This window comes from Mizuhopecten yessoensis, unplaced genomic scaffold, assembly GCF_002113885.1.
Source record: "Mizuhopecten yessoensis strain PY_sf001 unplaced genomic scaffold, ASM211388v2 scaffold6719, whole genome shotgun sequence".
Classification (NCBI taxonomy): domain Eukaryota; kingdom Metazoa; phylum Mollusca; class Bivalvia; order Pectinida; family Pectinidae; genus Mizuhopecten; species Mizuhopecten yessoensis.
Window position 1 is genome coordinate 242,754 of NW_018406690.1, and position 72,089 is coordinate 314,842.

Sequence of the window (72,089 nt, forward strand, 5' to 3'; positions counted from 1 at the left end):
GATAACATTTAATTTTAAAATGAAATTCATCTTCTATATCATCTTCATTACATAAAATACATTTTCTTTCTTCTCTAGGAATATATTTGTAACGGCCACGTTCAATGAACAGGTCATACGCACATAAACGCATCTTAGAAATTTGTTTTAAATAATTTAAATTAATTGCCTTATGAAGATATGGTTGCAATTTAATACTTTCCACTAAATGCTGATATAATGCTCCTTTAGAAGAAGAATGAACTTTCTCTAGACAATCTTGCTGAAAACTATCACATACTCGCTGCTTATATACTTCACTAGAATGATTAATACTATCAGTCACAAACATGTCTCCAAGGCCGACTCTTGATAGATCATGTTTTAAGTTAAGGATCCCTATCACTATCTGGACCAGGTTCGTATTGACAATAAGTGCTACGTGCCACGGCCGTATTTGCAGTAGCAGCATTTGTGTTCTTGACAAGAATAAACGATCACCCCAATTTTGTATCTGTTGATCTTCCCTTTATAATATAGTTCCAATCAATTTTACTCATTCTCGCGGTTTTTTTTTAATCAACCATTTTTACTCACTACAATATATGTGTTTCCTGTATTAGACACGGGTGTATCAAACATCGTCTTCATATCGATACCTTTAGTTTGAGTATAATTTGAAAATATAAAATGAATGTATTGGGTGCTAACATACATATATATCGAAGTTTTGAGCTGGTGTTACTGATATGCATAATGGCTACGGCTTGTAATACAAGTATGTGCATGTGTTTACTTCCTTTTACAAGGGAGACTGACGTTATGTTCTTTCAGAAATACCTATCGTCTGGCATGTTATTTTCTTTACAGTAATTTTTAGTCCCATCATGCCTATACACTACTAGTACACGTATGCGGTCTGATATGAAACGGTCGACGTACGTGCATCTGTATATTTATTATAGGATGTAAACAAACACAGTCAGTAGTAATTTTGTACAGTAAATCTTGATCAGATTCCCCACCCTGTGCGACCCCCGTCTATGATATCAGGTAGTGCTGGTGGTCCTAGCATTGAAGACCAGCCACCCGTGAGAACTGCAGGTGGAATTGGACCAACGACTTTGATAGAATAAACATAGAGACAATCGCAGTATATTGTTGGCAGGTACACCTCCCACTTCAATGCAAATGTTATAATTCCCGTGTGTTTGCGTTTTTAACGGCTTATAGAAAATATTGGCAAAGTCACAAGACTTGGAGAAAAGTTTAGTAAAGAAAAAGCCCGACTCTCTCCTTTCTGTATGGCTTCACATGTGTGTAGCATTATGTAGAAATGATATCAATAAGTTGGAGTTTAATAGCATACTTGGATCACTATACACAGGTAAGCACCGCATAGGTGTATAGGTATACGGGACAGCGACTATTTATAGCTCGTGCTGTATAGTAGCGTCCCTGGTAACCACTAAGTACGTTCCCGAGCTGTTATGGGACTACCGGACAGGTGTAACGGACATGTCCACAGTCGGGAGACAGTGTCAGGTATTTGCTGATGGTCATAGAGACGTGTAGTGGGGAAACAAAGATTGATTGTGGGACAGATCAATAGCTGTTTCTTCAAGACAACGGAGTGTAATAATGAGTCCCGTGGACGCGGCGTAACATTGACGTGTCGTTATAGGTGGAAGATACGGGTTTAACGGAGTTCTTATAGTGATAACACATATGTCACACGTGTGCAGACGAACATAAACCCCAAGGGACTCCGACTGGACCCAGTCACCAGACATGTCTGCTCTAACGGATCCGAATGCGCTGGAGATTCTGTCCGGGATGTTTCCACAGGGCAGGGTCCCCAATATTCCTGCCAGAGTAGTACGGGTGTTCCTCGCAGCTTCGGGACCAGGTAAATATAGCTCACGCATATATCCCTCGGGCCAGGTACCGTGATTCGCCAAATCTTTATATTAGTTTAATGATCCGTAGAGATATGTAAATATAAAAAAACAGGGAGCAAAATAAACGACACGGCATTGGTAGATCCAGAAATGAATTACGTGGGTGACGGTGGGGTGGGGGATAAAGTGGTTGACAGGCTCAGGTTGGGGTTCGGACGGGGACGGGGCTGTTCTAAAGCCATCTCCGGAGACCTTTTACACTGTGCTTACATGAATATATCTATCATAGTGGAAAGGCGACATTTTCCGTTCCCTGGTCAGACGTTCACTATATGCAGTCATCAAGTTTGTTTGTTTGCCGTGGCGTCACTGTTATGACAAAACCGGTGCCACCTGTGTGAATCTGTTGTCAGGTAACTAATTAAGGACGACTTCGCTGAATACATAATTAATGTCCCTCCCTATGTTTAGTACCAACCGTACTATGTATAACGCGAAACGACGTATTAATAGTCATTGGGCATGTACACGTACTACTGGATGGTTAAACACTACTTCTTCAATGAATGTTTACACGTATCCTTAGTTTTAAGTAAATCTTATGACTGTCCAAAATGTCTAGTTTATAACACGTCCAATAAAAAAACCTTTCATGTAACGTAAACGACCTTTCCTCTAAGTAACACGGATGAATAATAAATAGAATAATATATTTAGTTTAAACAGTATTTTATTCAATATATGGCAGTAACAAAATAATACAAAATCAACAAAGAGGATTCGAAAACAAGTACCTAGTACTTATATCAGTTCGTCTCCTTATCAATAAACCTGGCAGTAGGACGGCACTGTTACTTATATTAACAATACCACCGAATTAGATTAGATCTAAGTCCGTGACAATACAGAGGAAATGAAATCGATTACTCAACACAATTATTATATACCCATATGTATAATATAACAATAATTACGCTAATATACCTTTGTATAATTTATCGTGCTTGTTGGTAATGAACTTCACTTATATTGTCTGTGGTATGTACTGTTAATCGCTATTGTCATATGTACTGGTGTATGTTATACAATTCAGCCTCCGTGTTCCTTTACAGAAAAAAAAGTTAGATATATAATTCTAAATATCATTTATTGGTAACACGTTTTAGAACGGGGAACACAATGTTTATTTTAGTTTAACTTAAATTAGTTCATTCTGAACGCAGGCATATATCTGCCTCTATATTCAGATCATAGTCCTTATTTATTTTATCATGATAAATAACAATGTTTTTGGTGTGACGTCAGTCCAATGTTGTTGCGAATATCCTTTCATCACTTTCCCAAAATTTATCAATGCGGTTTTCGAAAGTTATTAGATTTGGTGCTTGAATCACGTTCTCATGTTGGTTGACCATGGGCGATATTCCTCTAAGTCGCTGAATCTTATATAACGGCGTAATCTTACACCTTGACAATCATGAAATAAATGGCATTACCAAGATGTTTAATTCTATCCGTTGCTTATTTACCTGTGGCTAGTTTGAGGAAGGTACATTATACTAGTTTACAATGTAGGCACTAACAAAACCCGTTTATGACATTCCAGAGATTTCCGCTCGATAAAGGTTTCAAACATGTTTGTCATGGTTCGTTAATCGCTATTGTTAAGACAGTACGACTTGTCACATCCATATGATTTGCCGTTATGGGTGTGTTCATTAGTACATATGACCCTGACCCAATACAAGTATTACTTAAACTAAGAATTAAACGTTACTTTATCTCGCTCGGAGCGAAAATATGAAAACAAAGCACATTTTTGGGGTCGAAAAGACAAAACAATGAGAATTAAGATTTGTTAATTCTCGCCTTTTCGGGGCGAAAAGACGGTTTTTTGAGTATCGTCTTTCAGGGGCGAAAAGACAAAACTCAACAACGAAATGGCACAAATCGACCATCGTATGTTGTTCAGTCTTATTAATCCATTTCAGACACTTCCTGTAATAAGAGTCTCAACAAACTGAAATCCAATTACTTATATCGTGAGATTGTTTTCGCCTCAGTTTTGCTCTATGACTGGTATACAACGGAAGTAACTGTCGTTCTGTAATCAATGATACCCGGCACTTTTCACCTTGTCGGTTATGATCCCTAAACACGGTAAATTCCGTGTGACTTGGTTATAATCCGTACACACAGCGCTTTTCCCAGTGACTCGGTTATGTTTCGTATGCACGGTACATTCCTTGTGTCTCTTTATACGTACGTATATGGTACATTGTGTGTGTTTCGGTACATCTCGGTATATTCCGTGTGTCTCGGTACTTTCCGAGAACTCATCACACAGTGATAAATGTTTTCCTTTAAAATGAAGAAGAGATTATTATTATCTTAAAGATATAAGGGTTGCGTTTTGAATTCTGCAATAAATAATGCATAGGCACGTCGCTGTCACTGTCGTCATTTCCCCTATGACCTCATGCGCGATGTTGGTGGTACCTTGTGTAACGTAAAATGACGTCGTTTTTATAATATTTGGCGTCGGGTTTTCGACGTTAACGTAATATACACGTTTCAGTGAACGGCTTCCGGGAAGAACGCGATCCCCAATTAAGTTGCTCTAAACCGCTTAATTATCAAAGATTACTCTGAAAATATCATCAAGTCCAAATATAGCTTTATTGTAACACGTTCTGAGGCCCCTGTTGTATTAAACCCATCGCCCACCCCAAACAAACGGTTCATATCACTTATGTACAAATGCACGGGGTTGGTGTTATTTGGTCGTTAAAAAATCTTTATGTGTATCGTCCTATTATTCCTCTATCGAATGTTTGGATTTACGTCAATAACACACGTGTATGGATATCGATTGATCCAAACAACAAAACGATACACAGAGACAGCTGATTTATAATGCAAGTTAACGATATGGCCAACACTGTATAGCTTAATGGCCGCATGCTTTTATAACCAAGGTCGACAGTTTTACAGAAAGGGAAGATAAGTAACACACAATATATTGGTAGGTGACCAAGCAAAAAATGCCAGCATAAAAAAGAATGCAATATTATAAATATTGTAAAACTCACGTTACAGCCATTGGAAGTTGACTGTTTTGGCTTCTCTCCCTTTTTAGTACAATTTTATTAACGAGGATAAGAACTATTGGGATATCTTGTGAAAGGCTGGCACTTGATCTCCTATTCTAAGTTACAAATAATAGCCTTTCTCTACTCGGAGCCTTAATATGTTTTGAATTAATTATTAACAATCAATAAACGCCATAGCAATATCGTTTCAAGAGCACACCTGACTACTTCCATTATTTACACAAGACCGCCGCTTTAGGTCTCCCACCAAGTCGGGTACAATAATGTATATCATTGTATCATACGGTAATGTAACTTTCCAAATTGTCTTGAGGTCTGGATACTTATTATAGTTGGCGATAGTGAATTCGATTTTTTTTCTAATGATACTGGTTGGAATCGATCACGTACCCTCGAAATTCAAGGGGATACTGACTCTCACTGAAGTTGCACACCACGTAAAGTGTCCTAGCAGCAAACTGAACACAGTCCGCTTATATATGTTAAAGTGTCATTAAAACTTCAGCACAAGCACCTTAAAATATAAATATGATGTTCTAACAGACTTGACACAAACCTCATTAAGCGAAGGTATATATGTTTACAATTACTATACATAACGGGGTAACAGCATTAGAGTATCTTTAGATATAAACACGAGTCGTGTTTAACGTTTTGTCAACTCAAAACGAATCAGAATGAAGTAATATTCATTCATTTTATTATCAGTTAATTCGAAGTTGTAAGTAGCTACATCAAGTTGCAGCCCGCTGTCGCGTCTCTCCTGGCGCGATATGATATGTGGTTATATATAACCGTGTTTTTATATATAACACGATATTCCCCTCATTTATAATTTAGCAGACCTCGGCATTTGGCTCAGTAACATGTATGTCAATGTAGGAAGGGGCTCCTCGCATAACGGTACACGGTTCAAATTTGGTTTCCGACTAATCGGTCAAAACAACACAATGTTTACACTTCACACATCGCCTAAAATTAAGTAGATTATCACATTTGCTAGTTTGATATATTTCGCCATATTGGCTAATTCTTTAGGATTATCACGTGCTGAACGCTGTCTAATATTCACGAAGCTTGATGTTACTTATAATCCTAATACATGTACTGACATTGATTATGATATGTGACACTACTGTGATTTGGAAAAGATTGCGTGCGATACATTGGACAAAGAAAAACCCATGAATACATCATCAAAATGAAAAAGGAATGGACTGTATTTATATTTACAGAACCATTTTAGTAAAACAACTGAAAAGAAATTAACAAGCATGGCCACATGAATATTGTCAAAACGTCGAGAGAAATAGAACTCGTAATACGTGTGATTTAACTGAACATGAATCAAATAAGAACTCGATGTCCTTTGTGCATTTATTTTTGATTTAAATTACACAAAGTAACTACAGCAATATACGCCCTATTTCGTTCCCTGCAGAGATCGTATCCCATTAAAACATTAATAAAGATCGTAGCTGGTTGCGTGCCTCATGCTGTAAAAACATATTAAGATGGGACCCTCGAGGATAAAGAATAAATTCCTATATCTCACACATTATTCACTTGGATTCAAAATAAACAGATAGTAGAGTGACAGCCATTCCAGTGTTATGCGATTGAAAAGCTACTTAGGATAGCAAAAGGAATCAATGAAGCCAACTGGTAAAACCTGACCTAGATGATTTCAAGGTCTCTCCTTCCAATGAATTATATAACAGTACTGGTACCGACAAACGTAATGGTTTTCTAGACTATAGACACGCATTTTTATTACACCATTCACATCAGAAATCAATAAAAATCATATGCATTATCAAACAATTCTAAACATATAGGATATAGTAACAACCCGACTGAGACGACCTCTGTCTTGACACTAACAGTATGAAGATATATATTATTTTGGTTTTATTGTGTTTAGCGTCCTTTTAACAGCCAAAGTCATTTAAGAACGTGCATGTTTGTAATGTGTGCCGAAGGCGGTATATTGGTGTATTTGCATCCTTGTGATAGCACGGACCTGATGCCGAATTTAGAGTGCTACCTCACTGAAACACCCACACCGAAGGCACCGAGCAGTATTCACCTGGTCACAGTATACTTGAAATGGATGCAGTAGTTGTTGCGATTACCCTAAATGTTGAACGTTTAGCATGGAATAACAAGTACCATTTTAAGGACTCATGTGTGCCCCGGCCTGGAACAGAACGGTCAACACTAAGGCCAAAAGTAAGATATTACCAAGCAAAGCTATAGGAAACAAAACAAAATTGTTGTGAGGTAGAAATAAAAAAAAATATAAATATCCCAAATGTTGCAATGGGAGTAGCAGATATGTTTTGGCCGTATTTGTGTTCCCTAGACGAGGACACAAAAGCTATTCCCCAATTCTGTAGGGGGATCCACATTAGTTACAACATGCAGTTGGTAACCCGACCTACTGACAAATTGAAGACATATTTTCATCATGAAGACAAATCTAAAAGTGTTGAGACCTGTTGGGCATGTGACGTGATAGAACGTACATCGGTGTAGAAATGTAAATAAATAAGTTGTATAGTGTGTAAACAGAAAATATCTCAGTATTATTCCAATGAAAAGAGCAATGTACACTGGGCCGATTCTCCCTACATATATAATACCGTTCTAGTATTGTCCTGTTTGCCGTGTCAACATGCTGTTCTGATAAATCTTTATAGGTATTGAATACCGCACTGGATTGGCCTGATTTTCACAGTAAACATGCTTTATTGTAATAAAACTAAAAGAAAAAGAGAACAGAAATACTATAAATAAATAACATTTCAAAATTACCTGTTTACTGTGACATTACTCGATGGTCCCTGCAAGTACACGCTGATGTATACACACTATCATGAAATTGAAAATAGCAATACACAACTCAACTTATTTATTAATTGATATTTATTTTTAAATGCCTGTTTTAAATGCGTGATTGAACGTAAGACTAAACAAAAATGCAATAAAACCTACATATTCCTTTTAAGGAATTCTCCGCCATCAACTGCCGATATTAACACCTATACTCAAACATTCGTATAATTTATGTCTTTAAATGTATGTCTACACATGTGGATAATAAATGTTCGTCGCCAAATTCTGTTGGCCAAGTGGAAATAACTACACTCGAATCCGCTTGACTTGAACATTGACTGGCATATTGGGTAGTTTGATTTTTAATTTCCGATTTAACATATTTACAGTGAATGACACGCTCCAGGCGATATCCTGAATTAAAACCCATACGGTATAAAACATGACAAGACAACATAACCATGCAGAGCTATAAGGAAGACGGGCTTAGGAGTTATGTAATATTTGTTTAAGTTTTGTCTAGTTCTGCTAAGTACCTTTCTCTTTTGATATTGAAATACAGAATCAGTCCCTGCAAACAGTGCGCCGCTCATATGCGCATTATTGTGTCGGAATTCACAGTAATCTTACCTGAAGTAACTAATCAGCAAGGATTTAATCAAGCGTGACTAAGATTGTTACCTAATCAACTTTCGGTCAAGGTCAATCGTACTTGAGTTCGGATTTATGTAAATCTCTTATGCTAATTTATAAACCACGAGCGAAATTGCAGTGGTTTATAATCACCAGTTAATGGCGCCATTAGTATTACCGTTACATGTATCTCCTGCTACTGAAAATGACAGAGAGGGCACTAGCTTCACACTCCTTCCCAAACATATAGATATCCTACGTGATAACCATAAGTTATATTCGGTCGTAGGTCAGGTGGTGATGATATAAACTGGTTCAAACGAGGAGCTGACCATCTCCTTAGGCAAAGCGAGGGCGGGGCAAACAGTGGTTATACATTTAAAATGGTAGAGATCCCAGTGCTATCTATAATTACCTATATATATCAAGGCGGCCAGGGTTCGATTCCCCGATCGGACGTGAATAGGTTTAGGGTCACCTGCCCGATTACGTGGGTTTTCTCCGGGTACTCCGGTTTCCTCCCACAATAGGACCCCGCNGTTTTCGAAAGTTATTAGATTTGGTGCTTGAATCACGTTCTCATGTTGGTTGACCATGGGCGATATTCCTCTAAGTCGCTGAATCTTATATAACGGCGTAATCTTACACCTTGACAATCATGAAATAAATGGCATTACCAAGATGTTTAATTCTATCCGTTGCTTATTTACCTGTGGCTAGTTTGAGGAAGGTACATTATACTAGTTTACAATGTAGGCACTAACAAAACCCGTTTATGACATTCCAGAGATTTCCGCTCGATAAAGGTTTCAAACATGTTTGTCATGGTTCGTTAATCGCTATTGTTAAGACAGTACGACTTGTCACATCCATATGATTTGCCGTTATGGGTGTGTTCATTAGTACATATGACCCTGACCCAATACAAGTATTACTTAAACTAAGAATTAAACGTTACTTTATCTCGCTCGGAGCGAAAATATGAAAACAAAGCACATTTTTGGGGTCGAAAAGACAAAACAATGAGAATTAAGATTTGTTAATTCTCGCCTTTTCGGGGCGAAAAGACGGTTTTTTGAGTATCGTCTTTCAGGGGCGAAAAGACAAAACTCAACAACGAAATGGCACAAATCGACCATCGTATGTTGTTCAGTCTTATTAATCCATTTCAGACACTTCCTGTAATAAGAGTCTCAACAAACTGAAATCCAATTACTTATATCGTGAGATTGTTTTCGCCTCAGTTTTGCTCTATGACTGGTATACAACGGAAGTAACTGTCGTTCTGTAATCAATGATACCCGGCACTTTTCACCTTGTCGGTTATGATCCCTAAACACGGTAAATTCCGTGTGACTTGGTTATAATCCGTACACACAGCGCTTTTCCCAGTGACTCGGTTATGTTTCGTATGCACGGTACATTCCTTGTGTCTCTTTATACGTACGTATATGGTACATTGTGTGTGTTTCGGTACATCTCGGTATATTCCGTGTGTCTCGGTACTTTCCGAGAACTCATCACACAGTGATAAATGTTTTCCTTTAAAATGAAGAAGAGATTATTATTATCTTAAAGATATAAGGGTTGCGTTTTGAATTCTGCAATAAATAATGCATAGGCACGTCGCTGTCACTGTCGTCATTTCCCCTATGACCTCATGCGCGATGTTGGTGGTACCTTGTGTAACGTAAAATGACGTCGTTTTTATAATATTTGGCGTCGGGTTTTCGACGTTAACGTAATATACACGTTTCAGTGAACGGCTTCCGGGAAGAACGCGATCCCCAATTAAGTTGCTCTAAACCGCTTAATTATCAAAGATTACTCTGAAAATATCATCAAGTCCAAATATAGCTTTATTGTAACACGTTCTGAGGCCCCTGTTGTATTAAACCCATCGCCCACCCCAAACAAACGGTTCATATCACTTATGTACAAATGCACGGGGTTGGTGTTATTTGGTCGTTAAAAAATCTTTATGTGTATCGTCCTATTATTCCTCTATCGAATGTTTGGATTTACGTCAATAACACACGTGTATGGATATCGATTGATCCAAACAACAAAACGATACACAGAGACAGCTGATTTATAATGCAAGTTAACGATATGGCCAACACTGTATAGCTTAATGGCCGCATGCTTTTATAACCAAGGTCGACAGTTTTACAGAAAGGGAAGATAAGTAACACACAATATATTGGTAGGTGACCAAGCAAAAAATGCCAGCATAAAAAAGAATGCAATATTATAAATATTGTAAAACTCACGTTACAGCCATTGGAAGTTGACTGTTTTGGCTTCTCTCCCTTTTTAGTACAATTTTATTAACGAGGATAAGAACTATTGGGATATCTTGTGAAAGGCTGGCACTTGATCTCCTATTCTAAGTTACAAATAATAGCCTTTCTCTACTCGGAGCCTTAATATGTTTTGAATTAATTATTAACAATCAATAAACGCCATAGCAATATCGTTTCAAGAGCACACCTGACTACTTCCATTATTTACACAAGACCGCCGCTTTAGGTCTCCCACCAAGTCGGGTACAATAATGTATATCATTGTATCATACGGTAATGTAACTTTCCAAATTGTCTTGAGGTCTGGATACTTATTATAGTTGGCGATAGTGAATTCGATTTTTTTTCTAATGATACTGGTTGGAATCGATCACGTACCCTCGAAATTCAAGGGGATACTGACTCTCACTGAAGTTGCACACCACGTAAAGTGTCCTAGCAGCAAACTGAACACAGTCCGCTTATATATGTTAAAGTGTCATTAAAACTTCAGCACAAGCACCTTAAAATATAAATATGATGTTCTAACAGACTTGACACAAACCTCATTAAGCGAAGGTATATATGTTTACAATTACTATACATAACGGGGTAACAGCATTAGAGTATCTTTAGATATAAACACGAGTCGTGTTTAACGTTTTGTCAACTCAAAACGAATCAGAATGAAGTAATATTCATTCATTTTATTATCAGTTAATTCGAAGTTGTAAGTAGCTACATCAAGTTGCAGCCCGCTGTCGCGTCTCTCCTGGCGCGATATGATATGTGGTTATATATAACCGTGTTTTTATATATAACACGATATTCCCCTCATTTATAATTTAGCAGACCTCGGCATTTGGCTCAGTAACATGTATGTCAATGTAGGAAGGGGCTCCTCGCATAACGGTACACGGTTCAAATTTGGTTTCCGACTAATCGGTCAAAACAACACAATGTTTACACTTCACACATCGCCTAAAATTAAGTAGATTATCACATTTGCTAGTTTGATATATTTCGCCATATTGGCTAATTCTTTAGGATTATCACGTGCTGAACGCTGTCTAATATTCACGAAGCTTGATGTTACTTATAATCCTAATACATGTACTGACATTGATTATGATATGTGACACTACTGTGATTTGGAAAAGATTGCGTGCGATACATTGGACAAAGAAAAACCCATGAATACATCATCAAAATGAAAAAGGAATGGACTGTATTTATATTTACAGAACCATTTTAGTAAAACAACTGAAAAGAAATTAACAAGCATGGCCACATGAATATTGTCAAAACGTCGAGAGAAATAGAACTCGTAATACGTGTGATTTAACTGAACATGAATCAAATAAGAACTCGATGTCCTTTGTGCATTTATTTTTGATTTAAATTACACAAAGTAACTACAGCAATATACGCCCTATTTCGTTCCCTGCAGAGATCGTATCCCATTAAAACATTAATAAAGATCGTAGCTGGTTGCGTGCCTCATGCTGTAAAAACATATTAAGATGGGACCCTCGAGGATAAAGAATAAATTCCTATATCTCACACATTATTCACTTGGATTCAAAATAAACAGATAGTAGAGTGACAGCCATTCCAGTGTTATGCGATTGAAAAGCTACTTAGGATAGCAAAAGGAATCAATGAAGCCAACTGGTAAAACCTGACCTAGATGATTTCAAGGTCTCTCCTTCCAATGAATTATATAACAGTACTGGTACCGACAAACGTAATGGTTTTCTAGACTATAGACACGCATTTTTATTACACCATTCACATCAGAAATCAATAAAAATCATATGCATTATCAAACAATTCTAAACATATAGGATATAGTAACAACCCGACTGAGACGACCTCTGTCTTGACACTAACAGTATGAAGATATATATTATTTTGGTTTTATTGTGTTTAGCGTCCTTTTAACAGCCAAAGTCATTTAAGAACGTGCATGTTTGTAATGTGTGCCGAAGGCGGTATATTGGTGTATTTGCATCCTTGTGATAGCACGGACCTGATGCCGAATTTAGAGTGCTACCTCACTGAAACACCCACACCGAAGGCACCGAGCAGTATTCACCTGGTCACAGTATACTTGAAATGGATGCAGTAGTTGTTGCGATTACCCTAAATGTTGAACGTTTAGCATGGAATAACAAGTACCATTTTAAGGACTCATGTGTGCCCCGGCCTGGAACAGAACGGTCAACACTAAGGCCAAAAGTAAGATATTACCAAGCAAAGCTATAGGAAACAAAACAAAATTGTTGTGAGGTAGAAATAAAAAAAAATATAAATATCCCAAATGTTGCAATGGGAGTAGCAGATATGTTTTGGCCGTATTTGTGTTCCCTAGACGAGGACACAAAAGCTATTCCCCAATTCTGTAGGGGGATCCACATTAGTTACAACATGCAGTTGGTAACCCGACCTACTGACAAATTGAAGACATATTTTCATCATGAAGACAAATCTAAAAGTGTTGAGACCTGTTGGGCATGTGACGTGATAGAACGTACATCGGTGTAGAAATGTAAATAAATAAGTTGTATAGTGTGTAAACAGAAAATATCTCAGTATTATTCCAATGAAAAGAGCAATGTACACTGGGCCGATTCTCCCTACATATATAATACCGTTCTAGTATTGTCCTGTTTGCCGTGTCAACATGCTGTTCTGATAAATCTTTATAGGTATTGAATACCGCACTGGATTGGCCTGATTTTCACAGTAAACATGCTTTATTGTAATAAAACTAAAAGAAAAAGAGAACAGAAATACTATAAATAAATAACATTTCAAAATTACCTGTTTACTGTGACATTACTCGATGGTCCCTGCAAGTACACGCTGATGTATACACACTATCATGAAATTGAAAATAGCAATACACAACTCAACTTATTTATTAATTGATATTTATTTTTAAATGCCTGTTTTAAATGCGTGATTGAACGTAAGACTAAACAAAAATGCAATAAAACCTACATATTCCTTTTAAGGAATTCTCCGCCATCAACTGCCGATATTAACACCTATACTCAAACATTCGTATAATTTATGTCTTTAAATGTATGTCTACACATGTGGATAATAAATGTTCGTCGCCAAATTCTGTTGGCCAAGTGGAAATAACTACACTCGAATCCGCTTGACTTGAACATTGACTGGCATATTGGGTAGTTTGATTTTTAATTTCCGATTTAACATATTTACAGTGAATGACACGCTCCAGGCGATATCCTGAATTAAAACCCATACGGTATAAAACATGACAAGACAACATAACCATGCAGAGCTATAAGGAAGACGGGCTTAGGAGTTATGTAATATTTGTTTAAGTTTTGTCTAGTTCTGCTAAGTACCTTTCTCTTTTGATATTGAAATACAGAATCAGTCCCTGCAAACAGTGCGCCGCTCATATGCGCATTATTGTGTCGGAATTCACAGTAATCTTACCTGAAGTAACTAATCAGCAAGGATTTAATCAAGCGTGACTAAGATTGTTACCTAATCAACTTTCGGTCAAGGTCAATCGTACTTGAGTTCGGATTTATGTAAATCTCTTATGCTAATTTATAAACCACGAGCGAAATTGCAGTGGTTTATAATCACCAGTTAATGGCGCCATTAGTATTACCGTTACATGTATCTCCTGCTACTGAAAATGACAGAGAGGGCACTAGCTTCACACTCCTTCCCAAACATATAGATATCCTACGTGATAACCATAAGTTATATTCGGTCGTAGGTCAGGTGGTGATGATATAAACTGGTTCAAACGAGGAGCTGACCATCTCCTTAGGCAAAGCGAGGGCGGGGCAAACAGTGGTTATACATTTAAAATGGTAGAGATCCCAGTGCTATCTATAATTACCTATATATATCAAGGCGGCCAGGGTTCGATTCCCCGATCGGACGTGAATAGGTTTAGGGTCACCTGCCCGATTACGTGGGTTTTCTCCGGGTACTCCGGTTTCCTCCCACAATAGGACCCCGCGCGCTAACATCCGGGCCAACAATAGTGATTAATATAGGTTGAAATAACTTATTTCATAATTGTTGTAAATAATTAATAAAATAAAATGTATAACTACCTATATAAACAATCGCTGATTATGAACATGTGTCTGTAGGGAGAGTATTGTGTGTGCTTAATCTTTTAATTCTCCCGTATAATCACACTGTAGAACTAGATGGGTGGCGGTATCAATGTACATAAAGCCACATGTATGACATAATTCTCTACCCTCACACTCCGTGATAGTTACAATTAACTGTATGACATATTGCATGACTTCTCTTTTGTCTGGAGATTTAATTGCTAGTCTCCATGATACGTGTGGTACTACCTAAATGACTGGGCAAGAGAAAATCTAGAATAATCGTCACCATTGACCATTCTTTCTCGCCACGCGAGTTTACGACATTCATTAACTATAACACACCGCATACATTTAGACGGAAAAGTACAGTTAGTTACAAAACATTAAACATTGGAAACAAATCATATTTTTGTAGTATTCTTAATATATCAACCCCGACCTGTAAAAGAATATCAAAATCACTATGGTTTTCATACGATTATTCATTGACAAGATTACTTTAGTGAGCTTCATGTATCTAGTCGTTTGGCATTAAACACGAGTCTCATGGTAAATGATTCCTTTCTTTTCGATCGAGGTACACATGTGACAAGTCACATTAGTTTCGACTGCGGTTTTATTTTGTATGACATATGTTTGTCATTCATAGACACGTACTGGTCATCATATACACGTAATGGTCAGCATCGGCCCAGTGTTTACCACTCATAGGCACGTAATGGTCATCATTGTCCTAGTGTTTACCACGCATAGACACGTAGTGGTCACCATTAGCCCAGTGTTTACCACTCATAGACACGTAATGGTCACCATCATCCCATAGTTTACCACTCATAGACACGTAATGGTCAGCATTGTCCCAGTGTTTACCACTCATAGACACGTAATGGTCACCATTATCCCATAGTTTACCACTCATAGACACGTAATGATCATCATTGTCCCAGTGTTTACCACTCATAGACACGTAATGGTCACCATTAGCCCAGTGTTTACCACTCATAGACACATAATGGTCATCATTGTCCCAGTGTTTACCACTCATAGACACGAAATGGTCACCATTATCCCATAGTTTACCACTCATAGACACGTAATGGTCAGCATTAGCCCAGTGTTTACCACTCATAGACACGTAATGGTCAGCATTGTCCCAGTGTTTACCACTCATAGACACATAGTGGTCATCATTGTCCGAGTGTTTACTACTCATAGACACGTAATGGTCACCATTAGCCCAGTGTTTACCACTCATAGACACATAGTGGTCATCATTGTCCCAGTGTTTACTACTCATAGACACGTAATGGTCACCATTATCCCATAGTTTACCACTCATAGACACATAATGGTCACCATTAGCCCAGTGTTTACCACTCATAAACACGTAATGATCATCATTGTCCCAGTATTTACCACTCATAGACACGTAATGGTCGCCATTGTCCCAGTGTTTACCACTCATAGACACGTAATGATCATCATTGTCCCAGTGTTTACCACTCATAGACACGTAATGGTCAACATCGGCCCACCCATAGACACGTAATGGTCAACATCGGCCCACCCATAGACACGTTATGGTCAACATTGTCCCAGTGTTTACCAGTCATAGACACGTAATGGTCACCATCGGCCCAGTGTTTACCACTCATAGACACGTAATGGTCAACATTAGACCAGTGTTTACCACTCATAGGCACGTAATGGTCATCATTGTCCCAGTGTTTACCACGCATAGACACGTAGTGGTCACCATTAGCCCAGTGTTTACCACTCATAGACACGTAATGGTCAACATTAGACCAGTGTTTACCACTCATAGACACGTAATGGTCACCATTGTCCCAGTGTTTACCACTCATAGACACGAAATGATCAGCATTGGCCCGGTGTTTATCATTTTAAAAACATATCATATTCTTCAAAACAATATTTAGATGCTTGAGACAGGATTTGGTATGATTTAAGTTAATGAAGCAATATCAAATTTGGAATCTTCAGTGATTATCTATTTCTGATATTGTAGATACGATAGCTGAGAGAAACGTAATTATACAACGTGTCTACCCAGAGCTGAGGGAGTACTGCCGGAACAGACATGGCGTCGAATTTCAGGTAAATAGCTCGTATGCATAACAGGTTATTTCATTTTTGAAGACTATATTAATTATGATTTACCGTATACAATGCCATTTCAACAAAATCCAGGTTTCTTTTGTGTTGCAAGTCGTTTCCGCTTACTAAAAGAAAGAATTTGTTTCAAATGTCCCAAATGTTTTAATGTAATTGTTGTGTTATTATGGATCAGAAGATACATATCCATGATTCTTTTTGAAATGTCCACGTATAAATCAGATTTTTATTCTTCTTCATGGCATTGTTTTAGACATTTGCCACATTGTGAATTAAAATATTTGGGATCTGAATGAGTTGAATTGATAGAGCTCAGTCAACAGTCATGGTTAGACATTTCCCTGCTGGTCTCCGAAGTAATATCTAAAGGTGTACCGAACTTACTACTAAGATTTAGAATTACCAATTAGCATTGGTTTGTAGATGATTGACCTTGATTGGGGAATACCGCCTTCAAATCTAAATATAGACAACACTCTTCCTGACTTCAAGCTTAGAGAGCTACAGCGCTGCCAGAGAAGTTCTGCAGGCCCCAATTTTGTGGTAGGTGACATTCATTTTCTAGCACGTTAGCAATTCATAAGAATTGTCAAGGAAATGATTGAAATATACCTTTTTAGTAAAACATTTCTTAAAAACATATAGGTCAATTGGTATTTGATCGTTGTTGTAACTCAAATGAAATGAAAATAAGTCAAGGCGAGAAGTATTAATATGAGGTCTTCGGTTCCCTATGTATCGTTTTGTGTCTTTGTCCCTATGCACAATCTTCTATGTCTATCTTGTTTTGTCATGATGCTAGCTCTTCGGAGATAATGTTGCATGTTTACGTACGGTAAATAAAAGTGAAATGCCCAGATAGCACATTGATAGTAAACAAGAAAAGTGTCAAATCTCGTGAGACATGTACACATGTTAACACGTGATTGCCTACCTCGCACTTTGTCACAAATAACCATATAATATAAAAAGCTTTATAACGAATTGGATCCTACTCAGCTAGTGTTGACACAAGCATGATTACAAACGTTATAGCAATAGGGCGTTGACAACACAGCTTCGAGTTAATCTGTTATTGAACCTGGGTATATTTATATATATTGATCTGGATTTATGTTACGCGACCGTATAATTCTTCTCACCCCACCCTCTTTGTAATGTATCCTTCGTAATACACGCTGTGGTGTTCGGAGAGTGTCAACGCACCATTACGTTAGCAGTTTTCTGATACGAAAATATCCTTGCTTGACACAGTGTTATACTTAGTTATGCATCTTCAATTATTACCTGTAAGTCATCTAGAGACATACATAAGTATATATCAAGTATTAAACGAACGTTTGCACCTGATAAGCTTATGTCCTTAAGGTTCTGAACCCTTCGTTTTAGACTCAAGGTACTGACGTTATAAGACTCAATGTTCCTTAATCCTTGTTATAGATTCAAGGTTCCTTAGTCCTTGTTTAGACTCAAGGTTCCTTAATCCTTGTTATAGACTCAAGGTTCCTTAATCCTTGTTATAGACTCAAGGTTATGAAATCTTTGTTATAGACTCAAGGTTCTTTAATCCTTGTTATAGACTCAAGGCTCCTTAATCCTTGTTATAGACTCAAGGTTCCTTAATCCTTGTTATAGACTCAAGGTTCCTTAATCCTTGTTATAGACTCAATGTTCTAAAATCCGTGTTATAGACTCAATGCTCTGAACAACTCGTTATAGACTCAAGGTACTGCCGTTATAGACTCAAGGTTCCTTAATCCTGGTTATAGACTCAAGGTTCCTTAATCCTTTTTATAGACTCAAGGTTATGAAATCTTTGTTATAGACTCAAGGTTCCTTAGTCCTTGTTTAGACTCAAGGTTCCTTAATTCTTGTTATAGACTCAATGTTCTGAAATACCAAGACTCAAGGTTCTGAAAACTTTGTTAAAGACTCAAGGTTCTGAACAACTCGTTATCGACTCAAGGTTCTGAAAAACTCGTTATCGACTCTAGGTCCTGAAATCCTCGTTATGGACTCAATGATCTCAAAACTTTATTTTTGACTCTAGGTTCTAACCAACTCGTTTTAGACTCAAGGTTCTGAAATCCTCATTTTAGACTCAAAGTTCTGAAATCCTCGTTATCGACTCAATGTTCTGAACAACTCGTTTTAGACTCAATGTTCTGTAATCCTCGTTATTTACTCTAGGTTCTGAAATCCTCGGTTTAGACTCAAGGTTCTGTAATCCTTGTTATAGACTCAAGGTTCTGAAGAACTCGTTATAGACTCAATGTTCTGAAATACCAGTTATCGGCGATAGGTTCTGAAATCCTCGTTATAGACTCAAGGATCTGAAATCATTGTTTTAGAGTCAAGGTTTTGAACAACTCGTTTTAGACTCAAGGTTCTGAAATCCTCGTTATAGACTCAATGATTTGAACAACACGTTATAGACTCAAGACTCTTAAATCCTCGTTATATACTCTAGGTTCTGAAATCCTCGTTTTAGATTCAAGGTTCTGAAATTATCATTATAGACTCAAGGTTCTGAAAACTTTGTTAAAGACTCAAGGTTCTGAACAACTCGTTATCCACTCAATGTTCTGAAAAACTCGTTATCGACTCTAGGTCCTGAAATCCTCGTTATGGACTCAATGATCTCAAAACTTTATTTTTGACTCTAGGTTCTAACCAACTCGTTTTAGACTCAAGGTTCTGAAATCCTCATTTTAGACTCAAAGTTCTGAAATCCTCGTTATCGACTCAATGTTCTGAACAACTCGTTTTAGACTCAATGTTCTGTAATCCTCGTTATTTACTCTAGGTTCTGAAATCCTCGGTTTAGACTCAAGGTTCTGTAATCCTTGTTATAGACTCAAGGTTCTGAAGAACTCGTTATAGACTCAATGTTCTGAAATACCAGTTATCGGCGATAGGTTCTGAAATCCTCGTTATAGACTCAAGGATCTGAAATCATTGTTTTAGAGTCAAGGTTTTGAACAACTCGTTTTAGACTCAAGGTTCTGAAATCCTCGTTATAGACTCAATGATTTGAACAACACGTTATAGACTCAAGACTCTTAAATCCTCGTTATATACTCTAGGTTCTGAAATCCTCGTTTTAGATTCAAGGTTCTGAAATTATCATTATAGACTCAAGGTTCTGAAAACTTTGTTAAAGACTCAAGGTTCTGAACAACTCGTTATCCACTCAATGTTCTGAAAAACTCGTTATCGACTCTAGGTCCTGAAATCCTCGTTATGGACTCAATGATCTCAAAACTTTATTTTTGACTCTAGGTTCTAACCAACTCGTTTTAGACTCAAGGTTCTGAAATCCTCATTTTAGACTCAAAGTTCTGAAATCCTCGTTATCGACTCAATGTTCTGAACAACTCGTTTTAGACTCAATGTTCTGTAATCCTCGTTATTTACTCTAAAAGTTCTGAAGAACTCGTTATAGACTCAATGTTCTGAAATACTAGTTATCGGCTCTAGGTTCTGAAATCCTCGTTATATACTCTAGGTTCTGAAATCCTCGGTTTAGACTCAAGGTTCTGTAATCCTTGTTATAGACTCAAGGATCTGAAATCATTGTTTTAGAATCAAGGTTTTGAACAACTCGTTTTAGACTCAATGTTCTGAAATCCTCGTTATAGACTCAAGGATCTGAAATCATTGTTTTAGAATCAAGGTTTTGAACAACTCGTTTTAGACTCAATGTTCTGTAATCCTCGTTATTTACTCTAGGTTCTTAAATCCTCGGTTTAGACTCAAGGTTCTGTAATCCTTGTTATAGACTCAAGGTTCCTTAATCCTTGTTATAGACTCAAGGTTCCTTAATCCTTTTTATAGACTCAAGGTTATGAAATCCTCGTTATATACTCAATGTTCTGAACAACGCGTTTTAGATTCATGGTTCTGAAATCCTCGTTATATACTCTAGGTTCTGAAATCCTCGGTTTAGACTCAAGGTTCTGTAATCCTTGTTATAGACTCAAGGATCTGAAATCATTGTTTTAGAATCAAGGTTTTGAACAACTCGTTTTAGACTCAAGGTTCTGAAATACTCATTTTAGACTAAAAGTTCTGAAATCCTCGTTATCGACTCAATGTTCTGAACAACTAGTTTTAGACTCAATGTTCTGTAATCCTCGTTATTTACTCTAGGTTCTGAAATCCTCGGTTTAGACTCAAGGTTCTGTAATCCTTGTTATAGACTCAAGGTTCCTTAATCCTTGTTATAGACTCAAGGTTCTGAACTACACGTTATAGACTCAAGGTTCTGAACAACTGGTTATAGACTCAATGTTCTGAAATACCAGTGATCGGCGATAGGTTCTGAAATCCTCGTTATAGTCTCTAGGATCTGAAATCATTGTTTTAGAGTCAAGGTTTTGAACAACTCGTTTTAGACTCAAGGTTCTGAAATCCTCATTTTAGACTCAAAGTTCTGAAATCCTCGTTATCGGCTCAATGTTCTGAACAACTCGTTTTCGACTCAATGTTCTGTAATCCTCGTTATTTACTCTAGGTTCTTAAATCCTCGGTTTAGACTCAAGGTTCTGTAATCCTTGTTATAGACTCAAGGATCTGAAATCCTTGTTTTAGACTCAAGGTTTTGAACAACTCGTTTTAGACTCAATGTACTGAAATCCTCGTTATAGACTCAATGATCTGAACAACACGTTATAGACTCAAGGCTCTAAAATCCTCGTTATATACTGTAGGTTCTGAAATCCTCTGTTTAGACTCAATGTTTTGTAATTCTTGTAATAGAACTCAAGGTTATGAACAACTCGTTATAGACTCAATGTTCTGACTAACTCGTTATAGACTCAATGTTCTGAAATACTAGTTATCGGCTCTAGGTTCTGAAATCCTCGTTATAGACTCAAGGATATGAAATCCTTGTTTTAGACTCAAGGTTTTGAACAACTCGTTTTAGACTCAATGTTCTGAAATCCTCGTTATAGACTCAATGATCTGAACAACACGTTATAAACTCTAGGTTCTGAAATCCTCGGTTTAGACTCAAAGTTCTGTAATCCTTGTTATAGACTCAAGGTTCTGAACTACACGTTATAGACTCAAGGTTCTGAACAACTGGTTATAGACCCGATGTTCTGAAATACTAGTTATCGGCTCGAGGTTCTAAAATCCTATTTATAGACTCAAGGGTCTGAAATCCTTGTTTTAGACTCAATGTTCTGAGCAACACGTTATAGACTCAAGGCTCTAAAATCCTCGTTATATACTCTAGGTTCTGAAATCCTCGGTTTAGACTCAAGGTTCTGTAATCCTTGTTATAGACTCAAGGATCTGAAATCCTTGTTTTAGACTCAAGGTTATGAACAACTCGTTTTAGACTCAAAGTTCTGAAATCCTCGTTATAGACTCAATGATCTGAATAACACGTTATAGACTTAAGGCTCCAAAATCCTCGTTATATACTCCAGGTTCTGAAATCCTCGGTTTAGACTCAAGGTTAAGTAATCCTTGTTATAGACTCAAGGTTCTGAACAACTCGTTATAGACTCAATGTTCTGAAATACTAGTTATCGGCTCTAGGTTCTGAAATCCTCGTTATAGACTCAAGGATCTGAAATCCTTGTTTAAGGCTCTAAAATTCTCGTTATATACTCTAGGTTCTGAAATCCTCGGTTTAGACTCAAGGTTCTGTAATCCTTGTTATAGACTCAATGTTCTGAACAACTCGTTATAGACTCAATGTTCTGAAATACTAGTTATCGACTCAAGGATCTGAAATCCTCGTTATAGACTCAAGGTTCTGAATAACACGTTATAGACTCAAGGCTCTAAAACCCTCGTTATATACTCTAGGTTCTGAAATCCTCGGTTTAGACTCAAGGTTCTGTAATCCTTGTTATAGACTCAAGGTTCTGAACAACTCGTTTTAGACTCAAGGTTCTGAAATCCTCGTTATAGGCTCAAGGATTTGAAATCCTCGTTATAAATTCAAGGTTCGTTATAGACTCAAGGCTCTGAAATCCTTGTTGAAGATACAAAAGTTCGAAATTGGCTTGAAAAATGCGCAAACATATATTACCTTCATATACTATCTGATAAGCGTTTATTATACTTTGCACTTTTGAAGTTGAGAGCAATATTTGCCTGTGTAAATCTTACATAATCTTACTGTCTAAATGTATCCTTTGGACACATTTATTTAAGACATCGCAAACTTTATAGAATCTTTTATCTTTTTCTCAAAATATTTCATATACTTTTAAGAATCTTATTTATCTTACATACATGATTTCTGAAAATCTGTATACCTTACGTACGATATCTAATAAAGTTGATAAGGTATCTTCTGTAACATATTTATTACCCCAGAACTCACTGATGCACTGTTAAGTTGGCTTGCCATAAATACGCCAATATATTCTGCTAGCTTCCCGTATATCATTGTGAACAGGTAGAAACCAGATAAAATGTAACAGGAACGACAAAGTATTTAAAGAATGGTTGTATTAGCTGGGCATTAGATATAGGTATACCAGTATGAACTTATAAGCCAGCCAGATTTGTAAGTTACTAAAGCAACTTTAGACTTCTAAATAGAGAATCTCGAAATTGAACCTTTATTTTTGTTTTACAACAAAACAAAATATTAAATAAATGAAAAAACCCCACATCCGTAAAGAGTTATGAATATATTGACGGGATGAAAATTGATTTTCGATTTCAAGTCTGATTATGGAAAGCACAAGAGGTCCGTTAGATACCCGTTTATTACGTAATTCATACCAGTTTGTTTTCATAAAACAATTTTTACATGTACATGTCGCCAGTTCTTAGTCATTTCGTTTCTTAATCCAACCAAAACTTAAATGGTCGGAGATAACAGAGAACAGATATTCTAATCTAGGTACTTTTTTATTAAGATTCTCACTGAATAGATCTGGAATCAGGAGTATTCATTCCTGTCTAGGTTTTTTAACTATTAACTGTTATGAAGCGTACTAGCATGCATGACATTGTTATCCTTTTTCTATTTGTGTTATTTAGGCGTTGATTGGCCAGAAGTATGGGGACCGGTTACTTCATTCATCGATTCCTGCCGAAGAGTTCGATACTTTGCGCATGTCACTTCATAATCATAAAGGAAGAGAAACTCGAAATGCTCCCATACTGGACACGTGGTATGCTAGGGACGACAACTCCATCGCGCCGGTCTATGTCCTGAGGCCCATAGGTGATATTATACCGGAGTATAAAGAGGTACGTCTCGTAAATTCACGATGACATTTTCTGTTATCTTCATATTGAAGATTCGAATTGTATTAATTGTCGTATATTCATTTAAAAAAAATCTAAAAAGGTTTCAAATGTTTTGAAATTTCGATCTAAAAACGTAAAAACGAAACCATACCTTTTTTTAGGTTTTGCTAATTCAATATTATGATGCAAATACAAAAACTCAAAAGCATTTTGTTTTTTTGATGTTTTAAGGTTTTGGTCAGGAAAACAATCTAATTATCAAAATAGTTTTTGAATTTCGAATTGCTAAGCGTTATGCAGACGGTATTAATACCTGCAAAAGACACCGTAATTTGCACAAACGCCTTTATTATGACTGTTTGAGAAGTCGGTAATATTGTTAATTACATTAGCAAATAAACATCTTTCTCCTGTCGATGATTAAGAGAGTTTGTCAAACGTTTTACAGGATGGTGATCGACACAGTGAGGGAGTGTCTAAATGGTTCGAGGTAAAGACGGAGATGAGACGACTTTTCCGGAAGGCCGCAGACTACTGTTATCTTGAAGGACAAATTACCAAGGAAACTAAGGACAAATACTCCATGTCAGGTGAGCATCGTATCTTCTTCTATTCATTTCTATTAATTTCCTGTCCTTTTTTCCTTTTAGTGTTAATAAACGTTTCTATGCGAATTTGAACGGTTTCATTGATTTCATGCTTAACCTAAGATATTCGTGATCAAAATATGTTGAGACAGTTTGGAATTGAAAATTTCTCAAAATGAAACCCAGTAATCCTGACTCAATATACTTGACATTGTTGCTTATTAGAGTCTTATTCCTTTCAGAGTTAGACAGCCACATTCATCAAGGTATTGAAGAGTCTGACAACCCTCTCAACAAGTGTACATTGATCCTCCGAAACATCGTCGATCTTAAGAATTATTTAGATGACCCAAAAGCCAAAACCTTCGCTGAGGTTGTCTACAATGAGAAGTACGAACAGTTTGAATTAGAAACGGAATCGACTCAGATGCTTACTAAAATGAAGGAGGATGCTGCTTCAATGGTATCACCGAACGTTCTTTCCTATGATGTATTGTGGCGTTATGATGACGTCATAAGCCCAGAGTTACACAAGGATTACCTGGACCAGTTGTATTCCGAGTTCAGCATATTGATGAAAGAGTTAGTCGACCGCTCAGTACCGACCACCGTGTACGATTTCCAGTCGGACATCGTCGAGGAGACTATGTATCACTGGTTGCGTTGCCAGGATATTGCCCGGACATTCTGTGGCAGGGAGGAGGAATACGGTCTCCTCACCGAGTACCTACTTGGGACATTCAATCAGCCAGTAGCCGTGTTCGGTCCACCAGGTTCCAGTAAGACTTCCCTGTTGTCAAAGGTGGCTATGGAGGTAGGCTTATTTCATTTGAATCAGTGAAATTGTGGAGATATCATCCTTTTTATCAGTTGCAAATTTGTCTTTGAAAATAAAAAAAGAATACTTCTTAAAAAAGGTTATGAAAACGTACTATAAGAAGACAATTGAAACTTTTGAATGTATCTTAAAATTATCTTAAAACCATAAATATCCTTTTTAGAGTAATAGGAATCGTACACAATATGGTTTTTGTATATAACTCAGTTTGCAAATATAGTTTTGGATCATTTGATGTACTAATTACAGAAGACTTTGTGAAAAGTTTCAATAACAGTACTTGACGTCAGTGTTCTTTCAACTGGTCATGTATATCTATATATGTGTCATGTCAACACATATTTGATTGAAAATCATTAATTTGTTTTAACCAACCAAAACATTCAAAATCTATTCACCATCAATTTGCTTGTTTTTGCAGACCCAAGAGATTGTACCAGGGGAGGTAATCAGTGTGATAAGATATGTCGGTTTTACACCCCGGAGCGCCGATCTGAAACAGCTCCTGTCAGGCATATGCACGCAAATACTCGCCTCCCTCAAGCGAGACACATCAGAAGTTCCCCACGACTTCAAGGATTTGCAAAAGTTCTTCCTAGCTTTGGTCAAGACGATTCCTTCTCACGTAACCCTGGTGCTTTTTTTGGATAGTGTAGATAACATTTTACCCGATTACAGCGCCCACTTCATGTCCTGGATGCCAAATCTACTGAACCGTAACGTGAAAATTGTGGTATCCACCCACCCGGAGAAAAACCAGATCCTCTCCGCGATGAAACAAGAGATAATCAGAAACGATAAAGCATTAGTTGAAATGAAGCCATTGTCTATAGAAGACGCTGAACGGATGCTAGTGTTTTTCCTCGGTCAGTATGGCAGACGAATCACCGCAACGCAGATGGAAGTGTTTAAAACTGCTATGAACAACTGCTCCCTGCCAATGTACGTTAGCCTATGCGCGGAACACGCCAAAATGCTCCGTTCGAGTGACGATATCAGTCTTAAGACACTTCCGACAAGTATACACGAGGCGATTCACTTACTGTTGAATGGTCTGGAAATATCTTATGGTGTACATTTCGTATCGAAAGCCATGGCCTACTTAGTTGCGTCCGTGACAGGTTTGAGTGATTGCGAGGTCGAGGATCTATTGTCTCTCGATGAAGATGTTATGTCCTCTCTTTATACCGACCACCACCCATTCCTAAGACGACTTCCTTCACTGAAATGGCTGCGACTGAAAGATGACATCCGAAGGTTTCTGATTGTACGTGAAGTGGATGGAGTGACAGCTTGTTGTTTCCGCCAGGAGGAATTCAACACGGTTATCAAGGAGAAATATCTCAGCAGTAAGGAAACAGCAAAGCAGGTGCACTCTATGATAGCAGACTACTTCCTTGGTACATGGCACGGTAAACCAAAACCTATTGTTCCACTCACGTCGACAGGTGATCAAAAACTTACAAAGGACTTTGGAAAGGAGGCAAACCGATATGTTCCAACACAGCCACTCACTTTCTTTTACGGGAATAGTACTGTGAGATTCAACAGGAGGAAGTACGATCAGGTTCCGAGGCATTTGTATCTGGCAGATCGGCTGAAGGAGCTCAATCAACTAGTCTTGTTCAACTACGAGTGGATGTATAACAAAATCAAAGCTCTCTCCTTACAACATATCATGGCAGACTTTGCCTTGAACCCAGGTGTCGAGGCCACACTTGTAGAAGAAGCTCTGAGAGTAGCAGGATCGGTAATCGAACGTGACATCAATAATCTGTCTCCTGAAATAACTGGACATCTACTGCCATACTATAGTAAAATGGCAAACATTCGGGCTCTTTTATGTCAGTGTGACACGGATGGCTTGAAACACTGTGCACTGATCCCAAACTTCCCCTACTTACAGGTTCCAGGAAGTTCTTTGATCTGCACACTGGATACAAGCATCACAGGAGAATTCTTTCAACTCTTTCAGGATGACCGGATCCTGCTGATCAAGCAAAGAGACAGTTCACACATACACGTTTACGACATGGCTGTTGGAGAAAAGAAGAAGAGCATATTCACTTCAAACGGTGCTTTACATACTACTCCTGATGGAAGATACTTTGTAATAGTTGACCATGTCACTGAAAAAGCCATCAAGATACACAACTCATCGACAGGGGACTTTGTCGGACAGCTTATAGTTCTCAATCACATCACGCTCAAACCCAAGGAAAAGTACAAGATGGGAGACATCAGTATAACAAATGACCGGATCTGCTTAGTTGTCACCACAGACTCCAGTTACCTCTGTATCGCAGATATTGAATCCTGTCACTTCTTGCAAATCATTAGCCTTGACGGCAGGTCTGACCTCTGCAGAATAACACCGAACGGAAAATTCGTCTTCTGCAATTCAAACGAATTTCTCCTCGGTTACGACTTGTACTCTCTCGAACACACTTGTACATTTTCCCTTGGCAGTCGGCCAAATTCCATGACATTTAGCAAAGATGGATTTCGTGGATACTTGTCGAGCGTTTTCGAAACAAAGCTATTAGTGATGCACTTGCATCGGGGAACAGTGGAAATGGCTTACAAAACAGTACTTGAAGAGGAAATGCCCGATGACACGATCATGCAACTGAAAATTTCCCCGAATGATGACACAGTTCTTATTCGTGGTTTGAACACTATTCTCGTTTACAGCAGATTTAACGAGAAAGTGATTGCACGGTTCTCAAGACCAAAAGATATTCCGAAAGAATTCAAACTGCCAAAGAGTCACTTTATCGACCTGTTCTTCACAGCGGCTGAATATACACGGGATGGCAAATTTGTGATTGGTACCATCTTCCGTAACATTTACCTCTGGCAGATCTCCACAGGTAATCAGGTAACCAGTATCCAAGCTCCGGTCGGCATCATCACGGAACTTCTGGTGTCAACCAAAAGAAGTCAGATCGTTACTCATATTCAGGGTGCCAGCAACATCCAATTGTGGAATATCGACGAGGCTGTCAATCAAGTGAATATGCTTGATCGCCTTACAGGACCAATCACTGCCGTGCGGGTAACGGGTGACAGTTCCATCGCATACGTCATGTGCAAGAGCAGTGACGAAATTGGCGTCATCGACATGCGCAATGGATCAATGTTGGATCTTCTAACACACGACAGTCCAGTGAGTGACTTTGCCATCACACCCACTGGCAGTTACGTACTGGTGTCCACTCTGTCCAAGAAGCTAAATATGGCGACCAAGCTGTGGGACATGACGGAACGTAGAATCATCAAGGAGTTCGGAAACACGACTGGATATTGCATTAGCGCCAATAATGATGCCTACATGATGTTTGTGGCCCAGGAACAACACAATTTCAAGGCACCTTTCAGTATTACACTGTTCAGGTTTGTTGGCGATACTTTCCACGAGTACACCCATCCCCTTGCCCTGAAGTACATCCTTGGTAAGCCGTTTCTTACCAACGACGACAAATATCTCGTGGTGCTTACAGCTCAGGATTATGTACAGCTGACTGCGTCATATGACACGCCAATCATTTGTACCTTTGCCATGGAGGAGGACATGCGAGTCTCATACTTCACTCCAGAGAGTTTCCAAGGAACGGCGAACGTGTCGAAAATCGTCGATGTCAAACCATGCCCAAAGAATCCATACACAATAGCGATTATGTACGAGTCAAATCGGTCATTGGATATCAACGAGAATGCAACAACGAACGGTTTCCCTAAGATGTCTCATGGACTTCTTATCCTTGACATTTGTAGTGGATCAATGATCGCCATGTGTGATCCATTCATGACAAACAGTGTGTCCATAGAAACCGGACTGGTTTATTCCAACGACTTCCAATTCTGTCTCGACGTTAACTCAAGCTACTTTGACATCAGCCAGTGTTGTTACCGGGGAAAACTGCCGAACCCTGGCGTGAGACCGAGTCTGACGGCACTCAACGATTCCGTCGTGGTGTACTATAACGAATGCGTTCTCTACGTCGTCCGAGTCTCTGACGGCAAACAGATTGCTAAGTGCAATGTTCATGCCAAAGTATGTCATTTACATCTTTGCAAAAATGATCGCACTTTCATCGTAGGATGCAGCGATGGCACTATTGCGTCATATGTGCTCATTGACCCTGATCATGAAGTACCCACTGACGTCATACAGACACTTCGAAGTCGACAAATAGACCTAACAGACGACGTGGATGGGAGACTATCCCGGTCCTGGGACAAGATTGAGAGTGGTGGTCACTCCCCCCAGTCCCGTCCTACGTCTGGGATGATAGGCGCCGGCCCGAAAGACAAGATTCTACTAAAACGGGTGAAACCTGTGCCAAAAGTGCGTCCGAACTCTGATACGTTCATGTACCTTAACTCTAACTCAAAATCATGTTCTATTATGTAAAAGTTTATCTTTACATTCTCAAGTTGATCCATATTTTCCATGTGTTCAAACGAAATTAATTATTTTGTCCGAACGAATAACAAACCGTCTCAATCGTTGTCGCTCTGTGTCCGTAGGAAACCAAGTTTATCAAAACATACGATTGAAAGTATCTATCCCGCAAATTGTAAAAGCCAAATTTTATTCAGTTATTACTTTATGTAGTGTAAATGGTGAAGTGTCATTTCTTTTGCTGAATATACAAAGCGTAATGACTTTGTTTAAAAAGACGTGCATAGTCCTTAGTAAAGCCAGTGAATGCGAACGTGCAAGCACATGCAATTTATGCAACCAGGCTAACCATCTCACATATAGCATGCTATCTGAGGATAAAATACAAGGGTATAATTTAGTGTGTGTGCCAATTTAAAGATATCTGTGATACTAGCTAGTCATGTATATTTCATCAAGTAGTTGTGAACACTTTGTTTTAGACTGTACATAATATAAATTGCCTGTTCATCTGTATGTACTGCAGGCTGTACTTAAATGCTGTACTACGCGTACATTTGTAGTTAGGGTAAGTGTTAGAAAATACCTGACTAAGGGAGACAACTCGAACAGAAATGTCACCTTTGAAACATTAAAAACTATTGTTATTCTTTCTGAAGGATACGTATATTTACTGTAGGAGTGGTTTTATATATGAATTGAATTTGTAATTATGAATTTATAATTTTACTGTGATATACACATTTAAGCTTAGTTCATATTGCAATATATATATATATATAAACGTGGTAACTTAAAGACATGCATAGTAATAGAATGTCCCATCTCAGAGTCAAATTAATTAAGACATGACCTCGACATAAAAGGTGTAACTAAAAGATCTAACTAAGACATATCATTGTAATAAAATGCTATGAGGTCGTGATAACGAGGTTTACCATGCATGAATATATGTGTAATTGTTTATATGCTCGAGACAGAAAGTGCTAATTTTGTTGAACCCAGAGCCCCAAATTTGGCAGTAATCCTATACCTAAAAACTGGATAATAAATGTCATTGTTTGAAAAACTAAACCTGCTTATTTATTTCCGTTACATGTAGATTCAATAAAGTGTTATTAACAAATAGTAGATGCTTACAGATCGTGGTACTCTCCTCGCTCTGCAGTTCTCCTGTTTAGAATTGTATTCAAAACTAAAAAGTGATAGTAACGCATGTAGGCGCCAAAACTAAAGTGCATCAGCGTACTGGATGTCGTGTCGGGTAGTGTACATGTATTTGTCGCTGAAATTATCAACAATATAATGAAACGTGAGGCTGTTGAATAAGTTGTGTTTGATTATTGATCTCAAGTACTCCTTCTAAATAGATTTAATGACACTCTCAGCATCACATCCTTTTCGTACCGAGTAACACGTAAACAACGTACATTGATTTTTGCTGGCGACGTTCTAGATGTTAGGTTTCTTTAAATATAATAAAGCATAAGGTAAAACATGTATAATTAACTTAATAAGCCTGATATATCATTTTACGATGTAGGTGTAAAGGGAGGGACGCGCTTTTTCAAAATCTAGACAGCCAGTTCAAACAATAAATATAATAAAACAAGTTGATCATTTACCATGTGCAACAGTTTTAATGATAAAACCAAAACAATGTTTAGATTGTTTATAAAAAAATGCATTTTAACATATTCAATTGTCAAATCGATTGGCTTACATACAAACAGAATCACAAAAAAACACGTCACATGAAAGGAAATTATGGGAGTGCATGGGGCTTTGTTAGCGTTTATGTACCGTGAATATGACTTTGACGCTTTATACAGGCAGACTATAACATGTACATGATCTTATGAATATTGCTTATACATAAATATGTAACGCCAAGAACCATAATAAATTGTTTCAAATTAAAACATTCGGCAGTGGTTTTGCTTTTTTTGTTTTAGAACCCAGGTATCAAAATTGAGCTATGGAATAGCTTTAAAATTTTCTCACTACAAAGTAAACATACATTGGCAAGATACTAAGTAAAAACACTTCACCCTACTGAATTTCTTGTTGTCCAATCTGATTAAAAATGTCTGTTACATGGCTTCGTTCACGCTGGAACAGGCATAGTACGAAGTTAACGGAGCTATGTAACAGATGATTCTAATCAGATTGATTGTTGTCAAAAAGATGATGTATGTCTGTTTCGGGAAGTGGCCAAATGTGCAGACGGATGAAGTCGGAAGTTAAACCTGAAGTTCAGACCATCTCCTTTCAGAAATTATACATCCAGCAATGGCCATGGTCCTTGTTTCTCCAGTTGTCCCTGAATGTAGATTTGTCGAACACCGAGATTATATTATTTCCATTTTATGTTCTTGTTTCCACTTCGACTTCTGTTTGGTAATTTAACTTTTAAACATTGTAAAGCAAAGAATCAGGTTAATGCTATATATATATATAATTCCGACTTCGTTTCACTCTGTCCAGTTTATATCATAAATCTGGCAAGGAGAAATACAAACACAAGCTGAACATTTACTCTACCGGAAGTGACGCTGTTAGCTCCATCGCAAACTAAACTATCTCCGCTGAATGGTTGCAGGATGGTTATGATGTTGGCTAGCGTACCGTTGTTAGGAGATGGAGTTATACCAAGTAGTTCACAAACCAATGGATAAACGTCAACCGAATTGAGAGGCGGAGCCAAAAGGTTTGACCGGAAGTTAGGACCCATGGCATAGAATATCGGCTTCATTGACATCAGACCGTTGTCGTATCCATGGTTACCTTTACTCGGATAAAGTTTACTGCGAGTGGCATTCTGAAAAAGATGTAAAATTAAAATATCATTCCTTATTGTAATTCGAGACTTCCCCTTATTCACTAAATAAAGCAGTTGTTATCACACATCTGAGATGTTTTGTTATGTAATTAATATGTAACTAGTGAAATAATATAAAATAAGAATTCAATTAAATCAAAAATTAAATAAAATGATACTAAAATCTAGCAAATAAAAAATAACGCAATTGTGATTAGTTGAGAGATCAAAGTGTCTTCTGAGACGTAATAGCCAGAAAAAGAGAGGCAATTCATCAATTTTCAAAAGGACAAAGTTGCCTATTATCTACCTATATATTTAAAATATGTATTGTAATTATCTAAAACAATGGAACCCGACTTTGTTAACATTTCGTATGACAATTTCGTTCGATCATAGGCGAACTTATTTCATAATGCTATCTCTTTAAATACTCTTAGAAATATTAATTAAGTTCATTTATTATCTATAAACTTATGTTTGTTTGGGTTTTAACATCCCCAGAACAGTCGGGGTCATATGAGGATGGGCGCCTAGGGAGGCACCGCCGGAAAGAGAAAGTATATAGGTAAGAAAGTAGACAGGAAAGACAGGAATCGAAAAAGATCTTTTGCGTTGCAATGGGGGCAGCAGATCAATTTTGGTCTTTTCATTTCCTCTTAGTAGAAGACAAAGAAGAAACCATCCCGATTCTGCAGGAGCCCAATATCATTAGCCTCTTATGATCATGCAGTGAGATACAGTAGGCCCATTCTTTTCCCGAACTTGCACGGGGTATAATCTTATGTTATCAGTCTTCGACATCCTGGATATTGTACTTAACATACAAACCTATGACAATGATATAAAACCAGAACATTAAAAAACTGATTTCGTTTCTTTGACACATATCATCATATAAGTTACTGACCCACGTTATGGTCCAGCCTTCGTCGGCCACCACAAAGATCGGCATCACCCTCCGGTTGTTCTTGTAGTGCCACCTATCCGGTATATCAGCTTTTCTATAGGCTGTGAAGTTCGGATGACTATTTATATCATTTATAATGGCGTCCTCTTCACCATTCTCTGGAATCACGTGCATGATCGGACCACTGCCTACTGTGATATTGACCAGGGATTTATTCACTAAATCGTATATCTCGACAAGTTTGTTGTCGTAATCTACTTCGGCCATCCCGTGGTCACTTGTTAGGATGAAGTTCACTTTATCTTGGAGTCCGTTTTTGATCAACTTGTCCAAGATAGTTCCGAGAAGTTCGTCCATTTCCGTGATCTTATCGACAACTTCCTGTGAATCTGGTCCGTATCTGTGTCCGGTACGGTCCGGCTCGTGAAAATATGTAGTTACAAAGTTGTACTTGTCATTTTTTAGCATGTCAATGACTATGTCTATTCGTTGATCGAAAGTAATAGATTCGTTGTAATTGTACCACTTATTTGCATGAATACCCTGAATCTCCACCTCACTTCCGGGCCAGAACATGGTACCGGAACTTAGACCTTGCCTCCGGGCCGTTATCCATAGGGGCTCGCCACCGTCCCACCATTTTGTCTCACGTGACCTCATCGTAAAGAATTCGCCAAACTCCGGGTCATACATGTTGTTTCCTACGATCCCGTGACTTTCATCATAAAGTCCTGTGATGATCAAAAATAGAATTGACGTATTGTATAATTAATTCCATATCAAATATTTATACAACATAAAATGAAATATCACCCAACAATTGTATAATGAGTTTATAATAGCAATTGAATCGCCTTACTTCTACGGAAAAAAAGAGCGATAAAAAGTACTCAATCACTTACATGTAATAAGTGAAGAAACGGACGAGGACATACGTAACATAATTAGTACAGGAAGGAACAAGATCAATTTATAACTATTATTTACCAGTCGCATACGTGACGAAATGGTTAACTCTTTAATCGCTCGTATTCGTGTAAATTTGCCTGTATGGTACAGGTTATTAGTTGGAAATATATATAATCGCCTATCCTGCTTCCGTCAATAGTGGTCATAAATATAAAATTGTTTAGTTACGTCATCAGAAAAGATAGAGAATTTCATAAAAACGGCTTCCGGTTCGAATGACGCCGACGGAAGAGTGTATAGAAGGTCAAAAGAAAGTCAACAAGGAATTGGGGAATCAGACACCCGACTCAAGATGCGGGTCATAAATTTGTCACTGTAAACTGATGACGTTACACACTATTGTATTTATGGTTAGGGTAGCACGTGGGGAGGTTCCATTCGGATTTCCCACAGACACTGAATTAGCCTGAACATCTGTTCAGAACTCTTTTATAATGAAGAGAGCAGAAACGGTCGGGGTGTCCTTAATATTGTATAAATTAAGTATCGCATATTTTTATTGTTTGTAATGTCATAATGACGTCATATATATTCAGGCATTTCTCTTAAAAATTCTTACATGTTTAAATACAACTGTGAAGTAAATCAATTGTAATATTCCACTGTATTACGTTAACATACTTGTAAATTCCAGACAACGTATTTAACTTTTTGTGTGAACGTGTTTGTAACATCCCAAACAAGCGTTTATTTTAATTCTACTAACTACCATGAGAATGTTCGCTACACGAGGTGTTTCCAAGAAGGGCAACGTGAACGATGTTTTGGTGAAATGCGTGACAATGTCATCATGCCATCATTCACAATAAGACGACACTTTAAGCCTACTTGTCTCTTTTTAGCTGCAGTTTGTTACAGAGGTACCTTCACTGAGGTTGTAAAAAAAACTCATTAAAAGTGATCCCACATTTCAACTGCAAATTCCTCCTAGATATTTCTAATGTCAAGGAAACTATTGATTTCTAGTCCGAGTTTCCTTTGGTCCAGACATCTATCTGTCAAAAGGTCAAAGTCTGGTGTCAGGGCCAGAGGAAACTGGGGCTCAGACTGGTGTCATGACCATAGAAAACCGGGGCTTAGTCTGGTGTCAGAGCCAGATGAATATCAGACTAGTTGATTACTAGACTACGCTATTAAGATTCCTACCTGTAGCGATGCTGTAGTGGGCCGGGAAGGTCTTGGTGGTGAAGGTACTGGTCATGTACTCCGCTCTCACACCATTCTGCGCCATTTTGTCAAAGTTGGGCGTGGCTGCTTTTTCAGGGTAATCATACCTGAATCCATCCATGGACACCAGAAGAACTTGATTGGCATATTTCCTACATGTGTCAGCTGTTTCCCCGGTGATACACACCATCAGCAGTATCAGAACAGACATACAATGGCTTGTCTTGGCCATGGCCTCAGGTCAACACACCTGTTTCAATCATACAGAAATATATTATCTCTTTTACCTGGTAATATGTTTTTTCCTAATATTATGTAAATGTTATAATTTTCCCAGAGTATGAAGAAATTTCGATTCATGACAAAGACAACAAGACAACAAGAATATATTATAGAATATTTGCTTACATACACTGAAGCCCGCTTTTTTTGTTGCATTCCATTAATTTTCTTTGAGAAAATATATGTAAACACCTGTTGTTGACGTAATTATAAATCAGAAAAAGACACTATCCTTTTCCAATAATTGGCTAACCCATGCAAAATTAAAAACTGGCTTCAGTACCTGTTGTTACAAAGACTGTACCTATGCTACAATGTGACATATACCTATTATTTAGTATTTGTAACCAGGTTTATGACCACTTTAAACCAGGCGTCGTGGCAATAAATAGCCATTCGTGACATTGTCGTATTTTAATAGTAGGGTAATGTAAATTTGTTGGCACGTGGTTGTAGATCCTTATAAGATAGCGCTATCTTCTGTTATTCTTCTTGACACGAAATTTATTGCAGCAATAATAACAACCAAAACAGCATAGGCTGTGATGAGTCTAACAACTGGGCTCACATCGACTGTATTAGCATGTCATCTGCTAGCTTCCAACATCACACTGACCATCCGTCGGAGAACTGGCACTGTCCTAAATGTCGGTCCATAGACGAAACAAAATTCCCCTGTTTACTATGCTACCAACCAGTGAAGAGCTCACAAAATAAGTATGTTTGTGACAAATGTAACCAATGGGTCATGTTGAGTGTCTAAGTTCAGACTCTATTTCTCTTTCCGATACACAACATCTAGAAAATACATGGACCTGTCTAAAATGCAGTAATGTCAACAATTCAAATAGATTGTATGACTTCATAGTTGTTTCGTCACTCAGTTCTATTGAAAATAATGACCATCACAGTACTAGTAGTTTATCTCATAAAACCCATCCATCCCTATCATTGTCTATCACCCAAGAATGCTCGGACGTTCACCACAATTCACTATCTAGAGACAACTCACACCTTGATAATACGTTGCCTTCACCAAGAACAACTTTGTCACCTATTCCACAAAAGAATTAAAAATCACCTGTGCCCAAAAAACCCATCAAATCTTAGATCCAAACGTAACGAAATCTCACTCCTAATTAAATCGGCTAAACCTGACGTCTTCATAGGTACAGAAACCTGGTTAAAACCAGAGGTCAGTGATAGCGAAGTATTTTCCTCTGATTTCGAACTGTTCAGAAATGATAGGACCTCGTCACGTAGCGGCGGAGTCCTCGTTGCTACTAGGTCAAATCTAAATGCCACATTAGCCTACAGAAGTGACAAAGTAGAACTTGTAGCCGCTAGAATCCATCTTGCAAAGCAAAACCCCATAATAATAGCCTCATACTATAGACCACCCAATAAAACTGACCCACAGTTCATAAGCGACTTAGTAATGGAAATCACCAACCTATACAACACTTTCCCAAACCATACCTTTTGGCTCGGGGGTGATTTCAACTTGAGTGACATCAGCTGGCCCGATAGTGTCATCACAAGTAGCAACAATCCAAACATTCTGAGTGAACAATTCATTGCTCTCTTCCATTATCTCGGCTTGAATCAAGTAGTGGACTTCCCCACTCGTTATAACAACACACTTGTTCTCTTTCTAACCAACATGCCGTCAGTTGTCAATAAATGCAAGGCTATCCCAGGTGTGTCAGACCATGATATCGTCCTAATTGACAATGAAATCTTAACTCCTCCCATAAAACAGCCAAGACGAACCATATTCTTATGGAGCAAGGCTAACATCACCCTTATGAATGAGGAGGTGAAAGAAAAGCTGAAATGTATAGTAGACCAAACTATGTCTGTTGACCAGGCCTGGTCACATTTCAAAAATGTCCTTAATTCAGTTATTAAAACCCACGTACCCCAAAAACTAACGAGGTCAAAATTCACCAATCCCTTGGCTAATAACAACATAAATAGGCTAGCCCGACAAAAACGAAGATCCTATAACAAAGCCAAGGAACACACTAGACAAAAGACTGGGACCGGTACAAGAAAATAAAATCCAAAATGCACAAAGAGACCAGAAGAGCCTATAGTAGTTACATGCATGACATCATTAGTCCTGAGCTCATAGAAAACCAAAACGATTTTGGAGTTTTATTAAAAGTAAAAAAATGGATACAAACAACATCCCACCAATTAGGAATCCTGAAGACGGCCTTACATATTCTGATGCAAAAAGCGAAGCATACATAATAAACCAACAATTTCAGTCCGTCTTCACCAAAGAAAACCTCTCTGAACTACCCGACTTAGGTCCGTCACCATTCAGACCAATGTCACGCATCACCATCAGCGAACCAGGTGTATATAAGCTCCTTCAGAATATCAAAATTCATAAAGCCACTGGTCCCGATTCCATTCCAGCCAGAATCATCCATGAATTGGCAACAGAAATCATCCCAGCACTATCAATTATCTTTCAAAATTCCCTCGACTCTGGCACCGTACCACACGATTGGCGAGAAGCACACATCGTGCCAGTCTTCAAAAAAGGGGATAAACAAGCTGCTGAAAATTATAGAAATGTCTCACTTACCTGTATCACATGCAAATTATTAGAACATATCATCCATAGTAACGTAATCTCCTACCTTGAGCAAAATAACACCCTAACAAATTTACAACATGGTTTCCGTGCAAAATTCTCTACTGAAACTCAACTAATTCTAATTGACGACATAGCAAGGAACCTTGATAAAAATAAACAAATTGACGTCGCCCTTTTAGATTTCTCGAAAGCATTCGACAAAGTCCGTCATGCAAGATTACTTTCCAAACTAGAATTGTATGGGGTAGATCCAGATACTGTTGGTTGGTTTTCCTCTTTTCTGAACAACAGACGACAGAAAGTAATAATTAAAGGTAGCAGCTCTGATAGCGCCCCCGTCCTATCCGGGGTACCTCAGGGAACGGTTGTTGGCCCACTCCTCTTTTTGGTCTACATTAATGACATCATCGACTCAGTTTACTGCGACATCAAACTCTTTGCTGACGACTGCTTATTATATACAGAAATTAATTCATTAGAAGACTGTCAGAAACTGGAAAAATACCTCAAATTCTTGGAAATCTTGGAGGGTAAATGGCAAATGAATTTTAACGCCAAAATATGTTCTATCATCAACACATATAGAAAGAAAAATCCAATTAAGTTTAGCTACTCACTGCACAATCAAGTTTTGGAAAATTTAGACTCTAGCAAATACCTAGGGGTAACTTTCACCTCAGACCTAAATTGGGATAAACACATGCAATCCATCACCAACAAGGCAAATAGGACACTGGGATTTCTGCGTCGCAACATGTCATCATGCACCAGAAAAGTCAAAACCCAGACATTCACCACACTAGTAAGACCATCACTAGAATATGCAGCCACTTGCTGGGACCCTTTTATTTCAAACCAGGTCCTAGCATTTGAAAATGTACAGCGTAGGACTGCCAGATACATATTGATCATAGATCTAGAGAGCCTGGATGTGTCACCAACATGATAAATATACTTAACTGGGAGCCCCTAGCCCAGCGAAGAACTAAAACCAGGCTCATGATGTTATATAAAATAACAAACGGACAAGTGGCTATTGATCCATCCCAATTTATAACATCAGGCGACAGGAGAACCAGAGGGGCCCACAGAATTAATCAAATATCAACCCGAACACATTTGTATAAATATTCATTCTTCCCTAGAACTATTGTTAACTGGAATTCGCTATCATCATTCCTAGCACAGGAGCCAAACCTGAACTCTTTCAGGTCTGCCCTGGCTAGTTTCAACCTTCCATAAAGTGTTTTCTGTTTTTATCTTATAATACAAATTAACAAAAATCAATGTTTTTAACATTTTTAATGCCACCTCCCAGGATCAAGTGCACTCAAACCTTTGAGTCTGATCCTTGTAAAGGAAGAAGAAGAAGAAGAAGAAGAAGAGGAAGAAGAAGAAGAAGAAGAAGAAGAAGAGGAAGAAGAAGAAGAAGAAGAAGAAGAAGAAGAAGAAGAAGAAGCAAATATCCGATCGCCTTGCTCAAGTCAATATTTTATATGTTCATATTTGGTTCATTTTTTAAATACTTATTTTAAATTTCACATTTCTAAACCGAGTTTGTTTTAAATAATTCCACATTTTTACTTTCGACAATAAAATTTGGCTCATTCACGCGTTGAAAACCAATTAAAAAAGGATTTCACTAAAACCTTGTCAAATACACTCACTTAGATAAATAAAAACATCGCCTTTCAGAATGACATAAGACAGAAAAAACACATGCATATTGTACGTAGTCATAGAAGCTGAAGTTAATCGGGATCAGTCGGAACTTCCCGTAAACGGGTCGTTTACGGAAAGTGCCGACGGTTTCCGATTGAGCTTGAACAGTCATTATGTTGAATCTGATGGCATCTCCTATGATTTGGCTCCACTGGCGTCATTGCAAGAGTATAGGATACTCTACCGATGACTTATAACAATTTTAAGGAGTGGTCAACCTATATATTGTATACCGTATGCGGTATGGTAATATTTGGGAATTAACTTTCGAGATAGTACTCATATAATCGACCATCATGACTTGGTTAATTTCTTCATTGACAAAAAAATAAAAAATAACAGCCTGCTATAATTACTATTATATATATTCCTAAAATACGATATACGCCTATATATAGCTGTTAAAAAAGCAAGCTCGAGCAAACGTGTCCGGGTTGATAAGTTTACGTTATTTACTGGGAATAAGATTACCTGTCTCAAGATAATAGCTGGCTAACATTTCTTCAATCTTATGAAATTTAAATGTTACTTACTTAAGTGAGCAATGGCGGCTTCGTTCTGGGACATTCGACCACGCCACTACCAGAGCAGTGTCTCAATGCCCATACATTACGACCGTTATAAATGAATTAAATCGTTCGAAGGGATACTCATATTAACTAATCTAAAATTTAAAAGCGATGAAAAGAAGAAAACTAATGTTTTTCACCGCGTATTTTCTAAATTTACCCCATATATCGATGTAGATTCACAGGGACATCCTACCTACCACGGCTACCGTAGTTACCATCGTAGCAACCCGCTTTGACTGATTTCTTCGTATAGCATTTAACATTTTTTTGATGTAAATATAAAGATTGCCACTTATTTGGCGGCGTATACGGTAGAATGATGGGCAATCCCGATATAATATATACATTTCCCTGTGCATCATAGCTAAAACAGATGTATGCTTATTTAGAAAAGCAATATGTGGAGAGTAAACATAACGGAGCGATAAAATACGGTTAACGTCTCACGACCCAAGACGTGTACATTAATACTATGGTTTAATTTAGTTCAAGAATCAAAGCATGTTTACTGCTTGGAACAAACGTTCATGTATCAGCGTGATAGATTTTATTATCATTATTGTGAAAAAGTGTTAACTTTGAAGGTAGGAGGAGATCTAGAGTCGAGTGGGCCAGTAGGGTAAGAGTGGTCAGTGCTTCTAATTAATGAGTAGTGAGTGTCTGCGGAGGGTCTGTAGTTGTTTATTTGTTTACGATTAGGCGTGTAATTTAAATGTAGAGACATATTACTTGGTTCTGGAGATCTTATTAAGTTGTCAATTAAAGCTCGGATCGTAAGGGAGAATGTTGATTGAGAATGACCAGTGTCATGAGAACAAAGGGTGGTGTGTGCTACAGTGGAGAGAGGACAGGTTGTGTGTGTGTGTGATAGAAGGGAGTTTAGTTTTGTGTGGTGCACGAGAGAGGACGTAACTAAGGGAGTGGTGGTACGAACGTTGGAGTGACAACATGTGAGCAGTGAGAGTGTTGCGGTGAACGTATGGACATGTACCTGTATATATGTATATAGATGTAAATAAACTGTAAATAGAAATCAGTGCATTGTCTCATAATTATGACATCAAAGACAAACCATTGGCTCCGTCACATTTGGTGGCAATTCGGTGCATTTACATATCAACATATGAACACATTATAATGCTTACACAACAGTCAACAATAACTAGCGTATAGAATACACCTGTATTTTTTGTATATCTCCTTGCAGATAATGGCGGCTGGGGACTCGCATTTTTAATTTCCGTGAGCTTTTTGAAGATTACGTTCAGGCAAATGAATTCAAAGTGAACACGTCTTATATTTTACTGCATCGAGAAAATACTATAATATTCATACTGTATATACAATGCAATATAAATTAATTAAAATGGAATTATGTAAAGTTAAATACTTGCAGAACTGGAAGATATATGCTAGATAGACTTCCGGAGCACAGCCTTACTTCCCCGGCTGGGTGTACGGTGGCGTCTTTATGGACTCAAGGTCACTCTATTCCCGAGCAGGGTAAACACATCTATGACAGTCTTCTCTCCCCGTTAACTGCTACTGATAATCGTAAAGTCTATTAATATTGACCAATAAATTTTAAGATTGAATACAGCGTTATAAATCACCGTACCGAGTGAAACTGATCACGAGTTCTCAGGAGCCGCCAGCTGTCTCGGTGTGGCTGTGAGAGCGGATGTACGGCCGACTCTGTCTATACAGTGTCAGAGTAAAGTTTTTTGAATTAAATGTAAGGATTACAATTATTTTGAGAGTGCATTTTCTACACCTAGTGCACAAATATTTGTTCCATATCCGTTTTTAATATATTAGCCATGTCATCACCCAAGTGGTTTTGTTTATTGTCATAATCTGTCGAGGTAATATCTTAAATTCTATTTCTTTTGCATTTCTTTTCAGATACATATGATTTCTTTATGAAAACCCCACAGTGACGATTTTATATACCTAAAATCATCGCATTAAAAAAACCCTTTATATTAAAGAAAATTTCATATAAAGCTTTTCTTAGGCAACATCAGTGAACATCATGTAACGAAAAAGAAGGGGACTATTACGGCACGATTTCTCATCCCGACACGATTTCTCACCCGGGGGAGGAATTGTGCAAAATTGCTGCATTCGCAACACAATTCCTCACCCCTGTTCAATTTCTCATCCGGGTGACAAATCATGCAAACTATATGACCATAGGTGACACGTTTTCTCACCTGACACGATTTCTCACCCCAAATATCTTTCTCAATTAGGGTATTGTCTGATGGAGTTCATCTGTAGTGTTTTATTTTTTTCGAATAAACTTTATTTTACAACAATAAAACGTGTATTTGATTATTCAAGAACAAGGTGTAATATGCATATGTTGTCATGGGAGAGGTAAGACAGTCTTCGAAATCCGAAACGGTATAAATTCAGCCTTTTCTCTTCTGGATAATGGAAGGGCTGATCCTACTCGCAAATCCGTCAATGGTAACTGACACTCCCCTGCAAGAATATCGTAAGAGGCGACTAAGTTTGGGACCTTATCTCTTCTCTCCTTTGTAAACAACTTTCTTCTTTCTTATGTCTCCCTTGACAATGCCTCACTTTTGGCCATTTGTTGAGCGTTCGCCCCTGTGAGGAAGGCTTTGGGTTCTGTCCCCTGGCCGAGACATACCAAAGTCTTTAAAAATGGTAGTTTATACTCCTGCTTAACGCTCAGCAAATTAGGAGTGGGACGACTGGTTCGCCCGTTGTCAGTATAATGTGACCGGGTGGGGCGTCCTGCTGGGTGTCTTCGGCAGTATGTTTCAGTGAGGTAGCACTATAAAGTCGGCATCAGTTCCGCGCTATCACAAGGAGACAAACACGAACATATCGCAGCCTCCCAAAATACACACACATACACTACACGCATGCATCTTGCACTCAGGGGAGGCCGTCCTTAAATGACCTTAGCTGTTAATAGGACGTTAAACAAAATAAAACAAACAAACAAACAAAGGTAACTGACACACCTAGTTTGTTAAAGTATAAATGCACGTGAAAAATGTATGTTCTTTGTTATTATACAACCCACTGTCATCATACGATATTGGACCATTTTACACCACATTGAAATGTACTGTCGTATTTCAGTTTCAATTTACTTCTGTCTCTCTGTCTGTCTGACTATCTTTCTCTCCCTCTCTATTCTAGTATGTACAAAATGTATGCTTGTAGCTCCGGCTATAACATATCCATAACCATTCAATGTTTATAAGACGAAACTAAATCTAAAACCTTGCACGTACATCAACGACAGGTCATTAAATGGTACAAACAACACAAATATAAATCTTTACACAGGTACGTACATCGCTGACATTTTCGCTTGAGTGCAATGCCGTGTAAGTACGTGAAATCACTGCTTTAACTTTGCCAGCAAGAAAACGGATAATCGTTATAAGATGTGGCAGGGATAAGATAGCGTTAGAAAAAGAGAGGTGTAAATGGGCCTGTCGTCATATAGGGAAGCACGTACCGAATGGTACGAACATCGCATTAATATCTCACCTGGGCCGATAAGCAACTTGAGCTTATGCCGTGATGCGGCGTCCGTCGTCCGTCAGGCGTCAACTTTTTTACTTTAAACAACTTCTCAATAACCAAAAGGCATAGGGTGATGATATTTTGTCATTAGCATGCTGGGATGAAGGGCTACCAAAATTGCTCAAATGAATGACCTTTGCACATGTTTAAGCTCACAGGGGTCAACTATATATGTTCATACCTTTTTTAAAACGACTTCTACTGATTAAACATAAGTCTCAGGCTGATGATATTTGACCAGTAACATGCTGGGATAAAGGGCTACAGAATTCGTTCAAATGAGTGACCTTGAGTGATATTGAAGGTCACGTGGGTATAATATGTTTAAAACATTTAAACAACCTCTTCTGAATAACCAACCAAAAGACACAGGCTGAGGATATTCGGCCAGTAACATATGCTCAGATAAGAAACTTTGAAGATTGCTCTTATGTATGACCTTCACCTATATTCCAGGTCATAGGGGTCAAATATGATGAACATTTTCAAACAACTTCTTCTGAATAACCAAAAAGCGTAGGGTGGATAGCACAGAGAGATAAATACCAGATTAGCGATGCAGGCCCATTGGGCTTCTTGCTATTTTAAAAATAAACGACCAATGACGATCTAAACTACTTCATACCGTAATCTACCAAATGAGTCCGTTTACCGTCTCCGTATTGGTGGGGCTCTCTGGGTACGCTTGGGAGATTTGACGTCAGTAGAACTGAAGCCAGGAATATAGCAGAATGATATTTGAAGTCCATCTTCTTGGATGACTGGATGCATCAAGGGAAAAAGGAATCGCTCATTTTATAATGCTTTAATTGTTGATCCATCATTAAACATTAATTAAACCTCCATTAGTTAATGATTCATCAAGTAACCTTTCGAACAATCCATTTTTAATGGTACATAAACTAATCCGTCATTAGCGATTTAATGCATCATTAAGGCTTAATGATACTTTAATGATGACCCAATTTAATGATCGTTCGAGCAACTGGACCCAGATCTTAACGTTAATCCAACATTTATTCAACGTTGGACTGACATTTAAATTCTTTACGATATGTGTATTCAAGAAAAGGCCGAAGTCATGTACAGCAGAATAGCAAGAGTTATATCCCTTTGCATGTATCTGTGTGTTTTTGGTGTACTTCTTATATTGATGATGAAGATGAAATAAGTTATAAGAAAACGTCAACTATTCTCGAGAGTTTAGATCCTAATTTAGGTACAACACATTGTACAGTAGCTGGCTAAGCATACTCGTAACCATAAAAACATCTAAGACAATAGCCGCATACAAATTTAAATGTATTTAAATAGCAAACTGTCTAATCTTCACAATGACCGAGTTGGCTTCCATCATCTATACAACGCCATTTCCAATTTTGTATCAAATATTGAATAAGATATTCATCAACTATATTTTCAAAGCTTTATGTTTTTTTCTATTTCAAATAACTTCAAATGACATTTTATAGCTTGTAAATGAAATAAGAAAAGGACTTTTTATATCATAATATCATAGCATACTTTATTCCTAAAACTCCTCTGCATAGAAAGTCATAACCACAATAAAGTAGAAGTAAATCAAGGTATATTTTCTTTTCATAGTGAATATGTTTCGTGGTTCGCTGGAAAAAAACAACTGAAAAATAAATGTTTTTCCTGGAAGATTTCTCGATTTGGTGGTGCCTCATAAAAATAATTGAAGAAGTATGATATAAGAGACTGGAGATGCACAAAATAATCCCAGGAACGTCATATTTAATCTAATTTTGCCTCCAGAAAGTCGATTTAAAAGACGAGAAAAGCCAATTTACCAAATTACTGGAGGAGTATCTGGTAGCTTCATGGCGATTCTTGAATGGCTTAAGGAGGCGTGCAGTGTTGGCTAGCGTACCGTTGTTAGGAGACGGTGTTATACATAGGAGTTCGCACACCAATGGATAAACGTCAACTGAATTGAGAGTCGGGGCTAAAACGTTTGACCGGAAGTTAGGACCCATGGCATAAAATATCGACTTCATTGACATCAGGCGGTTATCGTATCCATGGTTACCTTTACTGTTATAACGTCTGGTATAGGTCGCATTCTGGAAAAGACATACAATTTATTACATCTAACTGACATTTTGGAATTACAAGGTATACAACATTTTTATCTCGTTATTCTTTTCATCTCGTATAGGATATACTCATGAATATGGAATATGTATAACATATACTTGTGATTAAACAAAAACAATTCCCGCTTTTGAATTCATAATTAGGACATGAGCCATGACTTTAATATGACTTGGACATGAAAAAAGAAATATGTAAATCAACATATTTTTTTGCGGTTATCTTATTTAAGTGTTGATTGGCGCGCTAAATTATGATAGCCCTGTTCTGTACATTATCTTTTATTTCATATTGTGCGAGAACAATGCACAAATCCGTCAAAATGCGCTAAAATTAGTACGTTTACAGTATTATGTTTATCTGCAATGACCTGAATATTGAATTAGTGTTAACAACTACTGTTTTCCTGACTCACTTAGCATCATCATATTTACTGACCCAAGTCATCATATCTACTGACCCAAGTCATCATATCTACTGACCCTAGTCATCATATCTATTGACCCAAGTCATCATATCTACTGACCCAAGTCATCATATCTACTGACCCAAGTCATCATATTTACTGGCCCAATTCATCATATCTACTGACCCAAGTCATCATATCTGCTGACCCAAGTCATCATATCTACTGACCCAAGTCATCATATCTACAGACCCAAGTCATCATATCTACTGACCCAAGTCATCATATCTACTGACCCAAGTCATCATATCTTCTGACCCAAGTCATCATATCTACTGACCAAAGTCATCATATCTACTGACCCAAGTCATCATATAAGTTACTGACCCACGTTATGGTCCAGCCTTCGTCGGCCACCACAAAGATCGGCATCACCCTCCGGTTGTTCTTGTAGTGCCACCTATCCGGTATATCAGCTTTTCTATAGGCTGTGAACTTCGGGTGACTATTTATATCATTTATAATGGCGTCCTCTTGACCATCCTCTGGAATCACGTGCATGATCGGACCGCTGTCCACTGTGCGTCTGATCTTGGATTTATGCACTAAATCGTATATCTCGACAAGTTTGTTGTCGTAATCTACTTCGGCCATCCCATGGTCACTCATGACGATAAGGTTTACTTGATCTCGAAGTCCATTTGCGGTCAACTTGTGCAAGATAGTTCCTAGAAGTTTGTCCATTTCTACGACTTTGTCGACAACTTCCTGTGAATTTGGTCCGTATATGTGCCCAGTTAGGTCAGGCTCGTGAAAATACAGCGTAACGAAGTTGAGCTTGTCATCCTTTAGCATTTTAATGACTATGTCTACTCGTTGATCATAGGTAATGGATTCGTTGTAATTGTACCACTCGTTCGGGCGCAGACCTTGAATCTTCACCTCACTTCCGGGCCAAAACATGGTACCAGACTTCAGTCCTTGTTTCCGGGCCGTTATCCATGCGGGCTCGCCCCCCTTCCACCATTTTGTCTCATGGTTCCGCATGGAAAAGTATTCGCCAAACTTTGGGTCATACATGGTATTACCTACGATTCCATGGCTTTCTTGATAAAGTCCTGTGATGAACCAGAATAGAACATATATACTTAAGATAAGGATTTGTGTCAAACATAACTACAGATAAGGATTAAGTGTATTCTTAGTACGATTAACGTTCCTAAATTCTAACAGAGGCGACGGTTCAAAGAAGAGTATGCAAGGTCTAAAGAATTTACTAAATCACATTTAAGTACGGACAATGAAATTATTATATAAATCAGTCAAGGGAAATTTCTCAATCTGATATCATGTGCTTGACGAAAAGTAAATGTCGCATGTCTGGTATTAAAAGAACTAGGAACAATTTGCAATTGCATTCCTTATTTCGGGCAAGAACAAGAAAAAGTCCTCCATTGCATTTTTTCGTTATGATAGGACAAGAAGTCATGTTCCAAGAACGATTCAAAGCAGGGGAAAGTTCCGAATTACATTCTTTCTACCGAGGAGAGCTAGGAAAATTCTCAAAAATCCAACTTAGTACCGGGGAGAACAAGAAAAGGCTTTTAAAAGGTTATTGAACGATGTTTGGCTGCATATGTCTCAATATGTTTGTCCCACTTTTACAAAATTCCCTCCTTTTAAAACAATAGATATGCCTACCTGTGACGGTGCTGTAGTGTGACGGGAAGGTTTTGGTGACAAAGGTATTGGTGACATATTTCGCTCTCACACCTTTCCGTGCCATTCTGTCAAAGTTGGGCGTTGCCGCTTTTTTGGGGTAGTCGTACCTGAACCCATCCATGGACACCAGCAGAACTTGGTTGGCGTATTTTCTATAGCGACTAGCTACTTTCCCGGTGAAACATACCGCCAGCAACATCAAAAAATACATGCACCGTCTGGTCAGGGCCATGGCGTAGTGCTAACACTCCTGTCACTCATACAAAACGATAAAAACCTTGATCAATTAATTGATAGATGTAGAAATTCTAAAATATGAGACCAGAAAACAATGTCATATGGTATAATCTCAACATCTTTCCTACATCTACAAACTTATATGGAATAAGAGCGAGGGTTTAAATAAGTTACTATAGTGACGGGAAGTCATGAACAAGATATCTACTTTCATGCTTTCCTACTCGAACACACAGACAGTCTGAGTCTTTATTTCATAATGTATACTTTACTTGTACCTGTATGAGTGTATCGGCTAAAGGTAACTTTTGGCTCATCATTCTAGCTTGTACTGACAATGTCCTTTAAAACGAACACGAGCGTATTCCCAATGATGTATACAAAAAAAAAAAATACGGAAGAATAAACAAAATCGTTATTCAAAATAAAAATGAATGGAACTAGGACGAAAAATTGAACAAAATGATACAAAGAATAAAACCAAGACCCGTTATCATGAAACCATATGCATTCTCATTCTCAAGCATGAAAGCTGTGCTCAAGCCAGTATTCCTCTGACTGGCTTAAATCATGCCAGACGATCAAATAGTCAAATGTAAACATTGAAAACAGTATTTTTTCTAATCATTGACAAAATACTTACAGGCTGGAGTGTTCAGTGTGTCTAAACGAATAGTTAGAGCAACATGTGTCTGGATTGAATAGTGACACACATGCAGAGCCAGATTGTATAGACACTCAATCTGGATTAAAAAGTAAATAGCTAAATACTCACGAGTATGGGCGGCCTGGATTCGTCTGTATAACTGTCTTGGTGTATATAGTAGTGTATCAAAATAATGAATTACTAATGGACCGATGATTATATGATAATTAACAACACATTACCGTCAAGAAAAGTGATCTGAAATCACATTGTGAATCAATTAACATGTTAAGGTGTGGACGATAAATAGCACTTATAAATAGCACTTATGACTGGAGCTGTCATTTGTTGATGCCGGGGGTGGGGGGTACAGAAATAATCCCATTCGCCACGGCATTTTATCTGTCACTGTGAGACCATAAGGACAGAGAGAATCATTTGTTTTGCACCAGTCGTTGACTGTTAAAACAACAATGTCAATGCAACGACTTGTACTTTTTTTCTTACTCTTTTGTTGTACAAAGAATCTACCAAATCTTACCAAAAGTTAAAATTTCTGGTTAGTGCTGCATGTACAGTCAAGAATATAGAAATGCCTTTAAACCTTTGCTTATGTTGTATCAAAATGCAAGGATATCGTCCAATTTGTACTTCAAGCACCTTCAAAACATCCCTGCTGGCCATCTTTGAAGGTTGATTATAGTTTTCGTGAGTGAGAGCAATATTCGTCCTGTATGAAACTAATACAGTTACCAGTTCATTCAATGTGTCATAACCTGATTTGGTTTTTTGAGATTAACGAATACGTTTTTATATCTTAACGAAGCCAATATCCTCAACTGAAATTGTGTTTTTAAAGAAGCCATTTTTTGCACTACTATAATTTCAATTCAGCCGAGGTTGGTCTTGTTATAGTTCTATACACAATGTTACATAACAGATAGATATTACATTTCAAAGTTGATCAATTTGGTAACTTCAATTGCTTTCTTGATAAAAAAAAGAGGACGATATTTTTCCAAGGATAATTTTGGACATTTTTTTTTTCTATGATAATAAAGATATCCATCAGTGAAACAAAATCGGTTTGTTCCAGGGAGAAATTCTGTCACCGATTCTATACAGCCTCTATGTAAATGATTGCGAAATAAAATGTATCACTGAAAATTGTCCATCTATTGAAATTGGTCTCTTAAACTTGTTTTTACTTATGTATGCCGATGGCACTGCATTGATTGCGGAGACACCAGAAGCATTGCAGAAACTTTTAAATTCATTATATGTATATAACCTAGAATGGAAGTTAAAACTCAATATCTCCAAAACCAAGATTGTTATCTTTCGAAATGGGGGGAACATAAGAGATGCTGAAAAATGGATCTACAACAACCAAGAAATCGATATAGTTAATGAATTTAATCATTTGGGAATGTTAATGAATTTTAACGGAAAGTTCACTGTTACCCAGAAACATATTGATAACCAGGGAAGAAAAGCTTTATTTGCAATTACTAGTAAATTGAAGAAATATAATTTTAATATTAGTACAAAATGTTCAGTGTTTGATATAAATGTCAATCGCATACTCGAGTGTGGAAGCGAGATATGGGGCTTTCATAAAGCACCAGAGATAGAAAAGCTCCATTCTGGGTTTTGTAAACGACTGATTGTTGTCAAAAAAAGTACAGGTACTGATTTTGTATATTACGAGCTTGGTAGACAGTCACGTTACATAAATAGAAAGTTAAACGTTATAAAATACTGGTTAAAATTAAAAGAATCCAAAAATTGTATATTGGCCATATGTTTAGAAGAGCGATTAATAATGCATGATGATTGGATAAACTTGGTTTATCTTATTTTTGGACTAGTGATACTGTAAATGGTAATATGTACAAAGTAGTTGAACAACGATTCAAAGATTGTAACACCCAGGAAATGAGAGCAAGAATTATAAAAGCTGCCAGAGATGACCTATACAAACATCTAATTGATCATTTTTGCATGCAATATTATTTACTGTAACCTATTGATAATAGATATAAAAAATCTATAGCCAGTATTAGATTGTCATCACACCAGTTAAAATCGAAAATGGCCGCTATCACAACATTGATAGGAGACGCAGAATATGTGAATGTTGCCAAAGAAATGAAATTGAAGATGAGTTCCATTTTATACTGCAATGTCCATTTTATATAGAAATTAGACAAGGGTATATCAAAAGGTATTATTATAAGTCGCCTTATTGTGCAACTGTTAAGTACAAATAATGTTAAGGAATTAAATAATCTTGGAAAATATATTCATTTTGCCTTTAAGAAAAGAAAAACACACTTTGGCTAAAAGTGAATATTATCGTTATATACCTCACATATGTATTTCAGGTAAATTTCGAATTCAAAGAAAAGCATGTCATCGCTGAAAACGAATTATTACTTTTACTTCTGTTTGCCGGTATAATATAAGTATTATTGCTGATGTTGTACAACATATATTTATTATTAAACTAAAGTAATAAGTGGTACATAAGTGGTAAATCCCTGAAAAGTAATTATTACTTATACTTCTGTGTGTGTGTGAGAGTGTGTGTAGGTGTGTGCGTGTGTGTGTGTGTGTGTTGTGTGTGTGTGTGTGTGTGTGTGTGTCTGTGTGTGTGTTAAACAGACATATATATGTTACTTTCTGTGTTCTGTACGCATGTCATGAGAGATCACTCTCCAAATATGTATGTAATATTATGTATTATATTTATGTATACCTACATGTATGGGTCGTAAGGCCCCCTGAATAAACTTGAATTGAAAAAATCAGTGTGAAAACAATATGTTGCTATTAGTTAAGATAATTGTGTCGGTAATATGATTTGACTATGAAGCTATGATTTGACTAAATCGACAGCTGTTTGTTGTTTTAACGTCGGTTGTAAGGGGAAATATAAAATCAAACTTGTAACGATCGGTATTTAACTGGAGTATAAGGAAAAAACCTGTAAAAAATACAATTGTAACCTCATATCAATTTTTTTCGATACAAAATTGGGTTATCGCTTGAGCGAATTGACAGCGACAGTTTGAAAAAAAAAATCCGTAAGTCAATAAAATCAAAGGTTAATGCGAGTGTATCACCTATGATTTTTCATAATTACGCCCGTTCTTGACCTCATATCATTAATAGATGACTAATTAATTTTCGTTTTAAATTAACTCTTGTGATAGTATTTTTTTTAGTTGTATGGTTACAAGTTTTTAAAGTACGACAAAATCATATATAACTAAATTTTTGTATGTATTTTAGGTAGTTGTATTTGTTCATCAGGATCTCCAGAAAGTCCAGACCGTTAATTAAAGCACATGGTGTACATGTCTGGTCATACAAATACAGTCTGACGGAGTTTATAAACAAAACACACCCTAAACACAGGTTTAAGTAGGAGCGGCCAGTTTATCTCTGGATAAGGGTATACACACAATTATTTTTTTATCGTATAAATGAAGGAAGGGTGGTTTTACCTCCAGAGAGGAAAACAGGACGTATTTCTTTTAACATGCACATGCATCAGCATATATATTTTCCCAATTTATCATATATTGGATTTGACATTTTCCTAGTATTCGTTAAAAGGGGTAACACTTAATCTTTTGTTGTTGCTTCCTGCTTTCATTTTGACTAATCAATATCGTGACCGACCGATATTGTGTAACAGATGTCTCGTTGTCCTCGTGAACTGTGCACTCAACGTTAAGCCTATACCACTTGTGTACTATTACTCTTTCAGCTGAATATATCCTCCATGCAATATCTGTAATCATAAATGTAGAAAATGAAGCCACCGTTACAAAGATATTTTATAAATTGTAACTTTCAGAGAACCATTATAATGAATCAATCTCCTAGAAAAACGAATACTTAACGAATATTTGCTATAATTACTAAAAATATCCATACAAATTAACCAAAATAGGAAATAATGGCATACTTTCATAACTTAGCCTGACCGATCAGAAATGACAAATGCATAACCAGTTAACATGTAAATACGTATAGTACATGTATATTAGCTGAAAACGCCATGTTATTAGTCCCCACCAGTACTTCCGGAATAATAGTTTTCGTTACGCACAACCGTCTGTCAGTTTGTTCTGCAGTGTGTCAGATTGTCTGGGCCACTAATCTACAATTGCCAATTTTGTATGGGAGTCACTATTTTGAAATACAGGTATCGTGCCACATCATACACAGAGTTATGTCCCTTTGTTCACAGTGAGTCCCATTTTCATGGGCACATCTCAAATACGTTGTCTTGTACAATTACTAGATGCCATTGTGGAGAGACTTTAAAATAAAATTGGGTACTGCCAACTATACAAGGACCTGTTGTCATTAAGTTGCCATTCAAACCATTGTCCGGGGTATATTTCTTATATTCTGATATATGTACAAACAATAGCGCCAAACGTTGATTGTGCCGTAATGTAATTACACAATCGTATACAAGCAACTTCCATTTTTATGTGAATGTCGTTTTGATCTAAATGTGAAAATTACAAACATGTACATAAACCTTTCTAGTGAAACTAACATTACTTCCGTTAATTCTGACCTGATCGTTCTTTATATTTATAAAAATTAAAATTGTCTGTAGAATGAAAAAAATATGTATACAGCGTTGTTAGGATAATTAGTTCGGTTTTGTATCAGTGCTATTTAAACGCAGACGGAGGTATGTTCTTCGCTTTCGTCAGTGAAGCTGTAAGGCAGGTTTGATTTGGTTGAGACTACAGTGCAAACATATCTTATATAAGTTCTAGTATGGCTATTGTAGTAGGAAATAATAATCATATTTGAACATATTTGGAAAGTTACATAAACACTTAACACACATATTTTAAAGCACTTGATGGACACGGATTTGAACACATTTCGTGATCCATATATAAAGCATTTACACGGTAAATAGAAAAACGGAAGGATGCACTCTAAAACCATTAAGTATATATAACTTATCACCCCTGTGTTTGGTAGTAATGATGACTGTGAATTCGCGGCAGTAAACCTTTTTCGTAGAAAAAGTGCCAAAGGGATCGTATTCAACAGATTCTGTCACATGCTTTTCTTTATCGAATTAGGATTTTGTGTTTGTGTATGATTCCTTTTTTTTCTGTTTTGCTGCAACAAGGCAGCAGACAGTTTGAAACTTACAAAACAGTTAACACTAGATGCACGGAAATTCCTAAAACACTCATTAAATCGAATGTGAATACTTATTATTTTAACCCAGACAACTTTTTTCGTATACCAGCTTCAAAAACCATAGTTATTATTCGGACTGTCATCAACAACTCAATAATCGCATTCAATTCCAATGCAAGTGATTATTTCACGTGATAAACTGAAGTGAGAAATCATTATTCGTAATTGTGACGTCACACTACAACACTAACATGACGTCACATTTTGGAGCCTAATCTATCTCTATTCTACCGAGTCGGTGATGTAACGTCACTTTTCTTTGGTAAATGCTTATTAATTTCTCTGCAGCGTCAGTGAGCACGAGCGTCTTGGACCAGTTTACTTTGCTTAGTGAGGGTAAACGTCTGCATATGTATATAAAATCGTCTTCATATGCATTTCATATAATCTTACATGAATAGGAAGGCTGTCTGCAACGCCTGAAATATACGCCATCGACTGTGCCCGGCTTGTTGGTTGCTGAAATGAAAACAACGCTTCACGTTGCAAATTTGTTCACTCGCAAAAATAACAAAGATATTAAGCAAACGTTTGGTAAACCCTGATATTTGCAAGGTATTGGTCGTGGCTTAACTGTTGTGCATTCATTGGTTAAACGTCGCAAATTGTGTTTGCCCATAAGAGACATTTCGTATATTAAACAAACACGGTACCAACGTTGGGCCAACGTTACAAATTGCGTCTGTGACAATGCCGACTGACCATCAGTTTTGATAGTCTATGGAAGTAATTAAAATAAAACACTTCATTGCTCATATTTTAAGGAAATGATATTCTTTCTTCGTTGGTTAAACTTTTTTATAGTCATTTTGTATTATCCATCAGGTAGCGGTTGGCCACATCCGCGTTAAAGTCTTCCAAGGTAATGCCTGGAGGCGTAATTTTTCAGTAGTTGGGTATTCCTAAATTATGTTTACGAAAAAAATGCATGACGTTTTTAGTAAATACTGTTAATTTAAATAATGGCGAAGTCATTTACAACTGAAATAATTCCAATCACCTTCTTAATGAACTATTTTAACTCCGCAAACATACACTTAGGAAACACTAAAGCTACAGGGTATATGATTTCAAGTTATATAGCCTAGCTGTCAGTGGAGAGAAAGTTTTTTTTTTTAGACACCCTTTAATTAAAGACATGAAAAGAAAGAAATGCGACAATTTTAATATTCTTATCAACCCGCCCTTGAATAAACATGGTTTAAGATGATGTTTAATAAAATAATCCATAATAAAAATGTCTTACAAAGTATTTATTTATAATCTCACACACAAGTTTGCAATGTAGGCTACAGTCATTTAAAGCAATAGTGATATCATAGTTCCTTGTACATATCTTCAAGCAATTACATCGGTACCTCAGGATGTTTATCTGGAAAGTCCAGGCCGTTAACATGTTATACATATGGTGTACACTCATACCAATACACTTCCACTCAAACTGAATCGAAACATATCCAGACATATGTTCATGCAGTAACGGTCCGTTTATTTGACCAGTTGGACCAGGTTTAACATGTGTTTATAATATAAATAAATACACACGAACACAACCTCCTGGAGTGAAAACATAAGGGGTGGGTTTTACCAGATATAAACCTCAAGTCTAGGACACATTGGACACACCTCTTGTTCCACTCTGTTAACCAGTTAACATAAAAAGTTTATTGTGTAAATACGATGTTCGTTTTTTGGTTTTTATTCAATCCGTGGAAATTTCCTACTTTCGTTTTAGGCTAATTCAGGTCACATGAGTGTTCACATTTCATTACAACTGATACGCATAGCCACTGTCTCTGTGGCGACTACGTTAACTCACCTGACCTTACACGTCAGTCTGTGCAATCTCAGTAGGGGGCAATTAATCTAAAAACTGAACATACTGTGCACAATAACAGCAACAATGAATTGGAAGCGGAAAGCGAAAGCCACAGACACTCGTACATACAGTATAAAACACCTATGATGTAACCATCTTCTACCTGCTGTTAGTGAGCGACCTACAGACACTCGTACATAATGTATAAAACACCTATGCTGTAATCATCTTCTACCTACTGTTAGTGAGCGACCTACAGACACTCGTACATATTGTATCAAACACCTATGATGTAACCATCCTCTACCTACTGATAGTGAGCGACCTACAGGCACCCGTACATACTGTATAAAACACCTATGATGTAACCATCTTCTACCTGCTGTTAGTGAGCGACCTACAGACACTCGTATATACAGTATAAAACATCTATGATGTAACCATCTTCTACCTACTGTTAGTGAGCGACATACAGGCACTCGTACATACTGTATAAAACACCTATGATGTAACCATCTTCTACCTACTGTTAGTGAGCGACCTACAGACACTCGTACATACTGTATAAAACACCTATGCTGTAACCATCTTCTACCTACTGTTAGTGAGCGACCTACATACACTCGTACATACTGTATAAAACACCTATGCTGTAACCATCCTCTACCTACTGTTAGTGAGCGACCTACAGACACTCGTACATACTGTATAAAACACCTATGATGTAACCATCCTCTACCTACTGATAGTGAGCGACCTACAGACACTCGTACATACTGTGTAAACCCCCTATGTGTAACTATCCTCTACCTACTGTTAGTGAGCGACCTACAGACACCCGTACATACTGTATAAAACACCTATGATGTAACAATCCTCTACCTACTGTTAGTGAGCGACCTACAGACACTCGTACATACTGTGTAAAACACCTATGTGTAACTATCCTCTACCTACTGTTAGTGAGCGACCTACAGACACTCGTACATACTGTGCAAAACACCTATGTGTAACTATCCTCTACCTACTGTTAGTGAGCGACATACAGACACTCGTACATACTGTATAAAACACCAATGATGTAACCATCTTCTACCTACTGTTAGTGAGCGACCTACAAACACTCGTACATACTGTATAAAACCCCTATGATGTAACCATCTTCTACCTACTGTTAGTGAGCGACCTACAAACACTCGTACATACTGTATAAAACACCTATGATGTAACCATCTTCTACCTACTGTTAGTACTGTATAACACACCTATGATGTAACAATCCTCTACCTACTGTTAGTGAGCGATCTACAGACACTCGTACATATACTGTATAAAACACCTATGATGTAACCATCCTCTACCTACTGTTAATGAGCGACCTACAGACACTCGTACATACTGTATAAAACACCTATGATGTAACCATCCTCTCCCAACTGTTAGTGATCGACCTACAGACACTCGTACATACTGTATAAAACACCTATGATGTAACCATCTTCTACCTACTGTTAGTGAGCGACCTACAGACACTCGTACATACTGTATAAAACATCTATGATGTAACCATCTTCTACCTACTGTTAGTGAGCGACCTACAGACAAGTATTTATCTACGTTTGTACATTGAACACTGAAAATATCACGAATTCACACACGTACATTAATCGAATGTCAAGCAACTTTGAAAATAGGATAAGTGTAAAGAAGAAAAAAACTGAAATCTCAACAAAACAATAATAAGGACCAACAATCGACAAAACTAGGGCAAAATGTAAACAAATCAAAGATTTACACGGAGGGCATTGAAAACCACAGGAAGAATGAGACCAGGTGCACGTGACATGTAAATGTAATTCAAATCCAAGTAATATCACGTCCTCAAGGCGAGAATCGAGGTAGTGGTAACAAAACAACAATGCACTCTTTTATAGAAATATACATGGTATCATAAATACTGTTAAGTCATAGCCACAACACTTATTGTATTTATCATATAAAAAAAGGTTTTATTACGCTATGTTAATCTAGATCAACTCCATGTAGGATCTTAAAATGTAAATCGAGATCGTTATAGCCAACTAAACCTTTAGTATTAACTATAGAACAAATGGACTCCTCTGTGATGTATGTGGAATGTGCTCTATCGAAATGCATGTGGTTGTATTTGCACGACCCTTCCTACGGGCACGGTGTTTTAAATGTGAAAATGACAAACAATCTACTGGAACTTTTCTAGTGAAACTGATTTTACTTTCAATCAGGAAGGTCAATTTTCAACAATCAAGGGTGTGGGTAAATCTAGATAAACACAGTAAAGTCCGCTATTTGTGGTGCTATAAAAATGTCGGACAATAGAAGGTGTAGTTAACGTGTGTTGTCATTAAAGTTAGTTTTCAGTGTGTGATAGGAATAAAAAAAGGCAATATGTATTGACGCCATTGAAGGTCGTACTAGTAATGCGATTTGCATGGCAGTGAAATACCGTTCTATCAGATCATCTTTGTGTTTGAAACATTTTTATACTTTTTATGTATCTGTCGACAGTCTTTTTGACCAGACGGACGGACGAATGATCTTTAACAATTGAAATAAAGTTTAAATTGTTGTCATGTCCTGTTTCGAAGGTTTGTGTTTTTGTGTGTCCTACATTTGGCTATAAAGTTACTTTAGACAGTTTTTATTTGTTGATAACGTAAGGGAACTGTACCCAATAACTGCTTTTTCTGTAGCGCATTTTAAACAAACGCTTCCTGTACATCACAGATATACGCTTACATAGTCAACAAGCATGAGCCTTTTAAGTTATAAAGAATGTTTTGATTGGTTAACAACACAATGAAGCTTTATCCAATAACAAGACATAGACAATTAGCATGACCTACATTTTCAAGCATCAAGCGGAATCCGTAACTGAAAACCCCCACAGCATTCGACAATACAATTGTCATTGTACATGTATATATATATATATATATATATATATATATATATATATATTATGAACGACAGCAATTATGGTGATATTTGAAAAACAGAATCATCAACACTGCTAACGTGCAATTTGTATTTAAGTATTTACCCAGCATAACTGCTGAATGTTGTAGTTAGTATCACTGAGTGAATGCACGACAGTTTATTTGCGTAGAAATCTGTATAAAGGAAGGAATTAAATAGCCCCTGTTACTGTCCTATGTTATGGGCCATTGATGCTATATTCCTAGCGTATCAGTGATGAGATTATTTTTCCTGTTTCGTTTCAACACGACAAATAAGGTTGCAATACACACCTCTTAATTATAAACATAAATGTTTTACACAGCGAAAGATTTTATTTTCATCATAGTCGAACCAAGTTTTAATGTTCTATGTATTCAATTATACAAAATACAAAACTGTTGTTGATGTGACATTTTCTTTGTTACCCTCTACTCTATCTATAGAAATATTCGTAACTATGACGTCATAATAGAAACAATATAATGATGTTTAGGCATATAACCTGCACATTGTTACATTCAATAGACATAAAATAGTTAATTTGCTATAGATATCTGTGCTGTACCTTCCTCCATAGGTCCACACTGGGTTTGGCATATTAATGGGAAGTTAAGTTGACAACACCTTTAGTAAACGGTTAATGGTTAATATTAACTATTAGTGAACCAGTATATTAATGGTTAATATGATAGCTCATATACGTATTGTGTTAGATAGGTAAGTCATTTGACAACTTTAAACAATGAATTGCACTTTATTAACAAAGAAAACAAACTGCCTACGACCTTGTCTTTTGATCAGTAAGTGTTTATGTTGCGTATACACATCTATAACGTGACACTTAGCCACATCCGCGTTAACGTGTCTCGTGCAATGTAATACCCCGAGGCATACTGCAGTAATTGCGTATTTCCTAAATTATACGTATGACTTGAAAAAAAAACCATTGCAATGAATAATATTTTAGATAGATAAAAAAAAAAAAAAAAAAAAAAAAAAAATGAATATCAAAATTGTTATACATTATACCTAATTTCTATAGCATCTAACATTTTCAGGGTCAAACCACAAGGTCTATACCGATGAATCATTAATGGTTTGGCCCCTCGGGCTAATATCGGGACTCTAGGGCTGATAAGGGATATGATATCAAAATGGTCATATTATAAACTTTTTATCATATGTTCAAGTAACAAAAAATCAAGTCAACAGGAAAAACAATTAGATAATTTAATCAACAATGTCAACTGAAACAGATTATTACAAGATGATATTCAGTCCATTCTGAATAAATATCGTTTCAAATCGCATATGCTGCTGTCAGTAATTATTAGTCCGACTACTGCTATAGTATTCATTGCAGATGTAACGCCATGATTTATTCACTATCCGAGTCCGTTATAAAATTCACTCTCCTTTTCTTTAAAGGAGTAGGCCCAGGGTTAAAATTGATTGTGAATGAACCGCCGTGAATTTGTGCACCAGTAAACAGACTGTGGGATGACGATAAGCATGAATTTTGCTGTGTTTTTGATGATAATGTGAAAGGTTAGTCAATGACTGAATGATTGATTGTGCAATCTTCTCCGAATTTTCCTTATCAATGAGGTCATCCAATTCAAGTATTCTAGACGCTAGAGAATTAAGTATTTTCTCTCCCTGGTTTGTTAACATTTTGTTTGTTAACGTCTGCCCAACACACTGTCTAAGCAAAAAACCAACTGACAGCGCAAATCCGGATTTTACTCGGAACGTTCGGGCGCTTCCGATATCCAATACAGAAGTAGAGGTTTTCCGAACAGGGGGTGCATTACAAGAATTGTTATCGCATGGGGGTGCGTTACGAAAAACTTTTCACACGGGTGACCGGAAGTGGTATCAGGAGTGGTCAGAAGATATCAAATATGCAAAAACACTCATATTATGAGGAAACATATGATAATAACTATTAGTGAACCAGTATATTAATGGTTAATATGATAGCTCATATACGTATTGTGTTAGATAGGTAAGTCATTTGACAACTTTAAACAATGAATTGCACTTTATTTACAAAGAAATCAAACTACCTACGACCTTGTCTTTTGATCAGTAAGTGTTTATGTTGCGTATACACATCTATAACGTGACACTTAGCCACATCCACGTTAACGTGTCTCGTGCAATGTAATACCCCGAGGCATACTGCAGTAATTGCGTATTTCCTAAAATATACGTATAAAAAACACCATTGCAATGAATAATATTTTAGATAGATGAAAAAAAAGATAAAAAAAATGAATATCAAAATTGTTATTATTTATACCTAATTTTTATAGCATCTAACATTTTCAGGGTCAAACCACAAGGTCTATACCGATTAATCATTAATGGTTTGTCATTAAGGGTTAACCAATCTCCGTACTTGTCAGTAAAACGTACTGTATATCATATATTACTTGCAGGTGTGTATGTCTTGCAAAATATGATTGCAATATATTAACTGACCACATCAATACAGTATACCGTGCTGAACGTGAACTCCCTTAAGGACAATGCAGGTGTTGCTACATCAGCCGCTTTCTGTGATATCAACTAACTACTACGCTCTTTGATAAGTGTGAAGATCTCGATACGCAGAAATTCATATTTTTTTTATTTTTTTTATTTTTTTACTTATTTATTTGTATTTATTAATAACACAAGGTTAGTTTAAAAAATGACTGTGTCATATGGACACGAAACCATGTCAATAATATACCCAATACAATTTATGCCAATAATGCATTTCCTTCTATAATTTGTGGACACTATACATCAACATTTCTAGGCATAAATTACAACCTTAGATCATACAGACACTAGGAAACAGGTATAAGAACCTATTGCTTCTCTTTCCTGACCAATTTAACTATGCTATGAGATGTATATGTATCACGTTTCACGTGCATGACATGTTTAATGACACATATATAAATTCATCCTTTACCTCGAAATATGTTTATATCTCACAGCAGCTTTTTCAACCTCGCTATCTAAAAGTGCATTTCATCATGACACCTAATTGTCAGGTATTAAACGTCTTGTAGGCCGTGCCATTTTGATGTTTTGTAATCTAGGCATTTTGTTTGTTGTAGGAAAAGTTATTTTAATAAAAGTATTCAAATAGTATTTATCAAGTACCCCACTATCTCGAACTTTTGCAAATGCATGACACATTCTTAATATTTCAAACTTGCATATGTCGAATGCCATGCTATCTCGATATTTTGCTAGGCGTATGTATAATAGTCTACTTTTAAAAAATTACTTGTTAGCTTTATAACTGCATGGCAGCTTATTGGTTATTTTTTGTATATTTAATTTATATAAATGATGCTTGACACAATATAATTGCCATTAACGGTACAACTACTGTTGATGAACACGTAGTGAAATACCTGGTACTCTATTATATGTTTGAGTGACATAGCCTGGAATTCCCGTTATAATAATACATAGATGTACAGGGATCCCCGATGTCGATATAAGCATTCCACTGAGCAACAGACTGTTAGCATTGCTGTGTATTAGTCATACACTGGGAATTCCCACGTCAGCGAGATTATTTTGTGTATTTGACCAGCAGTTAACCTTTTTTTAAATAATCCAGGTCATATAGCCTTGTACTACTACAGGAATAAACAGTGAAGCCCATGCTTCAGTGATTATATATACTAGCTATCCATGACCTACTTAGACGGTAGTCACATCGTATGATTGGCAGAGTTTGAAAATGAAAGTAGTCAACACATATTCATATTATATATTTATCATGTTTACTTTCGAATTGAAATTGTCAAATAAAATAAATTTCACAAATACATGAATGTTTTTAATATTGCAAGAGAAAACTTGCCCTGCATAGATGAACATGGTCTAATCAGTAATACTGTTTACATGTGTAATTATGTGGAACATTTCTTTTCAAAAAACTTATGGATAAAAGCCAACAAGTTCTTACAATCATAAATCCAACCCAATCAAATTTTTCACATGAATTTAATTTATATTTCAATAACGATTTTAGCGTCAATAAATGATTACATCATTTTTCTTATATTAAAAAAATATATTGGCAGGTCCTTTTGGTACAAAAAAATGTATGGTGCTCCATCCAATGTAACAGATAGCTTAAAAAGCATTGAAACCTATCCGTTGAAGTGGTATAAAAAATAATTGTGATATTTATATTGGCATTGCATGTTCAGCACTTGCATGTACTATTATTTCAGGTCGACGGGTGAACATCGCTCAGACAAGTAAACACAATGTTACACCCTCAAACTGCAAAATAAGCATATCTGTTTCGTAATTTATCTCTCCATTTGGTTGCGCTGTGTATATATCCAGTATATGAGAAAAGAAACAACTTCTTTTAATAGTCCATGTAGGCAAACTTCAGTCTATTTCAAAGAAAGATGATAGTCGAAGATTCATTACATGGTATGCACACCTTTTGTGCATTGTTCATGATGACATCATGTAAAGCGATACACATAATTTGTTGTGTCAACTTGTTAAATTGTGACCGGATGTAATAAAGATTTATTTGTTGTTAAGTTTGGTTATCTCTATTACCTCTAAGCACCTCAACAATTATAACAAATAATGCAAACGTAACGTAACAACAATGCTTGTATTTGCAGACCATATTGTGGTGTTACATTATGAATGACCTACATTCTAATAACTATGGATCCCGAGCCATGTCGGAATTAAGCAAAAAATGCATTAAATCTCCAACAAACAAATATCAAACTACCATATACAGATTTTAAACCTACTATTCGTACAGCCATTCAAAATGAATGGCAGCAACGCTGGGCTCTCGAGACCACCAACAAACTTTTTAAGGTACAACCGAAACTTAAAACAGCTATTCCCAGTCGGAAAGATCGTAGAGGGGAAGGTGTCCTCGCTCGGCTCCGTACTGGGCACACATATCCTACTCATTCGTACCTTTTAAAGCGAGAAGATCTACCTTCATGCCACACATGTGACACTCCATTTGCAGTGGAACATTTTTTTAATAGAATTTTCCGATTTTAAACACATTCGTGATAACTACTTTCGAGTCCCGGATATGAAAAATCTTTTCAGTTCCGTGGACTCGAACGCATTATTTAACTATTTGAAAGACATCGGTCTATTCTATAGACTCTGATGTCTTTTAACCCACCTTACCCTTTTTGACGTTATATATATATATATCACATATTCCATATCATCTATTCGTTATCTCTTTTATTATTTTAACCCCTTTTTTTATTTTTAATTATCTACAAATACAATGCGAATGCTTTTGAAATGAATCTTTTTATCTGATTTTATCTTCGCTACTCATATGTTTGTTAAAAAAAAAAAAAAAAAATGACTTATACGAAATGATATTTATCTAGGAGTTCACCAAGACGTTAAATGTATATATGGTCCTATACCATAGGAATGATTGGGCTGAATACTGTGCTGAGTGCCTTTGGCACAGTATATCAGTGAGATAGCACGTTTAAGTCGGTATTTGATCCGCGCTATCACAAGGAGACAAATAGATCAACACACCGCCTACATACAGCACACACACACACACACACACACACACACATACACACATACATTACTCACATGGATGCATATCCTTAAATGACCTTAACTGTTCATAGGACATTAAACAAAAGAAAACTAAACCTTATATACACAGTATAGTTAAAAAAAAGTCCCCAATTATATTTTCCTTACACTTTCTCACAATAATTTCTGTTGCAATAATTTAGATAATAATTTGCATTTTGGCTAGATGTACAACCAGTATTAACGTGCATAACCTGGGATATCTTAATTGTGATTTGACTAGATCAACAACAAAATAATTTTGTACCTTGAGAACTTTTACAACTTCGACTGGTTAAAATTAAAGAGGGATGGAATGCAGGGGTGCCGAAGTCATTGCTCGCGTGTCAGGAGACACGAGACACGAGAACAGACCTACATAAATACTTATGAGGGGCCAAGGAGTGGCGATGATACACAACAGACCTAACACCAGGAGATTTTTTTTAACAATTTTCTTCAAAACCTTAACGAGTGTTTATTTACAGATTATTTGACGGTTTTTCATTGTTCATAGAAAAACTGTTTTTTCAATGTCTTTGAATGGAGGTAAATATTAGTGTAACGGACAGAGGTTTGTTTACATTCGGGTTATGGACAATTCAAGCTTACAGTATTTTGTTTTTAGCTCTGTGCTGAAGTGTCCTACTTTGGCTAGCGTCACGTGTATATATAGAACACAATAATACAAGCTTTACAACTCCGGATAATGTCCTGGAGAAAATGAGGAGAGCATCAGATTTACCGATGACAGTCATAAACGTCCCTCCCTAATGGTAGTGGAAATTTATGCGATTTCACCATTCAAGCTACAGGCTATACAATATATGAACCAAGGGAAAATCCAACTTGCTTATAAATAGAAATGTTTCATTATTCTATAAATAACAGTTACAGAATCGTACGATGCAGAGGTGATTATAGCATAGCTGACTGACCTTATTAATGGAACAAATATATACATGATCAGTCAACCAACGAAAACGAACACGCCGTCGGGCTGACATAAAACGATCGTGGGAAAATGCTTACACAGTCGATAGTGATGATAATAGATGATGAGTTATATAATTAGGTTCCGCAGTTTCTATACTTATATATCTATTTTTAGTAACAATAAGTATTTAAATATATGTGTGTTATCTAATGTTTAATATGGCGTTCTATATAGCTATAATTAGACACAGGCGTTTTACAATACTGAGATACGTAATTCATATAATCAATAAAAACAGAACTTTGCAAGGTGCTGTCTTATCAGGGCTAACCACAGCTACTGTATCTCCACATGTATGTTTGCCTGCGTGTGTATGATTGTTTTAGGGATAAGAAAATGTATTGATTTTTAGTTTGTTTTTCGCGGTGGGACTGTGCTTCAAACGTTATATTTTCCATGATGTCATCGTATTATAATGTTACAGCATGAACAATGTAACTCTCATCCGGACCATTTGAATTGCAATTTCTCCAAAAACAATTATCCAACGACGACTTCGAGAGTAAAGCCTAGCTCTCTAAATGGAAGGCCGGGCTCTTCAAGGTTTGCCGAATCTTTTCTAAGTATACGTTTTCAATATGGACCATGATTTAACACTTTGGTCCTGAATTGGATGGACATATACACTTGACAAATCTGATACTCTTGCTTTAGCTCCAATTATGTAGGGCTCCTTATTTTCTTTTGATTTACTTTTTTGTCTTTCTGCTTCCTGATGAGGTATGCTTCTTTCCTTTTGTGTTGACACTGTGAAACGTCTATATCATAATTTGTACTTCTGATTTATTTGCCTTGATACACTTGAAGACTTGGCAGGTGGTTTTTTCACAGCTTTATACATTAGAAAACTCATACCATTCAAAGGGTTTATTTTATTTTAAAATACACTTGTTAAATGACTAAAGCAAACAATGGATGGCTTTGGTCCCCTCATTCAGATATCTGTTGCATACACTAGTTTGATTTAACCCACCTCTTCGACGATTATGGTATACATTCACCTGTAAGCTTATTTCTGCATACACTAGTTGTATTTTCCCCCATCTATTAGGTGAGTGTGGATTACACTACTTGTATTTTTCCCATCTATTAGATGAGTGTGGATTACACTACTTGTATTTTTCCCATCTATTAGGTGAGTGTGGCATTAACTCGTTGACTTTGGTCCCACCTTCTAGATGACTGTGGCATATACTAGTTGGCTTTGGTCCCACCTGCCAGTTGATTGTGGCATATGCTAACTGACTTTGGTCCCACCGTCTAGTTGACATCTGTTTGGTCACATCTGCTAGTTGACTGTTTGGTCATATCTGCTAGTTGACTTCTGTTTGGTCACATCTGCTACTTGACTGTTTGGTCACATCAGCTAGTTGACTTCTGTTTGGTCACATCTGCTAGTTGACTTCTATTTGTTTACATCTACTAGTTGACTTCTGCTTGGTCACATCTGCTAGTTGACTGTTTGGTCACATCTTCTAGTTGATTTCTGTTTGGTCACATCTGCTAGTTGACTGTTTGGTCACATCTGCTAGTTGACTGTTTGGTCACAACTGCTAGTTGACTGTTTGATCACATCTGCTAGTTGACTGTTTGGTCACATCTGCTAGTTGACATCTGTTTGGTCACATCTGCTTGTTGACTGTTTGGTCACATCTGCTAGTTGACTGTTTGGTCACATCTGCTAGTTGACTGTTTGGTCACATCTGCTAATTGACTGCTGAATATGATAGTTGTTATGTAACTGAGATGGTTACCTTCTTTATGTACATTGTTAGATTCTTAGTGTCGCTATCCTATTGTTCTTTTACTTACCTGCATTTGATTCCTCTTAGTCCTTTTTGTTTTATATTTCCTGCACTTTGCAACTCTATTTTTAATCAGGTTTGATTTCTTATTTTTTATCTAAACCATGCTGTTTTTGATAAAACATACATTGTATTATTTGGCAGTCACATCCAGTCAACAATCTTTGGATTGTCTTTCCATTAACTTTCCTGCGTGTATCGTGTTATTATAGTGATCACGTTATAGAGTATTGAAAGCAGCATCCCTCTTCTCTCATCAGCTACATTTTTTCTTCCTTGTTTAAGTTTTTCATTATTGTCATTCTAGTTACAATGCTATACTTATAATGAGGATTATAATGGAGTTAAGTATTCATCAAAAAGAGTCTTTGGTGTAACTTATGAACGGCAAAGATGTTTATATTACGCCTTGTGATAATATGCGAATGTGCGTTTTTGATACATAGGACTTATTCTATTCATTTTGGTCCTTTGAGGAAAGTGTGCGGTCTTTATCATCCAGTTGTCATGGTCCATAATGTTCTTCCTTTTGTCTTCTTGTTTCCGTTCCAGGTTTCTGGCTTGCCAGAGTCCTTATGCTGTAGGTAGAGCGTTTTGCACACCGGAATTACGTTTTTTTTTACAGGATTGCTTAAAATACTGGCAGATTTTAGTTGTTGACATTTTTAAGGGTGGTAGATAAGAGGTGAATTTATTAACACTGATACATTTCTGGGACGGAAGTTCGTTAGTATTGGAGATATTGATACATGAACTCAGTGTCACAATATACTTCTGTGGTTGTGGTTGCTAGATACTTAAGCAATGAACTGTTTTTGTATGGTATTTATGATCTATTTGAATGACACAGCTTTGCATGCAAACAACATAATGCGCGCTAGCGCATTATAATTTGTTTGCTTGCAAAGCTGTGTCATTCAAATAGATCATAAACACCATACAAAAACAGTTCAATACTTATATTTACGTTTTCTCTGCTTCTTATGTTCTTTTTTAACTTAATATTTTTATTTAAAATCAAAATTGCCCGCCTTATCGACAGTCCACACAATTTCGTTCAATAGTTTGAACAGCGTATTGTCGCGTGCTGATTGGCGAACAAAGTTGTACTTTGAAATTTTAACAAACACTTCAATTTTATTCCACAATTCAGTATCATTACAATTGCGTATGATATGTCTATAGGGTGATTTAAGTTTATCAATAGAACTCTGAGCTGAAAGTTAGATTTGAAATTGTTTCGATTTTTTCCGGAGCAAATTTCGCGCATGGACAAATACAGTGAACACCGTAAATCCGACCTTGCCCTCCACGAGGGAGTTATTTTTGGAAGTTAATTCGAACTTTTCTCTTTGCTCATTTTGTGAAGAATCCAGGCGTGAATGTATTTGTTGATTGTATGGGAACCTGACAACAGTCGGTAGATTCTATAACAGCCTCGTTATTTGACATGTCGTCAGAAACTGAGGAACCGTGGATGCGAGACGCGTGAAACTGATAGCGTTTGAAGTGAGTGATCTTGCGACGGAGCACAGGTTCGTTACAAAATGTCTGAAATGTTTATGTGTGCTGTGACTCATATCAGTAGGTCTGTAACATATGTGTCAGTAGGTCTATAGAATATGTGTATTTCAGACATTTGTAACGAACCCCTGTTGATCAGTGCAGTGTAACAGACGATATTTCTGATAAATTGCATGAGCGTTTAAATTGTTTCCATTGCCGGCATTGGTGATTTCAACCGATGTGCATTTTGTACGATATTGCTTGGTCTTGGTCTTGTTTTCGTTGTAATAAAAGTGTTTTTTATTTTTATTTTTTTATTTTGCACATACATTTACAATGACATTGTCAAATCTCACAATGCCCAGCGATATTTAAGCAGCCGTCATGTTTATTTATATTGGATATTGTAGTTCCGGTCAGTGTTGTATTAATACGCTAATAATTTTGTCTCGTGATGCATGGTAATTAAAGTCCCATCAACGACACAGCTTTCAAAGAGGCTATATAGTGACAATGCCAGGTAAATATAACATTTTATCATTGTGTGATGATGTATTGCATTACGTATTACAAAGTAATAGTTATATATTAGTGTACTATGTTATGCATTTTAATTGTATGTTTATACTCAGTATATATATATATATTGTAATTGTTCAGTAAAACATTACATTTTATTAAAAACTTGATGGACAATTAATATTGGTTTAAGTCGGGTGAATAGTATACATTTGTTGTACAGTATTGGGGTGTCATTATCACATTTTTGTTTCTGACAATATCCATTTTGCCCATGTGATACAAGTTTTGTTTGTGTTGTCATATCTAATCAGTCCGGGTTGATACACTTCATCCGGGTTCTTCACTCCAGATTTCAGTTTTACGTTTAGACGCTTCGGTGTCCGGTTCAGACGATAGATTCACAAAAACAACAATTGTAAAATAGTTTATTTTGTTTTGTTTTTTCAAAATGTTTGATAAAAAGGTTATTATATGACTATTTTGATATCAGACCCTTTATCAGCCCTCACGCCTGCGGCACTCGCGCTGATATCAAGGTATCAGGCTGATAAAGGGTGTGATATCAAAATAGTCATATAATAATAACCTCTTATTGACCTGCAATCCCCGGGTGATACTTTCTACGTTCGGTAAACAAATCCTAGTGTCATAATTTACAAAATATGTTATTGACAACGACTATTTGTATAGCCTTAAAGTATGCGTTTGATTACATTTATATTATTTTTATAAACATTGTAACGGTGCCTTTGATGTGCCTCTAACCAGACACAAGACCATGTATTTTTTAAATCTCTGATCTGTTTCTGTATGTTTGTTATTATTCCTCACATTAGACTGGCTACCAAACCCTAAGTTTTTATAAAGAATTTCTAATAATTAATTTTAGCACTAGATTATCTCCCCCTCGTTTAGAACTTAGACATCCAGTGATCAACATCAGTAGAGTTAATATTTTATCTTAATAATTCAATATCTATATAATACTCTAGAGACGGGGGCCAGCCTTACCTCGCCTTTATAACAGCTAGTCTGATTGGATGATATTGATAAAATGATAGAACATTAAACATCATGTAACCCTCACGTGCTGCTCGAGTCTCCACGATCATATTTCCCTTATTCGGAACCTTTCTAAAAAAAGGGACAAGAACCAACAAAACCGAGTTCCGAATGACTGAAGCAAACGACAACATAGACGTGTCAACTTAATCATCTTTGCTATTGGATCATTGTTTTATATAGGTACACTAAATAGTTATTGCCCTTGTGGTCGCTTCGTAAAACACAAATAATCTCGAAGAATCAAAGAATCGTGTTTCCCCTCAACAAGGACAATACATGTATAATTTCCCAGCTAACTGGTTATCATGTAATTAACCTGACCATTAATCACCTGTACACCATCTGTATACATACTCTATCTATCAATGTCTGAAATGTATTTCTCCCGATCTGGAAAGGTCTGTAATAGACAAAACGGGTACTCAAAATTTCTGTACATGTGCTGCAATACAAAATATTGCTTAATACAGCGACACAATATTATCCTTTCAATCGGCTGTTAGTGTTCCTTCTTTATTAATTATAAAAATAAAAATAAAAATTAGAATAAAGATAGTATGCTTCAACTCTGGTTTGAAATATAGAATTAATTGATATTATAACAAATGTTTTACCTGTATGAACGATAGGCCCCTGTTGCTTTTCATTGTAATTTTATCA

At 36.9% G+C, this 72,089-nt stretch overlaps 3 protein-coding genes across 5 annotated transcripts; 1 reads left to right on the forward strand and 2 right to left on the reverse strand.

The window, feature by feature from the left end:
* The first annotated feature begins 1,432 nt into the window (after nucleotides 1-1,432).
* On the forward strand, nucleotides 1,433-30,101 carry LOC110452503 (NACHT and WD repeat domain-containing protein 2-like). The gene is made up of 7 exons (XM_021501071.1): nucleotides 1,433-1,888; nucleotides 16,903-16,991; nucleotides 17,433-17,552; nucleotides 24,027-24,239; nucleotides 24,688-24,829; nucleotides 25,069-25,640; nucleotides 26,086-30,101. The coding sequence occupies exons 1-7, from the start codon at nucleotides 1,771-1,773 to the stop codon at nucleotides 30,079-30,081; spliced, it is 5,250 nt and encodes a 1,749-aa protein (XP_021356746.1). The 5' UTR covers nucleotides 1,433-1,770; the 3' UTR covers nucleotides 30,082-30,101.
* Nucleotides 30,102-30,121: 20 nt separating this feature from the next.
* LOC110452504 (bis(5'-adenosyl)-triphosphatase enpp4-like) lies at nucleotides 30,122-42,823 on the reverse strand. 3 transcript variants are annotated; one of them, XM_021501074.1, is made up of 4 exons: nucleotides 42,748-42,817; nucleotides 35,919-36,189; nucleotides 33,804-34,534; nucleotides 30,122-32,893 (listed from the first exon to the last, which is right to left on the reverse strand). In XM_021501074.1, exons 2-4 carry the CDS (start codon nucleotides 36,169-36,171, stop codon nucleotides 32,561-32,563), a joined length of 1,317 nt encoding a protein of 438 aa, XP_021356749.1. In that variant the 5' UTR covers nucleotides 36,172-36,189; nucleotides 42,748-42,817; the 3' UTR covers nucleotides 30,122-32,560. The 3 variants fall into 3 exon arrangements, with proteins under 3 accessions (XP_021356749.1, XP_021356748.1, XP_021356747.1); XM_021501073.1 differs by having other exon boundaries at nucleotides 30,123-32,893; nucleotides 42,524-42,823; XM_021501072.1 differs by having other exon boundaries at nucleotides 30,124-32,893; nucleotides 42,520-42,823.
* Nucleotides 42,824-46,147: 3,324 nt separating this feature from the next.
* Nucleotides 46,148-49,204, reverse strand: LOC110452509 (bis(5'-adenosyl)-triphosphatase enpp4-like). Its single transcript, XM_021501080.1, has 3 exons — nucleotides 48,931-49,204; nucleotides 47,617-48,347; nucleotides 46,148-46,792 (listed from the first exon to the last, which is right to left on the reverse strand). The coding sequence occupies exons 1-3, from the start codon at nucleotides 49,181-49,183 to the stop codon at nucleotides 46,469-46,471; spliced, it is 1,308 nt and encodes a 435-aa protein (XP_021356755.1). The 5' UTR covers nucleotides 49,184-49,204; the 3' UTR covers nucleotides 46,148-46,468.
* Between the last annotated feature and the right edge of the window lie 22,885 nt (nucleotides 49,205-72,089).

What these genes read in the sequence shown, in the direction of transcription:
- LOC110452503 (XM_021501071.1), top strand. Translation starts at nt 1,771, where the DNA reads ATGTCTGCTCTAACGGATCCGAATGCGCTGGAGATTCTGTCCGGGATG. An exon ending in GACATGGCGTCGAATTTCAG is followed by an intron (nt 16,992 to 17,432) that starts GTAAATAGCTCG and finishes ATTGGTTTGTAG; the next exon opens with ATGATTGACCTTGATTGGGG. An exon ending in CTGCAGGCCCCAATTTTGTG is followed by an intron (nt 17,553 to 24,026) that starts GTAGGTGACATT and finishes TGTGTTATTTAG; the next exon opens with GCGTTGATTGGCCAGAAGTA.
- LOC110452504 (XM_021501074.1), bottom strand. Translation starts at nt 36,171, where the DNA reads ATGGCCAAGACAAGCCATTGTATGTCTGTTCTGATACTGCTGATGGTG. An exon ending in CCACTACAGCATCGCTACAG is followed by an intron (nt 34,535 to 35,918) that starts GTAGGAATCTTA and finishes TGATCATCACAG; the next exon opens with GACTTTATGATGAAAGTCAC. An exon ending in AAGGCTGGACCATAACGTGG is followed by an intron (nt 32,894 to 33,803) that starts GTCAGTAACTTA and finishes CATCTTTTTCAG; the next exon opens with AATGCCACTCGCAGTAAACT.
- LOC110452509 (XM_021501080.1), bottom strand. Translation starts at nt 49,183, where the DNA reads ATGGCCCTGACCAGACGGTGCATGTATTTTTTGATGTTGCTGGCGGTA. An exon ending in ACACTACAGCACCGTCACAG is followed by an intron (nt 48,348 to 48,930) that starts GTAGGCATATCT and finishes GGTTCATCACAG; the next exon opens with GACTTTATCAAGAAAGCCAT. An exon ending in AAGGCTGGACCATAACGTGG is followed by an intron (nt 46,793 to 47,616) that starts GTCAGTAACTTA and finishes TGTCTTTTCCAG; the next exon opens with AATGCGACCTATACCAGACG.